Source organism: Dryobates pubescens, chromosome 26 (genome assembly GCF_014839835.1).
Source record: "Dryobates pubescens isolate bDryPub1 chromosome 26, bDryPub1.pri, whole genome shotgun sequence".
In the NCBI taxonomy this organism is placed as follows: Eukaryota; Metazoa; Chordata; class Aves; order Piciformes; family Picidae; genus Dryobates; species Dryobates pubescens.
The window spans coordinates 7,118,023-7,184,000 of record NC_071637.1 but is presented as its reverse complement, the minus strand read 5'-3'; the positions used below and the strand labels follow the sequence as shown (position 1 = coordinate 7,184,000).

At 46.4% G+C, this 65,978-nt stretch overlaps 1 protein-coding gene and 3 non-coding genes across 4 annotated transcripts; all 4 read right to left on the bottom strand.

Moving 5' to 3' along the window:
- Nucleotides 1-29,674: 29,674 nt before the first annotated feature.
- LOC104302702 (somatomedin-B and thrombospondin type-1 domain-containing protein-like) lies at nucleotides 29,675-41,080 on the bottom strand. Its single transcript, XM_054173718.1, has 5 exons — nucleotides 40,753-41,080; nucleotides 37,811-38,005; nucleotides 36,818-36,896; nucleotides 35,194-35,370; nucleotides 29,675-30,595 (listed from the first exon to the last, which is right to left on the bottom strand). The coding sequence occupies exons 1-5, from the start codon at nucleotides 40,973-40,975 to the stop codon at nucleotides 30,478-30,480; spliced, it is 792 nt and encodes a 263-aa protein (XP_054029693.1). The 5' UTR covers nucleotides 40,976-41,080; the 3' UTR covers nucleotides 29,675-30,477.
- A 17,430-nt stretch (nucleotides 41,081-58,510) lies between these two features.
- LOC128898590 (small nucleolar SNORD12/SNORD106) lies at nucleotides 58,511-58,601 on the bottom strand. Its single transcript, XR_008462907.1, has one exon. It is a non-coding gene; the product is annotated as a small nucleolar SNORD12/SNORD106 (small nucleolar RNA).
- A 322-nt stretch (nucleotides 58,602-58,923) lies between these two features.
- Nucleotides 58,924-59,014, bottom strand: LOC128898592 (small nucleolar SNORD12/SNORD106). The gene has a single exon (XR_008462909.1). It is a non-coding gene; the product is annotated as a small nucleolar SNORD12/SNORD106 (small nucleolar RNA).
- Nucleotides 59,015-60,052: 1,038 nt separating this feature from the next.
- On the bottom strand, nucleotides 60,053-60,140 carry LOC128898591 (small nucleolar SNORD12/SNORD106). The gene has a single exon (XR_008462908.1). It is a non-coding gene; the product is annotated as a small nucleolar SNORD12/SNORD106 (small nucleolar RNA).
- Nucleotides 60,141-65,978: the final 5,838 nt, after the last annotated feature.

Below are 65,978 nucleotides of genomic sequence, written 5' to 3'. Positions count from 1 at the left end.
CCAAGTGAAATATTTTTAGAGCTGATGCTATCACGTGGAAAAAAAAGTCATATTTTACATATCGCGAAAGTGAACGTATTTAAATATAGCCATAGAGTGTAGTATTTAACACAGTCTCATCCAAATTGATGTATTTGATTTATAAATGGCACTGACAAAAATGTATAGCTCAACAATTCTACCTTTTTTTTTTTGTTTTAACTGATAATCAACTGGTGCAACTCTCCTTGTAACCAAAGGCCCTCTGTCTGCCTTGTGTGATCACTCATGACACATGCTTTATACCATCTATTTAGTCCTACCTTCCAAGTAGCATTTTATTGAGTCACTTTTGAAAGCCAAATTCAAAAGTATCATTAAAAAAAAAAAACAACACAAAAATCTACCTTTTAAGTCTGAATAGCCAAAGTCCTATAGATTTCTTATAGAAAGCAAATAATTTAAAACTAAGCATATAATATGCTTGAAGAGCATTTCTTTCTTATTTGTGTATGAAGATGTAGCTCTCATTTCGTGCCCAGTTAAAAAGGAAGTATGTTTAATTTATTTGACTGGAATAAAGTCTCAATATGAAGTATGTACCTATATATGTGTGTGTGTGCATAATACACATATATATAAATGTAAGCACTGGGAAATCTACTCTAACCTAACACTATGGTAGACTAAATCTGTACTCATTACAAAAGGAAAGGCAGTGCTTTGAAAACATAATGCTCACCAAATCCTATAGACACTAGAAGGACAATTTCATTTTCTAGTTTGTTTGATACATGTTTCCCAAAGCTCGTAACAGCTGGGGAAAATATGCAATATCTCTTGCATCAACTTCCAGCGTGCAGCTTCATCACCGTTACTTGGCATTCAGAGCTGCGCATTTACTGTGCATCATGCATCAAGCAAGCTGCCAGCTTCACCAGCTGCTGCAGAAGACATCATCCCTGAAAGGACATGTGATGTCTGTGCTTGCTTGTACCTTATGTCATCAACATCGTTTTTAATACATATAGAGAAAGAGATAAATAAATATATGTAGAGGACATAGATATATGCGGAAGGAATGGGTGCAGTTTTCTTAAGCAGGAGGCAAAAGATCACCCTTGAACAGAGGAAAACAGCAGTCACATTGCAGTAGATTTCTCAGTGCCTTTTCTTAGAAACTTCACCTAAGCACACTTACAGAAAAACAAACAAAACCAAACAAAATGGAACAAAACAGTCTCCTGTGAAATCCGTATTTTTTTTGAAAGATTTGAGAGTCAATAAAGGTAGAAGAAGGAGGGGAGGGGGTGGGGGGAAATAAAAGAGGGAAAGAAAACCCATGGAACGCACATTCACTTCCTGAACATGCTGTGTGTCAATGCCAGGGAATATCTGTCTGTACAATTCATGCAGAAACACATCCGAGGTGGTTGGTTTCTTTGGCAACTATGGCTGTGATAAACTGTAGCCTTTTCTTCCCTTGCAGCTAATAAGATACACATTTCTGAGGAAAAACATATTCTCTTCTGTAAAATTGTAATGTATTGTTAATATTTGTACCTATTGTATATTCATGTCTTGACTGAATTATGACTGGTACAGTTTATAGCAAATAATGAGGGTATTTAAAACTCATCACCAAGTTTCTAAAGCCAAGTTCTCTCTCTGTTGGTAAGCTCCACATAACGCGATCTCCACTATTTGTTGACACCTCATTTTAAAGCAAATAGCAGAATCAAGTAGCGAAGTGATGGAGACCGGGCGGCACCAATGCCCTCCTGTGCGGCTGCGCGGGGAGCAAGATGGGAGGTGGGCTACCCCAGCGACTCCAAATTAACTCCAGCTTCTTCAGATTTGGTCAGTCACTTCTGCTTACAGGGATGAGACTGAACAAGTGTTATCTTAGGTTGCTTTAGGATCACCTACTTGGGGAGAATATGGCTTTAAAGAGTTCTTGAATAACGTACAGATGTTCTGATTACCTCTGTACCTCCTGTTTGCCATTGTGTTGGCTTTATAAGTATCTGATGTATGGAAAAGTCATGTGACTTTCATGCATTCCAGAGTAGTCTATTTTTCTGTTCAGATTAAAAAATAAAAATAAGAATAAAAAAAAAAGTTATATATATATATATATATATAAAAATATAAATATATATCTGTATTTTTAGCAAATTTATAATAGGGCAATCAAGTCAGATTTCTTCTTTTTGTATTACAGAATAATATATTAGATGCTTTCTGGCGTTCATTTACACAGCCAATCCCCTGACCTTTCTGTTGTCTGTATTTTGTTCTGAAACAAAAAGAAACGTCCCTGCAACATCCCTCCTGAAAGTGTGTCTGCAAAAGGTCACTCAGTTTGTCTGTTGTTGTCATGTTGTCATATTTGCCTCTGTGTGGGACTTTGAAATAATCGAGGACTGGCTATGGGAACTAAGAGGCCAGACTCTGTCCTCAGAGCCTGGTCAATGCCTCTGGCTTCGGTGTTAGCCACAGCCTGGACTTCAGTGTTTTTTTCCAGACTTACATCAATTAAGCTGACAGCATAAACAAGAGATGGGATTGGAGTCTGACTGTCCTAATCGTTATGATGGAGTTGGGTCAAGCACCAAAATTCAGGCCCTTATTTTAGGGCAGTGACCTGACAGTGCTCAGGCAAAACTCCCAACTATGGGGGAGTTTTTCCTGGGTTAAAACAGAGAGGTCAAGACTTTTGTTTCCCACCAGGTTTTGGAATCTCTCTTCAGTTTCAGACAAAATCAGGAAATGATACAAAATTACAGGGAATGAAAAAACTGAATGTACATGGTCAGAAAAGGACCACATTTGGATTTGGTTATGGTAAAGCACATCCATGTACCCGCTTGCTTAATGATCTTCCTTGTTCTTTTATAGCTGTATCATCACATAAATTGAATAAAAAGTCCATGAGATAAATGTGCATCCTGAAGCTATCTCATGGCCTGTTGAAGTTAAGCACGACAAAGAGCTTCGGACCAGCTCTGTAGCTCTGCACAAACATTTCCTTCTGAATCTGCCCAGCTGCCTGGTCAGTGGCCATGTTTCTTTCCAAAGATGGAGTTTTGGTCCCATTTCCTTTTGTTTGCTTGTGTGATTTTCTTATATGCCCACCACACTAACCCAACAAACCTGGAACAGAATTAATTTGGGAAAACATGTGTTTTAGAAAGTCCAGCTACCACCCAAATGAACAACCAACCAACACAGTTCTCTGTGTGATCATGTATCAGCAAGAATTTACACATGAAGGTATTAAAGCTGGCTGGGATTTTTTTTTTGGGGGGGGGAGCAGTTCATGCACTAGCCTGCCATAGCTGTCCTCAAAAGACACCTTCTGTGTTAGTACATTTGAGCATAGTCAACAAAACCATAGACAGCTTCTAGGCAGAGTAGTCTTAAATTTGCACCTGCAGGTAAATTCACCTCCTACACCACAAGCGAAATGACCCAAACACCAACTAGCCCTTCAAAAAAAGAGAGGTTTGTTTTCCAGCATGGGTTTCCCACCCCGTGCTGACCAGATTTAGGCTCTTGCACTGAAACTTTGTCTAAGCTGGACAAAGGAAACCTTAGGAAAACCAGAAGTCAGCATTCAGGGTGTGTATTCCCTTTGTTGCTGGTGTTACCTAAGCCACAAATAAGTGTCCTTTGACACCAATGGTAGAGTGCCACAAGTGTTTGTATCTGTAAATACTACTTGGAATTTTGCTTTGCTTGATTCTGGCTTCATCGCACAAGAAGTTTTCAGTCTAGAGGCTTAGAAGAGAAAGCTTCATTTTTCTTTTTAACTAGAAATAATATTATTGATACTCTGTAGGACTGAACAAGGATTAACCTTTGACATTTTAAAGGGGTCTCTTCAAGACTATAGTGACACCAACTCCAAAATACAATGATCAGGCTGGGCTTAGTACAAAGACCCACCCAAACTAGAGCTGGGGTGCCAAATTTGCATGAAAAGCCCAAGTCTTTGCTGCTGCAATTAAAAGCCCATTGAGGTCAATGGAGCTGGTCCCATTTAGCCCAATAAAGTATTTGGACCTATATCTCTAAATGCTGAAGGAAAACTAAAGGCTCTGCATGACCTCAGGGATGGAGGTGTCTGTCCACAGCACCTAAAGGAAAACAGTGGGGTGAGGGGATGGGAACCAGACAGGCCACTGAAAGCCTGTGAAAGAGAGAATCCTTCCAGGCCAGAGGATGATAACCACGTCATTCCAATCTTGACCAAGCACCCCTCTGTAGCAGCCCCTTCTTGGGCTTGATGCTGCAAACAGTGTCCCAGATTCAGATGACTGTCCCTATGGCAGGACTACAAGCTCAGCCACACAGTTCAACACTCTCAGCCCTCAGTACAGGTACTTAGTGATGCTGGAAGGACACTGCCAGCAGATGGGCCATTGATGGTGTCACAGCCTCTGGTCCTATCCGTAATCCACATCTAAGACCCTTTTAGGCTTCATCAGTTCCTCTTTCTGTATTTCATTCAGGAGCTCTGCCCTTTATGCCTCTCCTTCCTGCTATGTTTCACATCCTCCAAGTACCATTAGTGACACGTTGGCTCATGCAACCACTGAAATTCATTTTGGTCTTATCAGTTTTGTTGGCTTGTGGCAAAGACAGAGAACATTATTTTTTTCCCCCCATTCTTTCTGTCTTTTTGGTGGTGGGTGAGAAAATTGCATTTGCATTGAAACATTCCCCACAGATGTGTTTGGGTTGGGGGTGGGGGGAGGAAGGCAGAGAGAAGCATCTCCATAGTACTTTGAAGCCATGATTCTGCAATCAGAAAGGCCAGTCACAGCTACCAACTAAGCTCACACTCCAACTAGAACAGCATTAATAGAATACACCCCAACTTCCTGCAGCAGGATCCTGCTTTTTCATCAAGCCAGGGAAGCAGTTCCTGAATGGGGACAAAATGCTTACTGAGGCACTGTCACAAGTGCTGTGCAATGACGACTCCATGCCCGTGGAAGGATGCTGGGGTGGTCTGTCTCTGTGCTGCACATCACGGCTGCTCAGTGTTTCATAGGGCCGGGGAACAGCCTTAGGTCTTCCTTCTGCAAAAGCACAGAACAGCTGCTGGACTGGCAGAGCTCTGCCAGCTGCTGGCCCTGCAGAGCAGCCCATGAGCCCCAGGCAAGGGCTTCCCAGTGACATCACCAAAGAGCAGCAGTGAGCATCCATAGTCACTGAAGTATAAGTAAGCTATGGGGTTCCCTTTAAAAGAAAAATATGATATTTAACAACAACAACAAAAAAAAGTGGGAAAATGTATATTTCCTGTGGCTATGCTAGGGCATGCAGATCAAATTTCTTTTCTATCTGGAAACTGAAACCAACTGTGACACAGCTGGAGAAAGGGCAGAATGTGGCTGGTCTCTCCATTGCCTTGCACTTCAGTTATTTTTTTTTAATCTGTGGGGTGGGGAAGGAGTGGGGAAGCAATGGGGAAGCAATGGGGAAGCAGTGGGGAATCCAGGCCAGCATGCCTATAACGAAGGGCAGTGCTTCACATCTCTGCCCAAGAGCCCAGCAGACCCTGCACGTCTTGCACAATCTTCATTGGGTTGTATTGGAGCAACCCGAGGAGCAATGCCTCAGCAGATGTTTTCTCCCCTTCTAAGCAATGTTTCAATGCCCTGGCACTTTGGGGTGATTACAGCAACATTAGCCATATACTAGTGTACTTAGAGTCTTACATTTTCTTTTTGTAACTTTGATTTAGTCATTCTTTGTTGAAGTTTATTGACCTCTCCAGTTGTTTCCGTAAACAGACTATTAAAAACAAACAAAATAATATCAGTGTCTTTATATGCATGTAGTAGTATGAAACTGTGATCAATGTGTGACATTCAGAAACTGTACTGTCTTGTAAAATATGTCCAAATGTCTAAGGGTTTTAAAGCAATGGTCCCTTACTACAGACTACAGAAATAAATAAAAAGGTATGGATAAACCCCGCAGCCTTTATTTGCTCTGTTTCATGGTCATAGATGCTGGCCAAAAATATAACCACCATCAGCTGGCACTGAGTTTCAGCTTGCAGTTGACAGCAGGTTTAGACATATGTTATTTGCTCACGGATGAGAACGTGATTCAGGAAAGAAGTGCCAAGCTTGACACCTCCTGCTTTAGGTCTGACAGATCCAGTGCATAAACCTGTGGGCTTCAGTCCTCACCCTGCATGGACAAAATCTCCTCCCGTAGCCACAGCTGGGCTTGGGGACTGGGGCATCTCCCAGCTTCGCTGTGCCTGGAGAAGGATGTGGGGCACATGGGGACATCCCTGTCACACGCGGTGCCAGGAAATCTGCATCTTGATGGTGTGGTTGTGCAGATGCAGAACCAGACGCAGATGGAAGAAGAGCCAAGGTTTGGAAATGAAGAGCTTTGGCTGTGAAAACTAGACAAAGAGGCTGCTTGAGCTGCTGCTTGTGGCTGAAACTTGGGCTTTCTGCTAGAGCCACTGTGGTTTTCTTCTCCATTAGATGAAGCAGTGTGTTGGGTAAATTATGGGAGTCAGCAGAGCAAAGTCAAGCTCAGGACTTTGAGTTGATTAAATCAATTTTTTTCCTTTTTTTTTTTTTTTAATACTGGAATGCAGTTTCTCTAAGAGCCTTCAGAGCTCCAATCTGAGCCTCCTGATTTATGGGGATGTTAATTTATGGCCATTTAAAAATGTAAAAAGAACAAATGAGCACACGTTGATGTCCAGACTGCTGGCTTGTTTGTGCAGCCCTGCACCCCCTCACGTGCTCCTGCACGTGCAAATCCAGTGAGAAAGGCTAAGTGCACAGTTCTGCAGCCTGTTCTACACAGCCACCATGCTTGCAAATGGAACCCACAAAGTCAAATGCACAAGGGGGCAAACCTCACAGAAGCCCATGCATAGCATTTTAGTGGCATGTTTCTGCATTTCCTTCTGTGCCATTTCAGTTTAGCACTGTCCTTCTAAGAAAAATCTAAATCATCAATTGAGTGTTTCATAACAAGCAGTGACAATGACATCTAATAAGATTAAGGCACTGAAGTTGAAGGGAAGTTTACAAATGAGGAACTAGAAAGTGGAGACATTCCTATAACATATGTCTTCCTCTTCCACTTTCTGCTAATGATGTTCCTTGTTATTTGCCTGCCAGCCTGAGCATGCACACTCCTGAGTTATAATCTACTATCTGTAATTAGACTGTCCAAGGAGGTTTTCTCTATGAATTGATTTACTTTTTCAAGTCAATTAAAATAATGCCTGTCTCCTGAGGCCCTGTGGTTCATTATCATCTGCCAAACCTAGAGACAGGAAATATTTTTGCCCTAGTTAACATAAACTATAGAAACTTTCTTCTTATAGACCCTCCACTCCACATCCTCTCAGCCCTGCGCCCGTGTTTCATGCCGAGCCAATGCAATAACTAGCAGGTTAAAGTTTACCACAAGGCTGAAGGGCCATGGGGAAGGCAAGATCTGTCCCAGCCCAAGTCACCGGTGGCCATAGAGCCACTGACTTCTCAGCCTCAGCATTACTTCAGGCACTAGCTGCCAAACATTACCAGGGCCAACAGTGGTAGATTTATCTACCTACCAACAGCATAAAGCATTCTCCAGGCTTTGTACAGATTAATGAAGTGCAGAAGCTTTTTTCACTTTTCTGGTCCCCTTCATCTCCTCCAGCCCACATACTGAAACAATCTCTCCTCTCTCAGCAATAACCTCAGTATCTCTTCTTCCTACCTGCCTGGATTCTCCCATGATTGTTCTCATTTAGGCTGAACAAGGCACCTTTGTGCTTCTTTCTTTGTTACACAGCGTCCTCTAAACCACCTACAAACCCCCTCTATCTGTTTTCCAAACACCCAGAGCAAGCCAAGCCAGGCGACAGCCAATAATCCCAAATGTTAGTCAAATAAAACCATCTGGCGAGGGGGTGTGCACCCTGAGTCAGGGCACAAGAGCCCCAGCCACCCCCCTGAGCACTGGTGGGGCTCGTCCAGCTCTTCCTCACCACTCCATGGGGAGGAAGGACCAAAGAAGCTCACCGTGGCTACGGGGACACACTTCAGAGAAGCACAGGCAACCTTTGCTGGTGCCTGGATGCTCCTTGCTGGGTCTGCACCAGCTGCCTCCATGGGCTGATGTCACAGCCCTGAGCACTGCTGTGCACCAAACATGTACTAGGGAGCGACCTGGCAAGTGCATGCCATGCTTTGCTTGGCCATGGGCATGTGATTTCTTACTTTTAGTTCTCTCTTTAATAAGGCCAGTGGAGTTACTCCAGTGTTTAACTTGGCCTGCAGTGCTGGAAGTTGGGCTGTTGGATGGTGCAGCATGGCCCTCACTCCTGCCTTCCCCAGAGACATTTCTGCTCCTATGTAACATTACATTGTGGCACCAAAACCAAGGAGGATGTTTAGGCATTTCAGCACAGATGAACACAGGGAAAGGTTCAGCTTTTCAATAGATTTTGACCATCCAGGAGAGTTACTAACAATTTAAATAATTCACCTTTTTTGGGGGAGGGGGGGAGAGGTAGGAACATCTCTGCTTATAAAATATGAATTGGATCCTTCCATACTGTCTCTTTCTACTTACATACCTTCTTTCCTACGTTCTGCAAGGAAATGGAACTACTAAGAGATGTGACATCATTGTTATTCAGCAAGCAAGAGCATTTAGAGGTAACTTTGCCCCAGAGTATCATCTGCAACCATCCAGGCAGAAGCTGAGACTAATGTGTCACAGCAATGAAAGTTTGTGGTTTCTGGTTGGAAACACAAGCACTGAGCATTAACCTGAGCTTTGGAAAAATGAGAGCAAATTTGCACGACCTCGCATCATGCAATGTAATCAATGTATAATTAAACAATGAACCCACAGCTCGAATCTAAAGGCAGGTTTATGTTTTGCTGTACCCAGTGCCATCTTTAAAATGTTGGCAGACAAGTGCTTTACATTAATTGGAAGTAAAATGAATTAGTCTGTGTGCTGAAGGGGGGGAGGGGGGGGAGGAAGAATGCATAATGTAAAATGCTGTTTTCATGCCTTGATGATAATTAGACTTAAAATTAACTGCACAGAGATGCAGCTTCTAGCACTCTCCTGATCAGTGGAGAGGCAAATATTAGGGGATAGTGAGATGAAGAATGAGCCAGGCATTAAAAAAGTGTAAATTCTCATTATTTAACAAAAATGAATTGCCAGAGATGTTTGTGGCCTAGCTTTACTTTTCTTTACAGGTGGATTTAATCAGCCAGTGAGACAATAAATTGGAGACATTATTTTCTCAATCGTGAAAGTTTGGCAAAGCCAAAAAAGCCTTAAAAATTGAGTGCCCAAAGTGCAGGAATCTGAGACAGAGCTTACCAAACACTGACAATGCTAGATGAGTGTGTGCCTCCTTTCCAAGCTCCTGGTAACACTTAGTGCACTTCTGTGCAGAAAGCGATACCTTTACTTCTGTGATCCTGCCATAGTGTGGATGACACTAGAATAGAATAGAATAGAATAGAATAGAATAGAATAGAATAGAATAGAATAGAATAGAATAGAATAGAATAGGAATAGGAATAGGAATAGGAATAGGAATAGGAATAGAATAAACCAGGTTGGAAGAGACCTTCAAGATCATCATGTTCAACCCATCATCCAACACCACCTAATCAACTAAACCATGCAACCAAGCACCCTATCAAGTCTCCTCCTAAACACCTCCAATGATGGTGACTCCACCACCTACCCGGGCAGCCCATTCCAATGGGCAATAACTCTCTCTGTGAAGAATTTCTTCCTAACATCCAGTCTGAACCTCCCCTGGTGCAGCTTGAGACTGTGTCCTCTTGTTCTGGTGCTGCTTGCCTGGGAGACCAGTCCCCGCCTGTCTACAGCCTCCCTTCAGGTAGTTGCAGAGAGCAACAAGGTCTCCCCTGAGCCTCCTCTTCTCCAGGCTAAGCAACCCCAGCTCCCTCAGCCTCTCCTCACAGGGCTTGTGTTCCAAACCCCTCACCCACTTTGCTGCCCTTCTCTGGACATGTTCCAGCAGGTCAGCATCTTTCCTAAACTGAGGGGCCCAGGTGTCCAGCTGAGCCATAGAGGAAGGTAACCTCCCAGTCACAACGGATAGGATGAGAGGAAATGGCTTCAAGTTGTCCCAGAAGAAACTTCTTCACTGGAAGGGAACAGACTTCTCAGGGAGGTGGTTGAATCTCCACCCCAGGAGGCATTTAAAAATCATAGAGATGTGGTGCTGAAGAATACGGTTTAGCACCAGACTTGGTAGAGCTAGGACTTGAGGACCTTGAAAGTCTTTTCCAACCAAAACAATTCTATGATTCTGTGTAACTGAAGCCATGACAAGGGGGAGAGCAGATCACAGGGGTTACCACTCCACCCAGGAACCTGCCCCCTCCCAGCACCATGCCTCAGGCAACATTATGCTGGATAACAAATCCCAGAAATCTCTCTCACACAAGGTTTAGTTAAAGCATGGGAAGCTGACCTCTCCTCTAAGCTTCCTGGCTAATGTCCAATCTTGTACAATACTAATGAGGGGCTGGAAAAGACACACAACTCCTGCTGTGGCCAGGTCACTCATTTGCATCGTTATGCAAATATGCAATCTGCTAGTTGTTAGGACCCAAGCACCACCCTGAGCCATCTACTTGGCTCCATTCTACCTTCAAGATACAATGGCCTCTCCAATCTCAGACCAGCTGGGCTGCAGCCTACCCACTAATGAAAGCCTGCATGTCCCAAGAGCTCCAAGGACCTCAAAAGCCCTAAATGACAACTGGCAAAAACCCCACAGTGCAAGATAACCAAGCAAGCAGAAGGTATATAAACCCAGTGGTACAAAGCAAAAGTGATTCATTTTATTCTCAGTTCAGTGGTTGTCCTCTGAAGCTTTTCTTGCAGATCTTCTGCAAACAGTCAGCACTGACCAGCTGGGCTGTGTAAGGGGAAGAATCAGTCTGATAGTTCCAGAACCACATCCAAACTCTCAAATGCAAGCTAGGTGACCACAGTCTACCTGTGGTTTGTTCTGTTTGGGGTGGGTTTTATGCTTAGTCATTAAAAGCCATGAGGCTGTTGGAAGACTGCTAGTAAGTACTATTTAATAGCATACACAAAATGTGACCACTTTATGAAGGTCTAATTGACCAGAAAAGTCTGTGGTTTTCTCTATTTATTTGTTTTTCACATCAGCAATATTGGTTTCCACTAACATTTTCTAGCAAGCAAATATTTTTGAGGCATTTCAGAATGGAATAGGATGGCTGCACAGGAAAAGCAGACCACCAGCTGCTCCGCTGGGAATCCAGCAGAAAGGAACAGTTGATTTCCTATTAACACAAATGAGCTTGTTAGCTGGGCTGACTTCAGACTGAGTTCAGCAGTTCAGAGCCTCTATTCCAGGAAATATAGCATTTATGTAACAAAAATGAAGAGAAAGTGAAGGAAGGATTCTGCAAGCACTTGTTTCCCAACTAAATGCTTTTGGTATTCTGGTGTCAGGGTGCATGAATGGAAGCTGAGATGGGAGACTCTGCTACTCAGACCATAGCCAGAGCTGTAAGAAGATTTTCTAGGCATACTGGGGTACTTAAAGAGGATTCTCAGGACACCATACTGCATTGCAGTTTTCTGCCTACATCATGAAGAGTTTGTGCAAAACTATATCCTCGTAGAGTTCCAGAATAAACTCACCAAACAGCATTTCTTGGGCCTCTTGTTGTTGTTTAAAGCAAAAAAGCTTCAAGGATGGGCAGTCATTTCCACTGCTGTTGCTGTTAAGAGCTTCTAGGATGACTTGATGGCTTCAGCATAATGGTGAGGCTTGAGAATGCCTGAGCTCTGGTCCTATATTTAACTCTGACCCTTTGTTCCTGAGCACCCTTCAGTGGGGAGAAAGCATATATTTCACAAAGGTCATTTATTAGCATTGGTTAGTGATGCGAGAACTATAGGGAGTATTCAGTAAGACAGATAAGAGTGCAGTACCAGGCAGGAATAGAGTTTCATGGGGGAAAAACCAAACAATGCTCAAAGTAAGAAGGAATAAACAAAAATGCATTCATTCTGCCATAACTCATGCTATTCCAGAACTGTTGTTACAGTTTTATTCCCCAGCCCTTTTGTTAGGGAATAAAATCAGAACTCTCTTGCTCTTTCTTGCTCAATCACCCTGCCTCATCCTGCTCCCAGAACATGTACCCCGCTCCTTCGACAGAGACCTTGCCCTCCTATAAATAGCACACTCCAGTACACACTGTGCAGTTCACCTGCAAAGCAACACCGCTGCCGCCCGCAGAGCTGTGTGGGGAGGCTCTGACAGCGAACCAAGCCTGAGCAAGCCGGAAAGCAGCAGCACAGCGGCGGTGCCTGTGGTGCCTTCGGTGCCTTCGTCTGTTCTTCACGGGGCTGGGGCAGGCTGGGGCAGGAGCGCAGAGATGCAACGCAAGAACTGCAGAGGAAGATACAGCTCAGGTGTTTCATGAAATGCAAGGGTTGTGCTTTGCATGTTAAATAACAGCCAGATGCACAAATGGGTAGGGATGGGGTGGGTGTTTTCCCCTTTCTGGATACACAGGGCTGCCCATGCAGAACTCTTTCCTTTCCACTATCACTGTCCCAGCTGGTTTTGAGACCAGCATCCCCTAAGCACTTGCTGAGAGCATGAACTGTGCTTTCTTTAGCCTTTTTGTGGTCTCTGGACTCTGACAGACTGTACATTTGTTTTGCCACCTTGCAAGAAGGAGCATTACCCCATGTGCTAGCAACACCCCAAGGTCTTCCCACATCAGGCATTCTTGGCACCTCATGCTTGGCTCTCCTTACCCCAGCCCATAGCAGAGGCCATGAAACACACTATAACAACCTGCTGGCATGCCCACTGCTCCCAGCTGGTGCCCTGTAAACGGTGCAAAGATACAGACACTGTTTCACAGATGAGGAATTTGACAGCACCTGAAGCTGAGGGGTGCTGGCTGCCCAACTTCAGCTCATGCTAATGTTCACTGCTTATGAAAATTAACCTCTAAATGGCCAGGATTGTGAGTGACCTCAAAGACACTGGGTGCTTATGCCAGGAGAGACTGGGGGTATTCTGAGGAGTATGATTACAGACCTCTGACTCCCAGGCTGCTGCCTTAAATATTAAGCATTCTTCCAGGATGGAGGAACCTAAAAAACCCCACTTGCACAGGAATAACGAACCTGCATTCTGCACACATAAAGCCCATTTCCCATATTGCATCTTCCTTACTTGCTCTCCCTTCAGAGAAGAATGTCTCAAAAGCTTTGCAGAAGCTTTTTTCAATATCATTCTCTGCCTGAAACAAGAATTTTCTCCACCATGGGTGAAAAAGCTGGATGCTTCTCTTTTCCTGGCTGTTACTCAAGGTATAAGATCCATATCCCTACCACAAACCATGCTGGGACTTCTAATTGGGTTTTCCTCCCACTGTAACTCCCTCTACCATCTGTTTCTCTTTTTCTCTCGGATGACACATCCCTCAGTCACTGAGCAGTGCCACTGGGATGCCAACCCAAGCCTGGAGACTCAGCCAGAGCCTCCCCATGCCCTGATGGCCACTAGCCTCAGCTGCAGGTGGGACTTCAGATCACCACCTTCCTATCCGGGGACAAGGAGGAGATGAGTGGATTGCTGTGCTTCTGTCCACAGCCCTGGCTGGGGTTTTTCTTCAGCTTGGCCATAGGATTTCTTTGAAAAGGAGACAGACCCCCCCAATGTCTCTGAAGTGCAGAGCAAAACTTGCACTGCTCTCAGCAGGGCTGAGGTCCCATCCTGCATTTTTAAATAGCAGCAGAGCCGTTTAACCTATGGCAGAACTGTTTATTACTGCTCAGCTTGAAACCAGCACTGTGCTTGCAGCAGCCAGAAGCTCTCCATGTCCCCAGTGCTATCCAAGGGCTCTGGAGCCTCTCTGTGGAGATAATTAGTTGACCCAGGTTTCAATGGGATTCAGCCAGTGTTTTCCTCTGCTGCATCTAAGGAGATTACTAAACTGTTGGAAACATGGCTCCTTCCAGCCTCTTTCCAGACCCCCAGTCATGTTAGAGTTGAGCTACTGCAAATGAAAATAGATCAGAATTTCAAATCAGGACATAAGTGGTGCTTGCTCATTGGGAAACTTGAAGTTAATGTTGCCTGCAGCTATTACTAGTGTTTTCAGAATAATTCATTAGCTGCAAACATCTTTCATGTCTCAGGAGGGGAAACAAACAAACAAAAAAATAGCTATTTTACTTTTCTTCTTAATTCCTTTGTTCAGTCTCCTTCAGCCCCTCCCCTTTCCAAGCTGCTAAGTTGATACATGAAGTCTTAAAGACAGAGACCACGGAGGCACATTTCAGACAAGCCCTAGGCCAGGTATCATAAGATGGTAACCTTTCACTAGTTCCCCTAGTAATGCTTTGCTCATACATAGGCTATTCTGAGCAGGGTGTATGAATTGTCAGTCCCCACCTAACATGGGAGCAGGTGACAGTTTTCAGAGGTGGCCTCTGCCTGTCAGAGCCATGCTCACCATACCTCAGCAGCTGATTACAAAAGGGATGGTTGGATCAACCAATCTATTCTGCTAGAGCCAAAGCAGAGTCACCCTGACACATAGCCTAGCACTAAGGCACCAGAACTGAGGGAGAGGGACTTCTGGTACCTGCAGGACTTCTGGTAACTCCATCTTTTACTGGGTGAAGGAGACCCAAGAAGATTATTTTCTCTCTTTGCTTCAGCTCCTCTGCCTTTGACCTCAGAAAAAAAGCAGCACACATAAATGGATGATAGAGGGAGTGCTTTGTAGGTTATTATTTCTTTCCCAAAGAAAATACACCAATGGCTGAAGCCTAGCTAATCACCTATTGCTTACTCCACCACAAATGTTTTGTTTAACTTCATAATGCCTGAGGACTGTGAAACTAAATTTCTGGCAGTTCCAGTGCTGTGAAGAATTAAAGATCATTCTGAAAGTCCTGAGAAGCACCAAACTGCTCTGTGCTGGACTAACTTTGCACCTGCCCAGCAAGCCTGAATGATCCTCCCTCTTTCTGCATGGAAGGGACACAGCTGTGTGAAGTCATCCCTGGTCAAACAAGAAAGGGAAACAGCCACACTGAGTCCAACACAGGATGCCTGTTTTGACCCAGCTGTCTCTCTCCCTTAAGCATCTTAGCATTGCTGACAAATTCAAGGAACATCCTTTTTCCCAGGACATGGAGCTGCTTTAACATCTAAGCAGAGCAAGACAAAGATGTGGTTTGCTTATTGTCCTGGGGAACACTTGGCTGAACTTCTCATCTCCAGCAAACATAATACACTCGATGCCATCTGCAGACTGCATTGTGTGCTGCTTTGTGTACCCATCACACCTCCGTCTCAGGGCAGGGCAGCACTGGGGGGAACTGCTCTGGCAAAGACAAACACCCTCTGCTCTTCTTTAGGGGGTGCCCAACAACATGCTCAAGCACTCCTGCATTCAGGCTGCCTGTCCCACCCAGTCCCATCTGAGCTCTCTGCTGTGCTTCACATTCCTGTTTCTCCCTCCAGACACACCATCTCTATCAGGTGGCATCTGGAAGGGAACTCATTTTTCTCCTTAGTGATTTGACACCAAAATTAGATTGGGTTCAATTGCTGGGACATTACCACCTGTGCTAATAGCCAGAATTGCTTTCAAAGATAGACCACAGTGTTCTGAATTTGGAGAAAGACTGCTGTCCCTTTTAATTACATTTTCTGTCCATAATGAGACAATTATAAGCCTTTCAATAGCTCCCAGTCATCAGCCTTCCACTGTACGAGTGCAGGAGAAAAAGGCAGCCCCACCTCCCTCTTCTTTCCCCTCCCACCCACTAATTTCTTTGAGCAATTCACAAGTGTGTCATGTATATTCATCTCAGTTCTGGCAGAGATCCTAGCAGCACTTAGATTGCCCAAACCATGCTCATGTAGCCATTACACTACTCCAGCTGTTGCACTTGAGGATGAAACTCCCCTTTCAGGGACCTTTGGAAGGCAGCACGTGAGGCAAAACAGCCACACCCCACCTACCCACTCCTCTTTTTCACTTAAAGGGTATGTACTTACCAATCAGGAGTGCTGAAACCAGAGATTTCATTTTTATGTGCACAGAGAGAGAGAAGTAAACCAGCGCAGGAACACAGGAGCTGGCACGCCAGAGCAATGCTGGGCCATCAGCTCCAGTGGTCTTCAACCAAAGGTCAATAGTGTCAGTGCCAGGAATGTTATTAGATAATAAACTGTTAGCTGAGGTCTGTGCCATATGGTATCTGCGCTCTGGAGGGATGATTGCTTCTACTAGAAATCCTTTCAGCTCTTGAAACCTGAAACTTCTTTTCCTCTGGAGCAGCATCCGATGTTATGATTGTGAGATTGCGCAGCACGGCAAACAGATCCTGCCTTTACCATACCAGTGTACTGGAGAACAAAGCTCTGCTCAAGAATGAAAGGTTATTTCAGGCAACATAAAAATTTTACCATTAATCCAGGGCTCCTGTACCCTACAAGCCAGAGTGCTGGAGAGCAGCCATTGTAAGCAGGAATAATTTAAAGGCCTCCCCACACACAGACTGCCATGGTATCTCTTTGGAGAGTGACAGGCCATCTTAAATGAAGAACAAAGGCATTTCCTCTTCCCATGGGTCTTCCTCAAGGATCCTAGATAATCAGGCCCATCTGAACTCTTGGTGGGTGCATGTGTTTTCCATATATATTCACAAAGCCTTTGCAGAAAGTCAGAGAAACTCAAAGGAGGAGGAGAGTTTCAAGTGCAGATCTGTAACAAGAAGCATTATTTCTGCAAAGAGACATCAGAACCTTAAGCAGCAAGAGCTGATCAGGATGCTTCCCATGTAAGCCCAAAGGCTGAGCCCCTCTCCTCAGCCCCAAGGTTTCCACAGACCAAACAAGACCCTGAGACATCTTAAGATAACCCTGACACATCCCCAGCTGTCCCAGGACCTTATCACATCTTCCTAATGGAGGGGCCAGCAGCCCAAGTGTACAAAGGAACAATAAGCACTTGTTGGCTGGATGCTACCAGCTGGTTGGGAGCTGGAATAGATCGAAATATCAAGGACTGCAGCTGCCTGATTACAGCAGATTGAATGGCTCTGTGTTGGTTGCCTGGAGGAGTAAGAAATGCTCTTAGGAAAGCAGCTACATGGAGCAGTGGGACATTCCAAGAAATGCAAGACTTGTTTACATGTGGCATACATCAATACATTTGTGTACCATGGTATGTGAAGCCACATGGGCTGATGCTAGAGGAGCAGAGAGTTGGGAAAGCAGGAGAAAGTGAGACCTAGACTCATCATTAAGCTTGGCAGTGGGAGCAAAAAGCAAGTCAGACTATCTAGAATGCTTGCACAGCCCCATGGCACTCTGCCCTTGGTACCTTCTTGCCCTGCACACCACAGGGGAGAAGCACAGTTCATGCACCTGCAGTCATTACCTGCACTTGGGGTTTCTCTACTGAGGTACCCTTGGGATCAGCATACCTGGCTTTGTGATGCCAAGAGACTTAAGAGACTCCTGGAAACATTGAATTGAGCTGAAGGGCTCAACTGATTATCCAACCAAAATCACCTCCCTTACATTTCTTTTTCATGTCTTTCTTTAGTTCTTTGGTTTGGTTTGAGTTTTTTGGGGGGACACCTTTTGGTTTGATTTTTATTTGTGGTTTTTGTTTCTTTGGGGGTTTTGGTGTGTTTGTTTGGAGTTTGGTTTAGTTGCTGGGGTGGGGGAAGGGGCTTTGTTTGGTTTGGTTCTTTGGTACAGCTTCTAGAAAACAAGTCTGAAAAGATTAGCTAAGGCTCCGAGCTCCCCAGCTACAGCTCTGACATGATGACAGAAGCTCCATATTAAATGGTTTCCCTCAAAAGCCCCAAGTGGGGGGCTCAGACAGTTGTGCAAACCTCTTAACAGCACCCTGTCCTTGGGGAAACCTCACTGTGAGCCAGCTAGTTCTAGACTTACCATTCTACCCAGCTAAACATGAATCACTGTTGTCTGATGAAAGATGATCTTCCCAGTACTTTTCTGTCTCAACCATGCTGTTTTGACATCCTAGTTCAAGAGCTGTCACCTTAATTATGAGAACGAGTGGTGATGCAGAAAACCAGCAGTAGTAGCAGCAAAACCAAAAAAAATCACCAAACTCATAAACCCAGAGTTTTAATGAGACTAGGTGAGAGGGCTGGAGGAGGGGGCACACTGTACAGACAGGCAGAAGAAATGAGCACGCCGCTTGCATCCAGAGGATCTTTCTAAGAGACTTGGAGCCCTTTACAAAAGTGTGCAGGTTTACAGCCTGCCTTTGGCGGCTGAGAAGATGAAACAGAGAAAAGCTGTGGCTTCAGGGGTGTGCAGAAGGCCAGCAGGTGACCCAGGAATCAGGGTCCAGGTCTCTCTGCTGTGCTGCAGCTGGCAGCACTTTTAGACATCGAAGCGCTGAGGCCAATATCAAATTACCGACATTTCCAACTAAGGCAGCAGGTAGCAAGATTTGCTTAGCCAAGATTTGCTACTCAGGCTTTGCTGGGGCAGAGTTATTCTTTTCCAAAGAGATGGCTTCTTACTAGAAATAAATTTTCAATCTCCATTTATCCTTCACATTTCCTTCAAGCTGTTTTCCTTTTATTTAAGCAAGCTCTCACAGATGCCAAGGCTACGCAGTTTCTGTAACACTTCTCAAGCTGACCCATGACTTTGAGGTCTCTTCCAACCTTGGTGATACTGTGATGACTGCACATTTAGGCTGGGGGGGAGACAAAGACTTGGTTTGGAACCTTGCATTTAGCAGGAAATAAAAAACATTCACTCTCACAAACATTTCTCAATTATAAAAACTTCCTCAATGACTTCTCTCTCTCTCAAAAAAAACCCCTGAGAAATAAGAGAAATCAAAGTGCTTCCTTTCCCCCAGCAAAGCTCTGGGCTCTAACAGCTCACTCCTCATTAGCCACCATGACCCATCACTTGTTTTATGCTTGCACAATTCCTGCAACCTCAGGCAGAGAGCACCCAACCACATCAGCAACCCTGCGACTCTAAAGCTCAATCTGGGGTCAGAGTGGCTGGAGAGCGGCCAGGCAGAGAGGAACCTGGGGGTACTGGTCGATGGTAGGCTGAACATGAGCCTGCAGTGTGCCCAGGCAGCCAAGAGAGCCAATGGCATCCTGGTCTGCATCAGGAACAGTGTGGCCAGCAGGAGCAGGGAGGTCATTCTCCCCCTGTATGCTGCACTGGTTAGGCCACACCTTGAGTCCTGTGTCCAGTTCTGGGCCCCTCATTTAGGAAGGATGTTGACTTGCTGGAAGGTGTCCAAAGAAGGGAAACAAAGTTGGTGAGGGGTTTGGAGCAGAAGCCCTATGAAGAGAGGCTGAGGGAGCTGGGGTTGCTTAGCCTGGAGAAGAGGAGGCTCAGGGGAGACCTTGTTGCTCTCTACACCTACCTGAAGGGAGGTTGTAGACAGGCAAAGGTTGGTCTCTTCTCCCAGGCAAGCAGCACCAGAACAAGAGGACACAGTCTCAAGCTGTGCCAGGGGAGGTTTAGGCTGGAGGTTATGAAGAAGTTCTACACAGAGAGAGTGATTGGCCATTGGAATGGGCTGCCTGGGGAGGTGGTGGAGTCACCATCATTGGAGGTGTTTAGGAGGAGACTTGATAGGGTGCTTGGTTGCATGGTTTAGTTGATTAGATGGTGTTGGATGATGGGTTGGACATGATGATCTTGAAGGTCTCTTCCAACCTGGTCTATTCTATTCTATTCTATTCTATTCTATTCTATTCTATTCTATTCATCCCCTAAATGAAGGGAGCTGGGGGGGTAAAACAACAGGGGTCCTCCCAGCAGTGAGTTTGTGATGCCAGGGCTCAGTGACAGGGGTTTGAAACCCTCTGCAACTTTGGGATAACTTCCAAGGCTATTTATAATCCAGAGCTCATATTCTCCCAATCCTATTTACTAAAGCAATAAGAAATTGCGCTTCCCATGGCACCCTGGGCATATTATTATGCTATGTAATTTCCTTCTGCAAAAAGCCAATTAACTGTACATGTCTGTACCCATTCTGCCAACTATATCATTTTATAATTTCAGAACAGCAGCACAAACTGCCTGGGAGTTATCAGAGAGAACTGTTCTGCAATAATTAATAGATGCAAAGATTAAAAAAAAGGGAGCAAAAGAGGCCCACAAATTAACATGGTCAATTACAAGGCAGCTATCTGCAGGCCCAGGATCTTGGGTAAAATGAATTTCCTTATTAAGCTCTACCATCTCCCCCTCTATGCCAGAGGTCAAAGAGGAGAAGCAACATGAGCTGATTTGAGAGCTGGGTGTGGTTTTCCTCTGTTGGTGCTCCATTACAGAGGTCTGAGAGCAAGCAGGTGTGATGGTAGTTTTGGGTCTTAAATCATCCCTGACCCCTCTTTGATCAATAGGTGATGGAGCCATGCTGACAAAAACCTTTCGCTCTTATCCTAGGCACCCCAAGCCTTTTGTGGGTCTGACCATTTTATACCCTTCCAGACCTCTCGTGAGGCCAGGGTGGACCCTACTGACACCACAGGGTAGCCTTCTGTGGCCCCCTTGGATACCACTGGCTTGCATTAGACTCCTGCCTGCCCAATTTTGGCTTCTCAGATCATGTCAACTGCAGTCAAATATTCAGCTTTACTTCACCTGCCTTAGAGCCTTGGGAAAATCCACTCCCACTCCACCTTGTGCAAAGCCTCTGGTCTAAGCAACCAAGGTTCTTCTGGTAATGGCAGTTTGGTGTAAGATGGGAACATAAAGTAGAACATAGAGGTGGTGGAGTCGCTGTCATTGGAGGTGTTTAGGAGGACACTTGATGGGGTGCTTGGTTGCATGGTTTAGTTGATTAGATGGTGTTGGATGTGATGATCTTGAAGGTCTCTTCCAACCTGGTTTATTCTATTCTATTCTATAGAATCAATAAGGTTGTAACAGACCTCAAATATCATCAAGTCCACCCTGTCACATAGACTATTAAAGAAGAAATCCTACCCCACTCTAGAAACCCCTGCAACTAATAAGGAGTTTGAACATCTGCTTGTCTCACTGATTTCACATAAGATTTGTTTCTCCCAGTGTCAAGTAAAAGGCCAGTTCTCCCAATCATCTCAAGCTCCTCTCTGAGATCCCAAACACACTGAAGTGGTAGGCTTTATAATCAAGCCCTGCACACAGCAAGTGAGAAAACAGCCCTAGAGACAGACAAAGGAGGGACTTCTGCACATGCACTCTTTCAGTTTAGCCCAAGGCTGTGCATTTCTGGAGGGGATTTAAAGGATTTGTCTGGTTTGAAAGCCATGTCAGCCTGCCACGCACTCTTCCATGAAAGTGAGGTTGCTTTCCAGACCAAAGAGACTAAAAACTGCTTTTGCATGGCCATGAGGGAAACTTTGTACTTATGCTGCGTTTACCCACTCCTTCCCAATAGCACACAGGACTGAATAATCCATTGCAGCCATACAGGATGTATAAAAACCAGGATGCTCATAGTCCTGGAAAATGCATTTGCTTAATTGCATGGCTTCCCCATTTCCCAATAAATGACTTCAGTACAGTCATTAAGCCATTTTTACTGAAATGTTCTATCATAAAGCAAACATATTGCCATTGCATTTGTACAATTACAGCTGTTTAATAAACCATTCTCAATATGTAAATGCAGCAACCATTTCAGTGAAAGCCATTTCTGGGTGCTGGAAATGCCAGGCAGAAGCGCATTTGGAGTTATATAACATTACAGAACACTTCTCCTGCTACCTATTAGCAGAGGGTTCCTCTTCCTGCTCCTGTCCATCCCTGATTGCCTGTTCCAGCCAGGCACCTTCCTCCTCTCCACCCAGCAGGCAGAGCACACTGCCCATCACTCCCGTTGACACTTATGACTTACTGAACGAGTTTATGCCTATGACTACTTATGACTCACTGCTGCTCAGTGAAGCTCATGGCTCATAGGATACTTGTGTAGTGAGGAATCCTTCAATGTACTTATGATTTCAGGTTATCCCAGATACCAGGCCATCAGAAGTGCTCACTTCTCCTTCGAGGATGCACACTGCAGTGGCACTGCTTTCCTTAAACTCCCAGTCAGGGCAGCTGAATGCACCCTGACACAGAACCTCAGAATCACAGAACTGTTTTGATTGGAAAAGACCTTTGAGATCACCGAGTCCAACCATTATAGAATCATAGAATCAATAAGGTTGGAAAAGACCTAAAAGATCAGCAAGTCCAACCTGTCACCCAAGACCTCATGCCTACTAGACCATGGCACCAAGTGCCACATCCAGTCCCCTCCTGAACACCTCCAGGGACGGGGACTCCACCACCACCCTGGGCAGCACATTCTAACTACTAAATCTGCTGCTAACCCATGTCCCTTAGCACCACACATCTGTGTCTTTCAAACAGCTCCTATGTCTTTATTAGTGACACCTATTACTGATTCCAGCTATGGTACACACTTATCTCTCTCTGTGACACCCACAGTCACATCATTCCCATTGCACTTTGGTTTTTTAATTGTTATCTTCATCTCCAGGAAACCTCAGTTAAGCACCATTAGTACTGCAATTCTAAATGTTCAAAACCAAAATAATAAATATTTCTTAATGGAGCTGATTGAATTCTCAAACCCAACACTCCCATCTGCCATCAGTCTGGCTGTATTTTGACACAGACATTAAGCCACACAGCTGCTATGCTGGAGACAGCTCCACCTGTGTCCTGCGCTGAGCCTGTGCTAGGTGGTTAGGTGTTCATGATTTCACACAGGCAGGGCCATCATTCACAACGAGCAGTGTCAACCCTAGGGATCACTTGCATTTGAAGGAAAAGCCTGTCCACATTAAACCAAAAGCACAGCTGTTCATGAACTGCTGGTACTGTCACAGGAGCCACAAGAGATGCAAACGCAACTGCAGAGCCAGGCAGGGACAGACCCAGGAGATGCCCTGAGCCACCAGCCTGCTGCCCAGGCTCATATACAGCCTTTGCTCCCCCACAGTCAGCATCTCAAACAGCTTGGTTTACCTGCTGGATCCTCCTTCTGCTGAGTTCACTACTGACTTTCAGGCCAGCTGCTCTATACATGTGAGAAGCACACAGCACATTCTAGCCACTACTTCATCCATTAGGAGTAATATAAATTTTGAAGTAGCCTGGCAAATAGAGTCCACTTATTCAAGACTTGTGTCTCATCCCTGGAAGGCCTGGTTGGATGGGGCTTTGAGCAGCCTGGTCTAGTGGAAGGTGCCCTTGTCTGGGGGCAGAGAGGGGAACCATATGATCTTTAAAGGTTACCATATTTTCAAAGGAAATGCTCATGTAAGGGAGCAGCATCAGTGGGGAAAGCAGATGCAGTGACATAGGCAGGGGAACTGCTGAGGCTGCCTGGGCTATCACACATACTCCTCTCTTCTGATCTTTGCTGTTTGATGGCAAAATCTTGAACAGTTTTGGGAAGCTGAGATGTTTATGCTCACCAGGTCCTGCAGGTTGCACTCCACTCTTCTGTGGCAGAAGGCTGAAATTTTGCAGATTCTTTTCCATTACTTTCCTTTTTTTCCCTGCCTTTTTCTTCTCAACCACATCTCATGGGGTGGTAGCTTGCCAGGGAGGTTTTATCTGGCCTGTCAATAACACCCTGCCCCTGTCAGGGCATAGGGCCAGTTTCTCTCAGCAGCCAGGCAGCTATGAAGACAACAAGAGGAAAAGACTGTGTCTTACAACAGAAGTGTTAATATTTCATAGACACATACTGGCAGCAGGCTTATGGCTATAAAGGGTCATTTTGTGCAGAGAAGACTGCAGCTCATTTTGGCATCCTCTCATATGATGATAATTTTGTTTTTAGGGGAATCTACTCTTGCATAAAGCCCTGATATTCCCCTCACAGCCAGAGTGCTCTCCCTCTCACACAACACAGCTAGCTGCTTCCCCATTTGGAGGCACCAAGAGGCAGCCCTGCACTGAGTCCATCTGCCTCACACAGCAGTGTGCTGCCCTGGGTGGTGGCTGTGCTCCAGGGGCTTGAGTGCTTATGTCTTTTGGGTTTGGCTGTCAGTCCTCAGAATGGGCTGCAGCTAAGCTTTCCCAGCCTCACCAGCATAACAGTGGTGCTTTTCTTGGAAGTATTTAAGCTTTTTCCCTGCTGCAGAAAGAGGAATGACTTACCACTTTGTTCCTAAACTGGGCACATGACATCAACATTGAGAGTGCAGCTTGCAGAGCAGCTCAGCACATGAACCCATGTACCTGTCAGGATTCACCCTAAACAGGCACACTGAGGAGGGGGAAAGCCAGGCAGAACACAAGCTGTGGGATTTCATAACTACATGTGATCTGCTCTTCCCGTCCGTGTTGGAGGCTGCTGTGCCCAAAGGATGCAGTCAATGCCCCCAGCAGGTTACTGAGGGGAGAGGTGGGTGAGATATCTCCCACTGTGCCTAAGTATTGTTTGTGAAACTGCTCACTCAATTATCCCCTTAAACTAAAATCCATCCTGAAGCCACTCTTCTTGTTAAAGCATTTCGGATATCTGCTTCAATATTGGACCCAGCTGCTAAACAGAGTTAAAGCAGAGAGAGGAAACTGCAGCATCCTTTTGTCACATAGGACAAACTTCATTTCTCCAACTAGTGTCCTTCTAATACAATCAACAACTCTTTTCCTCAAGGTACTCTCCTAAATTCCACCATTTGTCCCAGCAGTGAGGATGCTGAATTGGGTCATGGGTGCTGCTTCAGGAAACCCACCATAGACTCTCTGTACACTCTCACTGGGAGGGGGAAGATGTCCAACTGCACTTTGTGCATTCAGACAGGAGCTCCGAGTGCTCACAGATCAGCCTTAGCTTGTGGATAAACAGAAAGGCACAGGATTAGGCAAGGCAGAGCAACACTAGCTGTCACCACTGAGCTGAGCAACTCCCCTTTGTCAGACAGCTTTTGTTCCACCTGTTAGCAGCTGAAACAGGGTGCAGGAATGCATCAAGAACTGGTTAGTTGGTTTGAGGACAGTTATGAATGTGGAGGAAGATGAAAGCCCATAGATGCTGGCATTGCCCTGCACCACCCTTCCACTAATTCAAAAGCACACAATGAGCAGTATGGAAAGGGCACAACAGAGTTCAATAAAATCAGCCCTGAGCACAGCAAGCAGCAGCAACAGAAGCTGAGCCATGTTGACCTCCACACATCTCTCAGCACAGGATCAGCTCTTTGTCCCTGAGGACTAGGGAATGATGACAAAAAGAAACCTTGCACCTTCCTTCCAGCATGGACCAGGGTGTGGAATTCCTGGGTGAGCATGGGGTGACACACTGTGCCTGAACTCACAAAAAAGACCCAGGATAATATTGTGATATTTATCTGCAGACATGGACAAACAGCACCATGAGTCCACCTTCCTCCACTTCCAGTATCTATTTAAGATGTTTACAAGATGCAGCCAAGCACATCTTGTGCTGAACACAAGTCTAGGTCCCACTAGTATCACAGCGAGCTGTGTGTGTGTATGATGGGACAAGAGCAACTGGAAACCCTGCTTACTCCTGTGGATGAAAAAAAAAGGGTGGTGATCTGCAGAACAGTCTTTTAAAGTAAAGGTTATTTCACCCAGCATGGGAATAGGAGAGCCAGTGCTTAAGGAAGAATAATAAAAAGAAGCAGCATCTATCTAATATTTGGGTTTGTAGTTTCATTCTGCAGAAGACACATTTACAGAACAGAATAATCTCCGTTGCTTCAGACTCTCCTCTCCTTTCTCACCTCTACTCCTCCACTTGCAGTATCATGACTATCACCAAGCAACTAATGTTATAACTGGAAAGGACTTAAAAAGCATCAATGTTCCTTGTTATTTTTTTTCTTTTCTGGTGAGGAAGGAGAGGAAAAAAAAAAAGGAAGAAAAAGGAAGGAGGGGGGGAAAAAAAAGAAGAAGAAAAATGAAGGAGGGGGGGAAATAAAAGAAGAAGAAAAAGGAAGGAGGGGGGAAATAAAAGAAGAAGAAAAAGGAAGGAGGGGGGAAAAAGAGAAGAAGAAAAAGGAAGAAGGGGGGAAAAAAGAAGAAGAAAAAGGAAATTAGGTTTGACAAGCTAAAGATAACAGAATAGTTTCATTTATGGAGTATTGCTAACTCCTCTCATTCAAGCAGAATGTGCTCAGCTCCTCTGGCCACTGAGCAAAAGAAAAAGATGGTTTGTCCTCAGAGCAACAAGGCTATTCAAGAAAACTTTTGGTTTGGTTCTTCTTCAGTTTCTTTTTTGCTCTTTTTCTTTATCTTTGGCTCCTGATATTTCTGGGCATATATTTATCTCTTGTTTTCAAATGCACAAGGGCTTTCTCCTTGAGAAAGGAAGCAGATCCTCATACATTCGTGTGACTGCATTTCACATGTCACGCCACTCAAGGAGCTGCTGGGCCTAATGAAGATCCAAAAGTAAAAGATGGTCTTTTATCACCTTCTGTTGCAAATGGAGAAGCAAACTGTTGAATCCCAGGTGGACACTACAGGGTTAGAGTGAAGAAAAGCAGGATTTTCCTAGGTCCTCCCTCTCTCTCCATCCCATGACGATGAAGGATTACAACAGAGAAAATTACATGGCTTCTTCAGCAGTTTATCAAATGGCTAGGACTTTTTGCTTGGCTTTTCATCATTAAAAATTGAGATCCTCAGCTGGAGAGCAGAGGGAAGTATAAGAACATCAGTCGAGCTTAATTTTCCTTTTACATAAATCCAGCTCACTGGTGCTTTGGCTTTATTTGCTCTTCCTTTCATCTGGAGCCAGGCTGGTGCCTAGAAGGTGGGGCTGCATGTGCACAACTGGCAGCTCCTCATTATCAGTGCCCAACAGGATGACTTATGGAAGATGAGGACTAAGCTCCTGGCTTCATGTACTTGCCGTGGGAGATGTCCTCCTGTGGATACCCAATGGTGAAAGGCTTTTAGTGTTGTCATGGGAACAGCTTCGGTGAACAGCCTCTCCTCAATGTGAGGCTGCCTTGCTTGTTAACTATACAAAGCCCTTTTTCAGGAGAATTTTGCCTTGGATATCCAACAGTCTTACCTTTCCCAAAACTCAGGCAGTAGAAATCATGGAGATGATGATGATAGATGGGGATAAAACCCCTTGGAGGAAACAGGGAAGATCTGGAATCTGTCTACACCATGAGATAATCTGCATTTTCAGGGAAAGTGATCTGGCACTTTCATTACCTTCTTCTACCTAAAAGGCTCATCTTGCTCTCTCTTACACACACACTTGCATCTCCCCCTCCTTCCCCCAGGAATTTACAAGCAGGATTTCTTTGTACAGTCACCCAAGGTGTGGAGGTGAAGCCAGGCTTTTTAGGATGTGCTGATGCACTGAGACATTTCCGATGTCTTGCTTCATCAAGTGACAGACTGTGCAGGAATACAGCTGCTAGAAGGGTCCCTCAGGGGGACATTCCTTCATATTCCTGCATCCTGAAGCTATGGCGACAGAAGCAAAAGCCTGGAAGCTCTACCACGCCAGCACCAGCAGCTCTTTGTTAGGAGCTCACGCTACCAGCTCTCAGGGATGAGACTGCTGCAAAGAAAACCCTGACCAACAAGACTCTGGCCACAGGAACAGACTCTTTCGTGCTTACCAATTTAGTATTGCAGTCTCACAAACAGGACCCAAACAGGAACACTACTGATAAATAAATCCTTTTGGTAGCTTCAAAGTTAGGGGGGGTTTGCTCCAATATTTTCTTTGAAACAGAAACTTGAAAACAATGAGGGGGCTGAATGAAATATTGTTTGACTCAGATTGTTTCGAGCCTGAAATACAATTCCAAAATCAAGAATCAAAACACTTCACTTAGAAGATATGAAAACATTTCACAACTTCTAAATCCCCCTCTCTCTCTCTTCTTCTGAGGACTGCTCATCGTATATGGCATGAATTCAGTTTCAGTTAACCTAAAAAGGATTGTAGCAAACTTACTGTGAGTCTTCAATAACCAAGCCCAGATTCTGTAGTGATCTGTCCCAGAATACTATTTCTGAGCAGCCTATTCTCAAACATCTCAACTCTCCACAGCTACCTTCACTCACCTAAGAGACTGATTCTGAGAACTTCCTACACATCAAATTTCTATTGAAACCAGCCAGAGTTTCCTACTGGTTTTGCTAGAAAAGGACAAAGCACTATGAAAAGAACCTCTCTTTATATTTATTCTCAACACACTGAAGCAGGAGAATGGTCATCTAATCTGAAAGGTTCACGACCAAATGGATTAATGTCAGGACTAAGTATCTGACAGCAAGTACTATGACAATTTAATAAAAATATAGTACAGCTAACACTGAAGTAAGTACTCAGCAAACTAAAAGGATCACAATTAAGGTACTTTAATGTGCCACACCATGTTATTGATGACAGTAAAGGCTTTTACCACCTGACACTATCACTTACCACCTTGCAGAACACAATCTTTTCTTACCTGACTGACTCTGATGTTGTAGGAGAGAGGCACTGGGGTGAATGTAACTTGTGAAAGACTAAGTTTTTCAAGCATTATTAAGCAAAACTTGAATCTTTCATAGCTTCCATACTCAGTTCAGAAAGTATCTGACAAAAGCAGGGGTTATCAAAAGTTTGGGTAGAAAGAGCTAGCTCCATTCTGCTCCTGAAATGACTGGCCATCTCTTTATGGTTCCATGGTGTAGTGTGGGACTTCTGCAGGACCAAGAAAACCTCCCAGTGACTAAATGCTACTATGATTACGTCTCTCCATGAAGAAAATGAAACTAGATTCCAGCTAGGTAGAAATTCCTCACTGCATAAAACCAAAATGGTATCTTTTGCAGTTTTATCCCCAAGCCCTCTCTCAGAGGATTGCATCCCTCTGCTCACAAAGCAGCACATACCCCTGAGCAGGCCACAAGTTATGGATTATGTCAGTGAAGCACAAGCCTTTTTTATTTTTTGTTTAATCTTGCTACTCTGGGATGACATCACCCCACCATGACTCATTAATCCACAGAGACAGCTTGTAACATACAATGAAAAGCAGAACCCTGCTCTCAAATCCCTACTGTACTAGCCAGGAGGCACCAGGCACTCTCAGAGCTCTCATCAGCACACAACACACACCTCTAAGCATCTCACGCATGGATCTGCAGGGCCCTTTCATGTTCTCATGAAAAACCCTCAACATGGGCACTAGATGGGTTTCATGATCCAAATCTAGACTGGAGTTGGACTTGAGCATTAAAAGTCACCTCTGGAGCCACCCCCAGCCACTCATCCTGTTTTGGACAGATTAAACTACCTGAATGCTCACCTCAGCAGCACCCTGCCACAAAGTGTCAGTCCCTTCTGCAGTTCTGTTTAAGCAAACTCGAAAGTGTGTGAATGCTAACAGAATTATCACAGACACTTCTGCACAGAGGTAGGTCATGGTCCTGGGTGTCCACCTCTATATCCTGAGTAGGTCTGGAAATGAACAGCAGCAACTTTTCATCCACTCTTACCTGATGGAGCAGAGGAATCAGCAGCAAGACTGGCTGGAACAAATCAGGCAAGTTCAGGCACTAAAGAGATACGACTACACAGATCACTCAAATAGATACTCCAGTCTCCTTTATTTTCATTTATAGAGAAGTATGACTATAAATCACCAGACTATCAAGAAAATATTTCAAATATTTTACAGCCAAAAATATAAGGCTATAGCTACCCCTCCTGGCACAGCTGGGATGACTTCCTGTTTAGAGCCCCAGGACTGCACAGCATTTTGGGGCAACTTAGAGATGCTCCTTGAAGCCTGACTTCAAGGCACAACTTATCCTTGGTACCTCCTATTTTCACAGATTTGTTTCTATGCTTTGCCAGCATCTCAGCAGCACAAGAGCAACCCTTTGTAAGGCTGAAGATCAATGTGAAATGATGAGACCAGGGAGGTTGAAAACAAAAGGAAAAGATACATAGGCACAAACAGGAAGCACCCACAAAAGTGTCACTGCCATGAAATAAAGGCACTTGAGTTCATCTGTTCTACATTGTTGATTCTTCACTGGGACTTTAGAAGGATAATTATTAAACTTGGGTTTGTGTGGCCTTTTTGGTCCAGTTTGCTTAGGAAAGGGAGAAGCTGCAAGAAGTCATGGAGGTCTGACAGGCCCCTCTCAGTAATGAGTGCACAAAAAGAGCATTTCGCAGCCAGCCTGATTTCTTTGGGAATCAAGGAGCACACACGCACAGAGAGGATTCAGGACGCCCCAGTACAGACAGCAACCTCGTGGAGAGTGACACAGCCTCTGTCATAAAGAAGTCATCGTTTTGGTTGTGCTTCCTACTGCTGCCACAGGCTGGTGCCAGACAAGCCATCACAGCACTTGCTCGCTGGGACTGTCAGGAGGAGTTAGATGAACAAGAAGCTGTGAACAGAAGGACAGGAGCAAGTGTCCAGCTGGCGAATTCTTTTCCAGGTTCCCTTGCATCGAGGGTTCCCTACTGCCTGCCACTGCAGCAGCTGATTCCTGAAAGACAGTCATAAGAGGGAGAGAGTTAATGTGCTGCACCTCCACTGCAAGAGCAGTCACTTGTACAATGATGTCTTAAATCACCCACAAATCCCATTTAGTTTGCTAATGTAGATTTTCACTCCATGGACCCAATTCTGCCTTTCTACTGCTGTAAAGAAGCAGCAACCACAGTGACCCCCACAGGACTGTAATCTTGCGTGAAGCAGAGCCACAGTCAGGAACACTGGACTAGAAGAACATAGAGCAGCACACACTATAGAAGTTAAGTCCAAAAGGATTCACAGAAACATTCCCTCAAGGTGGGCAGCAGGGCATGTGACAACTCAAAAAGCACACCAACATTCCCATAACTCCTGGACTGAAACACCTGAGAGGTTGCAAAGTGGGGAAAGCCTCATTTTCTCCCCTCTCCTTTGTAACACCATGCTCCCTCTCAGCAGGCAGAGCTCTATTGCCACCCACAGACACCGAGATGCTGAGTAAGTACCCAGCACACAATTCACAGCAGGTGTTTGTGAGAGCAGGTCAGGGACACGAGCATCTCTGGATAACCACATTGGTAGAACACTTGCCTGGATGGCAGCTGGCTGGAGGTACCAGGCCCACATGTGTTGGAGCAAGGTTACTCACAGTCCACTTAAGCAGAGGACAAGAAAACAACCAATCAACCTTTTCTCCCAGTCATTACATTGACCAACCAAGCAGGTTCAGAGGCCACTTTTCACAATCAGTGGCTGCAGAGGCAGTGCTGCCTCAATGGCCATAGAAACTGGTACTTGGCCATAGCCCCTTCCCAGATTTTAGCATTTAGTGGCTTAAGAGAATTCTTCCCATCAATGTGTCCCAGCCCTGACCTCTGGGGAAGCACAAATACCACAATTGGATCAATTCTTGCCCTCTGCAGAGAGCTGCCCACAAAGCAGCCAAAGAGACCCTGAGTTTCTGCTTCTTTTACAGTTCTGTGCAGCCTGGAATCATTGCTCTAGCTCCACAAAGATAACCCTGCTTTTGGTCTAATGAGATGTCATGCTCCAGAGTGTGGTTTTATGCATCACACATGGTTGGAAAAGGCTCACTGTTTTTCTTTTGGCTTGGGGTCATTTCAAAATACCAGAATCTGCACAGGGAGGATTAAGATCCCAGATAAAGCAGGCTGCACACAGAGCAGTCCCATATCCTTCAGAACTCTGGGCTGCAGGTTTACCTTTAAAAGGCTTAACCCCTTAAACACATAAGCTAAACTTGCTTGTTCTCATCTTGCTGGTGGGGAAAGCAAATACTGACTTCGACATAAATCAAGCCCATCTATCCTCTCTCCCCACACACCCCAAGAGCAGGGGCACAAACTGCTGCAGTCTGGACGTTTCATGTGTTAAAACCACCACATTTTGCTCCAGATGATGAAGAGCAGCTGATCCTTCTAGACACAGGCTGAGTAGCAATTTCACAGATGTCAAGTCTGTGCTTTATTTGTAGATCTTCCAGAAGACAACCCAAAATTAACAGATCAATTTCCTGGCTCAATGCTCTGGCTTGTTTATCTCATAACCTTCTACAGGAAAGAAAACAATGCAAGCTAGATTATCCTAGCTATCCTTACCTGATGGCCAAAGATCTGGCCATGTATCAAGGGCTTTGGGTTACCTTCTGAGCTTGCATAAACAGGGGTTAAAATGAACTAGCATCTTCTGTAGAGTGGGAGACAGGTGGAAGGCACAGATAACAAGCATTTCTCTCTAACTTGAAGCATTTATAAGCCAGACTCCACTTAGACACAAGAAGATAATTAGGAAATACTCATCAAAATATACCAGCATTGCTGAGTTTATTTTAAACTCTGTCAGATGTTTTCCTTCCTGAGAGTCACTCTTGGAACAATATCTCGGGGAACTAAACGCTGGCACAAGCTGCCGAACTGACAGAGCGAGAAGCAAAGTGCAGGCACAGCGTGGGTGGGACAGCAGCAGCTGTGCATGTGTCCCCAAACAGCCTCAGCCAGTGGCCTCAGAGACCTGGGCCAGCACACCACGGCACAGGGCAGCTAGCAGAGCTACTGCTCTGGGGTTACCACAGCCTGTCCACAGCTCCTGGCAGTTACACCAGCAAAAATTCAAAATGAGGGTGAGCTGAGTGCAGAGCCAGAGCCCCGTGAGCAGATCTGGGCAAACTCAACACATGCTGCATCCTAGGCTCTGGCACCCAGCTTTGGCATCCCACCATCCTCTTTCTTAGGGCAGCAGTTGCTTTCCCACCTTCTTCCACCTTCCTTTACAAGCATCAGAATTTATGCCCTCCACATTTGGCCCAGCCTAAGGAGCTCACCATGCAACCCCTCGGAGCACTGCTCCCTTGCCAGCCTGCACGCTCAGGTACGGCCACTTACTCTAACAGAAGGCAAAAGCCTTTTCACAGACACTGCCCTCATCCCACTGAGTGGCTATCCCCACCAGCAGTCCAATTTCTTCTCAGAGATGACAGAGGTCAGTTTTTTCCTGCATGCAACCTGGTAAAAGCAGTTTATTATTTCTGGTAACAAACTGGGGGACAGCTCTGTTCATATAAAGAGTACCTATAGTAAATACTTGCACTTGACCCAGCCCTGGACAACAATCTCCCTGACCCACCACTGTAAGGTCAAACAGTGATAAAGAGCATTAACTGGAGGTTGCCTATCTAGGGAATACATAGGAGGTACCTAAAAGATCCATGTGAAATGTAAGGGAGGCTTCACACACACAGAATAAGGATGCTGCAGACCAAAGACATTATTAATGTTCCACCTGTCAGTCATGCATTCCTCTCTGACACAACTGCCCAGCAGTGCTGGTTCAAGGAGGCTTAAAGTGCTTCTGCATTGCCTTTTGTAGATGGGAACTTTGTCCACTGCTCAGGCCAGCCCTGCCTGCTCTCCAAGCCTATGTTACTACCCTGGCAATGAACACAATTGAACACAGACAGCATCTCAGGTTGGCACACGCACAGATAGCTCATACCTACCACAGGTATGACTTCATTTAGAATAGAATAAACCAGGTTGGAAGAGACTTGAGATTGTAGGCAGTGATACTTAGGGGTGAAAGCTCACAGTTCAGAAGTTTGCTTTCTTGAAGGCTGCCCATAATGAAATGGACCCACCAGCTCATCTTACAGACCCCCAGCAAGACTCTGAGAACAATTTCTTAGGCTCTTCTCAATTGGGATGGACTTAAACCATCTGCTGAGACATGGGCTGAGTTTTGACTTGAAGGAACCAGTCACCTTTCATCCCAACTCCTTTCCAGCCTTCTGTCTGCCAACACCCAACCATCATTCCTAAAGGACACAGGCCCATTTTCTTTGTGCTTCCATTCCATACAGTGCTGCTCACCAGATCAGCAGATGGAAATGCCCCCCTCTTTTTACAGCCCAGAGAGGAAACGAATTCCTGCATGTATTTTGCCTAATCTGATGTTCCTGTCTGGCTCCAGGATTTAAGTAAAATAACATTGGTGCAAGCTTTTTATAATCATTTACATGTTTAATGCAGGTAAGTGCTACTCCTAGCCACACCAGCTAAGATTTTTTTCTTCTCTATCTAAAAGCTCTTGGAACCTTTGTACAAAACAAGCTGAGACAGGGAAGGAAAAGACTCTAACATGACTTTCTCTTACTAAAAGCCTGAACAAAACCTGTCTAAAAAGGCCATTATTGGTAGTGCAATACTTTGTGTGCTTGAAGCTTGACAACACTCATTTAGAGTTTCTAATTCAAACAGATGTGCTTATTTCAACATTTATGTAAGTTTAAAAAAACCCTGCCCAGCACTGATGAGCAATGATTTTCTCAGGCAGGGCTGCTAACCAGCTTCAGAGGATGACTTTAATAAACTAACAATGGGTTTAAGAATATCAGGATAAAAAGCAGTGCAGAGGCTGTGCCTCCAGTGACAACAGCAAAGGCTTGGGAGCCAGGACTCCTCTGTGGCTGGCTCTGCCACAGATGTATTTTGCAGCTTCAAGCCATTCCCTTCATCTTTGCTGGAGTCTACCCAATTTGTACAACCTGGGTGGTCCCCATCAATCACCCCAAAGCTTCTTCAGCTTTCCAGGGAAAGGATGCTGAAAGTACAAAGATTTAACAGTACTTCCCCACCCAACTTCAGGTGCCAGCACATACCCCAAGTCTCTACGCCAGCTGTCGCTTGCCAGAAATACTTATAAAGGGTCACTTGTAGAAACAAAATTCTCAGTGCTTCAAAATTAGAAACAGATTTGGTTTTATTTGGCATCTGACAGGACTGTTAACCTAAGAAGCATGGCTGAGGTATCTTTAAAACAAAAAAACCTCCCCAACCGTGCCACTTAAAAACCAGTGAGATTTAGCAGACTAAGTGCAAGTACTCCCACACTTCAGTCCTGGCTCTGCCACTGGTTTGATATGTGAGCTTCACCAGATCACTTCAGCTCTGCAAGAAACTCATGGTATGCAACAAAGAGCAGTTAACATAGTCAGAGCGCTCCAGAGAGCTGTGTGCAGCACATTACGAAACAGGGAGAGGCAGATCAAGGGAGAAGAATGAAAACTTCAACACGAAAACAACATCTGAAACTTACATTTTGCTTCCACTGCCATCCCCATGACAATGCAGGCTTTTGGAGTCTAAAGCTGGGTGCTGACACTCCACGCAGACAGTATGGCCCTCCCTGAGATACTGCATCCAGCGAGTGTATGAGTGACGGCTCTGCAAGCAGCCCTGTGTGATGGCCACGAGCTGGAACTCGACACAGTACCTGCAACCAAAATAACCCAGGAGGTTAGCTCAATAACCAAAATAGAGCCCTCCAAGTGACTGGAAGAGCCAGACTGAAGTGGGTGACTGCTGATCACCAATTAAGAAAAACAAAAAATGCAAACAATAAAGCAGCCCACACCCAAAAAGCCTCCACTGAGAAAAAGAACATGTGGGGCACCTGCATTTCTGAGAAGGCTAAACGAGGAATAAAACCACTGGGCTGATGATTTCAACTGACACACCAAAAAATACCAGTATCTGCTTTTACAAATAGAGACACAGGCTGCTAAAGCATTTGAGTAAAGCCAGGAAAACCCAGACAGAAAGGTCTTCTGATTCTAAGTCTGGTATCCATTTGTTGAACCACATTTATCATCTACTCTCAGTTACTTATAATGGGTTTTGTAGAGCAACTTGCAGCAGGAGCTAAGATTTGGTCAGTACAGGTTTTCCCTGTGAAGATCTCCACCCTAAGAAACAGAGTGGGGTTGTTGTAGCTCAGCAAGAGGGCTACCAGACTGACACAGCACTTCTGACACAGCTCAGACTTCTCTGCGCTTCCAATTTTAACCCAACCTGAGAGGAAAGCCCCCAGGCCTTGTCTGGGGGCAAAACCCCAGGAAGTTCACCAACAATCTATAAACACAGCAGAGTTGGGTTCTAGTCTAGACTGGTTCTGTAGCAGTCATCCGGGGGATTTCCAAACGCCTTCGCATAGCGCTCTGATCGCGAGCAGTTTGCTTTCTTGTCTTATCTGAGGGAAAGAACAGATGAAATAGACCTGTGCTCACACTTTTGAAGTTTACAGGGAGAAGGCTCAGCTAATGAGGAATCCAAGGCAGGCTGAGGCTGAACAGATGCCCTTTCCTTCAGACACTTATGAGATGGATGGATGCACTCTCACACCGTGGAAATACTTACATGTGTAACAACATGTGGAAAATAAATCAACAAGTGCCTGGCTGCTTCATGCTGCAAGAGCAGCTCTGGGAAACTCCAGAGTGTTGACAGGAATGGCAGGTCTCAATAAGAAACAGGCAAAGCACCAGGGAGTGTAGTAAGAACCCCTGGGGAATAACAAAGCTGCATACAAGTGGTTACAGGGTAGAAGATAACCTTTTCCATCAGCACTGTGTCACTGCTAGTGATGACCCTGACTGAGAAAGAAGACTAGGAAGGATGATGCCATCACTTCTGTGTTCATGGCAGAAGGAAGAGCTGCACTTCAGTCATGTCCTGGCCTTACATCAAGGCAGACCCCCAGCCTTCAGATGCACTGCAGACACTGCTGGCCCTGAGTGGGGAGCAGCACCCTGCTCTAGTGAAGTGTTGCCCTGCTGATAGGAAATGCCAATTCTGATTAGGAAAAAGCTGGGCCCAAAACTGCAACCAGACACACTGAAGGTGGGGTATGACTGAGCCCCTGTGCTGAGCTTCCAACTTACCCTGCTCTTTCACTGCCATCAGCTGCAGCTCTTCTTTTCCTCGCTTTTCCAAACCCTCCTGTTGTTATTAATGCTGGGACTGTGTGTATCAAAGAGAAAGAGTACACTGTGAGTGGCAATACTGCACTAAGGCTGTTTACATCTGCAAAACAGTAAAGATGGGCCTTGAGTGCTATATGGTTTTACCTTTAGCAGGAGCCAAAGACAATTCTAACTGTATTTGCAATTACCTGTGACCATCAACCATTTCACTGAAAATTCAATCTGTATTGCTGCCATATTTTTGTCTGAGCAGAATGAGTCTATTTATAAGGTACACCCAAAAGACAGAGGAGGGAGGCAATATTCACTGAATACCAACTCTCAACAGGTTCAAAGAAGTCAGTTGTACCCAACATCCAGACTGGACAGATTTTGACCCAAAACCACCAGCAAAAGTGGTAAGCAGTTCTAAAAAAATCAGTAAAGGTATCATGAAAAAAATTATCTGAACAAACAGAATTCAGGCTTTGGCTCCAGCTGAAGGTCTTCTCTGCCTGCACTCTGCTCCAGAGCAGAGGTGTCATATCTTGCCTTTGATGGGTATTGCTACTTCAAGACTTTTTGCAGATGATACAATAAATAAATAAATAAAATCTGTTCAGCAGCCACTTACAGAATTTTTAAACAGGCCTAAATCTACCAGGTCTATCAAAGCTGCCAGAGATTTGCACTTGTGTAAGTGAGACCACAACACTTCTGCAGTATTTCACATCTGAAGCACAGCAGATTGCAGTGAATGGCCAGCACTACTTTCGCATACTGCCCTGGGAAGGGTCTCTCTAATCCCTGTGTGAAGAGCTCAGCTCTCAACTGCAGATGACAGGCCCAGAGCAAACATGCTGGTGAACAACTCTCTTCAAATACAGTGAAGACAGATCAGCTCTGCTGACACAAACAAGAATTCTCCCCCTCCACCCATTACCTAGACATTTACGTTCTCAGTGGACTTACTCATGGACTGTTTGCACTCTGTTCCTTGCTGAGTCCAGTACTCCACGCAGCCAGCCCTCTCCTCCAGAGCAGGGCATGCCTCTCCTCCATTCCTGGGCTCCTGGATGATGTGCCTCCTCCGCACACGATACGTTGTCTTGCAAGGCTCCGCGCAGCCACTCCAGACACTCCACTGAGACACGACACAGGGGACAACTGGAGGCAGAGTAGCACATGGGGCCATGGGAGGTTGCAGAAATGATGCCTGTAACATGACTTCTCCACAAAAGACACTTTTCAATATAACTCAGTACAACCCTCCCTATTTAACACCTGCCCCACAGTTGTGCTGGGCAGTCCTCAACAGCTGTGCTGCCAGGAATTTACCTGCCCCAAAACTCCAGCCATCCAGCCTAGCCTTCAGTGGGGCCAGTCACCTTATGACAGTGACCAGCACACACTGCCTTACATCTGCTAATAAAAGGCTGCACTTGCAGGCAACCTTCCACCAAAGTCCTTGTCAGTACTCATGAGGCAAGACAAGGGCAAAAACATGCTCAGGCATGAGGAATTCCTCAGTTCTGAGTCCAGCTCCACTACTAATCTGTCACTCAATTCAGAGATGCTGATGAGCTCCAAATCCATCTGGATCCACTATGATCAGCACCTTACCATAAAGTAGTGGGTTGAAATTTCCCCCCCAATTTACACAGGCATTCAAAAGCCTGAGTTCCACTGATTTCATTGGGACATATGCTGCTGCATGCAGCTGTGAAAGCCAGCCTTCCTGAGTAGCTCAAGCTTGGTACTTCAATTTATTCTGCCACAGGACACAGATAACATCTAATTACTGCATTAACCTTTTCTGAAACTGCCCTTGTCTTCAGAAACTTTAGGAAGATCTTTCAAACACTGTTGCTTTTCTTCCTTGTCAAAGGCACCACAAACAGCTTTTAAAACCTGTTCAAAGACTGGGAAGCAAATCAATTACCTGAGCAACTGAGGCATTTCATTTATGCAGCAATCCACCTCAAAAAAAAATACTGTGCATTGGCTTGTAGGCTGCCCAGCATTACAATCCTTTTGTGCATCTGTGATTTATTCAGAGTATTCTGCTTATTCAGAGTATTCTGCTCTCTTTCAGATTTGTTTGGTGTCAGATACTAACACCCTTGTCCTTAATATTTTGCTTTACAAGTCAGTTCGATAAGGCAGCTCTTTAGTGGTGGGAGAAAGAAAACTACTGAAAAAAAGGCCAGGCTACAAAGGCAATACAAGTCAAAGTAGAACTGGGTCTCTTTCATCCAGCACAAGAACGAAGCACAAGAAACAATGCACAAACCCAGATCTCGCCTGATCTCCGCCAACGGAACGCTGCTATTCTCCAGTGAGCCACAAGATGGCACCAGGCTGGCAGAAGGGCTGCAGCTGGGACAGTCGTACCGCTGCCACGGTGCCCTGCACAGAAAGGGACCGTGCCCTCGGCTATCCCCTCACAATGCCTAACAAGGGCCTGCAAACGCATTCTTGTTACTCTTCTATAATATGAAGAATAGACACAGAGGATCCTATATCAGTTATCCCCGCTAACTGCTCAGAGCAGCAGGATTCAGGTGCAGAAGCACTGAAGAGAACCCAATAGCCCAACCACATCAGACCTCGAGCTCCTGGACCATCCAGCACCAACACACCCCCTCCCCTGACAGCCCCAGCAGATGGGCAGCCAAGCTGCACCCTCACTGCCGACCTGGTGCCCCTGCCACAGGGTGAGGTGAGGCAGATTTCTGCAAGCCAATGGGCAGCACTTTTATGCTTGCTGCTCTCTGTTGCACTTGGGAGCTTCTGGTCTGCAGACCTGCCAGCCTGTCTTCATCCACAGACATAGCTTGCTAAAACCAATTTAGAATTAACTTATTTTCCACACGTTTTCCAGCTCTGTCTTGAAAAGGAAGGGGGGGGGGGGGGAAGAAAAAGAAAAAAAGGAAATAAAAAGGGGGTGGGAGAGGCAATTAAATCACAGAAATGCACACTCACCTGCCTGGAGCAAAACTCTGCAGGTTTAAAGACCAAGGCATTATGTGAGCAGGTAAGGCTCCTTGAGGATACTGTTGGCAGGGAGGGAATAAGGCATCTCAGCACTCACAATAACATGCTTCCTTCATTCACACCCCTGCTTTAGCAGCAGACGCTCATGGAGGGAGTGCTACTGGCTCCCAGGAAAGCAGCACGGCCCAGGGACCTCACACTCACCTGCATGGGCAGAGGCCAAGTCCCTTGCCAGGTCAAACTATAGGGCTACAGCCACACACAACAGGCCTCGATGCCTTTTGCAGGGAAGCACCAACAAGAGCAGCAGATCTGATCTCATCCATAAGAATTTGGTCCACAGGAGGGAGAGGGACTGGGGGATTCTGAGTCAGTCAGGAAATGTCTCATTTCACATTTCTGTCCTTTACAAACATAATTTCCTGATGTGCCCTGACAGCTGTCTGCTCCAGAAGACCACAGAGAGCTGCAACCCAGGTGGGGAACAAGATCAGAGAATCATTGAATCAATAGAATCATGGAATTTTTAGGGGTGTAAGGGATCTTTAAAGGTCACGTACACCAACCTCCGGGCAGTGAGCAAGGATACCTGCAACCCAATCAGTTTGCCTAGCGACCCTTCCAATCTGTCCTTGAAGGTCTCCAGAGATGAGACACCTACCACCTCTCTGGGCAACCTGAGCCAGTGTTTCACCACTCTGGGCTTAAACGATTTCTTCCTTAATATCTAGTTTGCGTCTCCCCCTCTTTGCGTCTGCAGCACCGCTCCTCCAGCCGCCCGTCCGCTCCTGCCTTCCGCAGCGCAAAGCAGAGCCCAGCGGCGCTTTTAAGCGCAGCCAGAGCCCGGGGCGGGCAGGTATCGGGCAGGTGGCGGACAGCCGTGCCCGGGAGCGGCCGCAGCCCCGCCGGCCACTCACCTGGGCAAGCATCGGCGTAGTCGTGGCAGCAGTCGAGGGTGCGGGTGCACGCCTGATCGCAGTAGCACGGCCCGTGGGCTCCGTCGGGCCGCCGGCCGGTGCTGAGGCAGGCCGGGTCGCGGCCCGGGCAGCACAACCCGCGGGCGGCACAGCCGCTGCCGGCGGCGCGGCGGGGCAGGGCGGGCAGTGCCAGCAGCGCCAGCAGGGCGGCCCAGCCCGCCATGGCCGCCCGGCGCCGCCACCCGCCTTCGCTCCCCGCCAGCCCGGCACGGCTCTCGGCTTAAAGGCGCCGGGAGCCGGGGCTCAGGGGGAAGGAGCCGGGCCGCCTCCCCCCCGCACCCTGGCCCCGCCGCTGAACGGCAGCAGGGCGGGTCGGGCGGAGCCCCGGTGCCGCCAGCCCGGCCGGCGGGGGTGTGGGTGCAGCTTAGGCTGGGAGCGCTCGGGGTCACCGGCAGCTCCTGCCAGGGCAGAGCCCGCACCTCACGGCTAGACGCGGGCCTGGGCACTCCCGCTGGTGCTGTGCAGTGAGGCAGGGGCACCCAGTGCCCCAGCAGCAGGCTGGCAGCAGCGGTTCTTCTGTGCAGAGACATCAGCCTCTGTTTTCTCGACACCACCGTAACGCTGCTTTGCCTTAACTTGCGTGGCTGCTCCCGATGCCCGTGCGCTCCATTTCTGCAGGCTTTTGATGCTAAAGGGTGTCATTTCCGCACTGACTGCTAGCACTTACAGGCAGCATTATCATAAGCTTATCATCAAAACCAAATCATAAAAAGAGACCCTTTTTTCAACCACATTTGACTCCAGTGTACCTCAGGAGCCATTAAAAAACTGAAAGCATTTCATTCCCAGTACAGCAGCTTGTAAGAGACACAATCTAGCTGGCCATACTGCCTCTACAGAATCACTCTGCAGTTTCTGCTTGCTGTCAAATGCAAGAAGCTTAAAGTGATTATAGCCACTCCTGTGAATTATTTAGCTATTCAGTAGGAAGGGCTTTACTGTAACTTTTTATCAAACAGACTTGCTCTAAAATATTGATCACAACAGATGTTAGACCTTGCTGAGTGCTGAACAGGGATTTGTAAAACCCACCCACTGATTCTTTGCAGCCAAGGTATGGGCAGAGTGTTCCCACCTCAGGGAGGCTGCAGCAAAGATGCTTCCAGAAAAATGGAAAATGGTATTAGGCAGGCTGACACCTCCATCATGTGCAATGTTGCAGGCATGGGAGCAGAGGAGACCTGGCACTCCACCAGCTTGGGCATAACATGATAAAATGCTCCAAAAAGATAAGAAATAAAAGGAACTTAAGCTTCTTTGTATGTCAAGAGATGCCTGTGGCAAAGGACAGATGTCTCATTTTCTTAGCAGTGGTCAGATACTGTCACCTTGGAAATTGCATGTGTAACAAATCCTGTGGTGGGCAAGAGGCAAAAAGGCCAGGAGAGGAGAGAGAACAGCAGAAGAAATAAGAGGGCACGGAGTCTAGGAAGCAAGAATTTAATGATACCTTGTGCTAATTCCTGCCTCTGCCAATGAGTCATTCATTATGTGACTGCAGATAAGTCATTTAATCAATGAATGTCTCATTCTTGATCTAGAACAGGAAGGACATTCAAAAGGAGATTGCATTACACAGCCAATTAGCCAACACAATCCAGAAGCCTGTGTGGCTCTTGCACAATTAACTGAGGGGCAGTAACAGGGAACACTTCCCAGGTGCTTGTTTCCAGCACTCCAAGTCCCCATGCCAACAGTTTTGATGTAGGAAGAATACCTTCACATTATTCAAGGCACAGACAGCTGACTGAAAGAAAATTAGCTTAAGAAAGCAATGCCTCCACATAAAGACCTCGGTTCTGACTGACCCTGTCCTGTTAGGATCTAGGTCCAGACATCAATCCATCCCACCTAAAGTACTTGGGAGCAAACTTTTTTGCCTATCTCACCTTCCCAGTCTGAAAGCAGAAGTTCTCCCTGGTTCTGGTTTGACATAGCCCTAAGGGAGTTTTTTTAGTGTTTGTGGTTTTTTTTCCTTGACAGGCTTTAAGAAAGGTAATTGCCAAATCTAAAAGTGAGACTGTTGGTCCTATCAAGAATGTTGGAGCCAAGCAAGTGTGCTTTACAGGAAGGAAATGTGGTAGTCCAGGAGAGGTTCAGGAGGAGAACAGCCTGCAAGGCTGCCCTTGACAGCAGAGATTGTGTTTTCCAACCTACAGGGAATACCAAGAGGCAGCTCACTAGGACAGGTAGAAATGCAGCTTGATCTGCTTGTTCAAACCCAGCTGCTTTCCTGGCTGGCCACACAGGGTTCCTGCCCTGGAGTTCATTGTCCTTCACTTAATTAAGCTACACTGTGCTGGAGCTGGCAATGACCCAGTTCCCAGAGGCCCTCCTGCTCCCTTCCTTAGCTCTGAGGGGCAGGAGGATGTTGCAGATGGAAAGTCCCTTCCAAGAAACAAAGGGAATCTTACTCTCACTTTCACTCAGTGTCCCTGCCTCCACCACAGGCTGATCCACCCATCTGTGGAATGCTCCCTAATACCACCCCCTTCTTAAACTTTATTTTGCCAAAACTTTTCCCCTTACCTGGAAAAGGGGGGGGGGGGGGGGAAAGGCAAGACGATTATGTAGCCTAGATAGGATTTACCCAATTCCCAAGTGTTCTCCCCTTTGCCTCTCTGTCCCCATCCCTTAATAATTTATACATTCATTGCAATTGCATGAGGATTGCAGTATTTTCCTTGTACTGTGTTTCTACAGCCCCTTGCATTTCATGTCCCTTGTGCAGGACTTGGATTCTTGTGCATTCCAGCACTAAGGAAACTAACAGAGCTATCAGTATGCAGGACAGGAAAAGAAAAATTAATCTGGTTTAGAGTGATTTTGTTTTCCATTGTCACAGCCAAGTCTGTAAAAGCATAGAAGGACAGCAGCCAACCAAGTGATCTGATTTCTTGGAGCTGATTTCTACAGATATGAGAAGGCCACAGGAGAGCTGGCTGCTGCTTCATTCAAACCCTTCTCCAAGGCTATCACAAGGGATGCTCTGCTTATTCATTATATTTCAGTGAGAAGCACCAGCAGCTCATGAAGCAAGTCAACAGCAATGGCAACAATCCTTTACCCCAAAGAAGGCAAAGGTCAGTATTTCCACCTGCACTTTTGCTTCTCTCAATAGGTACTAACTTGAAAAAGAATTTCTGCAGCAGAGGCTGTTCTGTGCTCTGCTGCCTTTCATGTCTCATGCCCAGAGCATGCAAGGACACACTTATCCAGGCTATGCTGGTGTGAAATTTAGCACACATGGACCTAAACAGACTATGTCCTATCCAGCATAGTGGAGCACAGAAGGAATTTCAGTTGCACATAGCAACTTTCTTCTCAACTTTTAGCTATCTGCAGGGAGGCAGAGAAACCCTCAGAAACTTCAATGTCTTCAAATAAAAGCTGGGGCAAAGGATCAAACTTCCTCCAAGTAACTCATCAACAGAAGCAGCAAAGCACCAAAACCAGGAAACCCATCATGAGGCTGAGACTTTTCAGGACAGTTGGTAAGCACAAACTTTGCTTTAACCACAGACAGCTCTTGTAGCAATCTAAACTGAGTGACAGCTCTCATCAACCTTCTACACTTTGGAAGCTGAGCTCCTAATTTGTGGTAATGCAAAAACTTCCTTTTCTTTTTATCTTATCATCCTGTTTCTGGGGATACCCCCCTACATGAAATGATGCCTCAGCATCCTCTGAAACAGGCTGTTTCCTTTCCAACAGTGTTTATAGTCAGGCACAAGCCCTACATTTCATTTCATTTCACTCCTCTCAGGCTGCTGCTCTGCCTCAGCAGCAGTGTTTGCTCATATGCCCTGCCTGCCTGAACTGGGGACAAAGTGCAGCAGAGGAGAGGACCACCAACATGAGTCCAAAGAGAGACTGAATGGGCCCACGTTTTTCTTAACTGACTCTCCTTTTCAAACTCTCCATTATGCTTGTGCCTGACTGATCAGGCAGAATAGGGGCAAGCTGGCTTCATGCCAAGGCCAGAGCAACTGCTGAGGTTTTATGTTTGCAGCACTTATCTGAGTCAATAGTCTGCTGAATGTTTTCCCATCCTAGAGCCTTCCCTCTTTGTGGCAGACAGGGCAAAAAGCCTCCAGCACAGGAAAAGCAGGGAACATGTGCAAGAAACACCTGGCTGTCTCTGAGGATTTACTCTGCCTGGCTATTCCACTGAAGCCATTCACCTGAGGTTTTACTCTTTGCTTCATTCAATTGTTTATTCTCTTCCCCAAGCCCTAGCAGGAGGAACTCTTTGAAGCCTCTCAGCCCTTCATTACATCCTGGGCCCTGAGGATGCTGCTGTCCTAGTCCTCTCAACAAACAAGCTCAGCACACGCAGCTCTTTCCTAAGACAGGTCAAAGGTGGCCTTTGTACAAGCAAGTGCAAAGAGTTCTCTCACTCCTTCTCAGAGCTGATCTAACCATACCAGAGCACAAACTGAGAGATGAGCTCAGACTGCTGCTGATAGAAAGCTGAATGTTTATTCATCCACTAGAAATGCTGCACTGAATCAAAACAAAGCCCTGTCTGCCCCAGCACCTGCCTTCAGTAGTGGTTGATAGCATGATGCCCAGGAGGGAATATGACAGGTTGAATCTATTTCCCCAGAATGCTTTCACAGCTCTGGCAATTTCACATTCAAGGTTTCCTAGTGAGTGGTATCTGTGCCTCAGTCCATGCCATACATCTCATTTTGAGCCCATGTAAACTTTTAGCACCCCCAGTCTCCTGTCAGAGTACCATGCTGCACAGGGCATGAAGCCATTTCAAACCTACCATCGTTTAGTTTAATTCCAATACCTAGCTCTTGTATTGGAAGAGACAGGGAATGATCAATTCTTATACACCTTCTCAAGGCCATTTGTGATTTTATAGATCTCCACTGGCTTGTCCTTTAATCCTCTCTCCCCAAGAAGAGGGGCTGGCTGGCTGGCAGTTTGAGCCAGGGAGAGGTGCCACCGTTCCAGCCTCTGCAACAGCAGCTCCTCTCTTGTGACCTCTCTGCTACAGTTGTGTTTCTAACATCCAGTTCCTCACCTGCCTCTCTTAAGTCCTTCTTTAGGCTGGCTAACCTTTGACAGCAAAAGCAGTCGCTGCTGTGGATGTGGTCACGCTTCCACACGCACTCCACTCACAACATGATGCCAAGACAAACCCAAATGCTCGTGGGCGGATAACGAGCTCTTAGTGTTGAGCAAAAGAATCTCAGGTAGAAATATCCTAATCCAAGAATGAAGTTTTGTTGTTGTTGTTTTCTTTCCCTTTCTTTTGACAAACTCAATAATAGTAAGAACTAGATTTGCTGGCTGATTTACTCTCACATCTCCTGCTTTCTTTAAAAGCTTCTCTGCCTGCTTACCCCCAGGCACCCCGTGCAGAAAGCTCTAATTAAAACAAAAATATGCTGAGGGATCAGGAAAGGGAGGAGGACTTTAGCCTTTAAACATCAATGCCTTTCTGTACACCTTCTAGTTTTTAGCACACAGAGACCTGGAAGAAGAGTTGATATCAAGCAAGATTCAGAGACTTTCCTGAGGAAAATCTGAAGAAAAATCAGATTACAAACCCAAGTATTTGAGATTCCAAAGCAGAGAGCATCAAACCAAATAGTCCTAAACTCCACCTGCAAACAAAGCCCACCCGGGAACAGCCCTGTACATGAATAGTCCTCATTAGGACTGAAAGGAGTTTTGGCCAGCACACCTGAACTGGTCTGAGGGACCATAAAGCATCTTATCCAGTAAAAAAAAAAATCCCTTCTTGTTAGATCTGGGCTTTTCTGCATGTGGTCATCAGGCCAGGAACTGCTGCACACCTCTTAAGGTGTGCCTTTGCCACCCTTGTAAAACTCACCCTCAGCTGGCTGCAAGGAGGAGAACCACATCATCTTCCCAGAGTGCACAGAGGACAGAGCAGAGGACAGCAGTCTTCTCCAGAGCCCTACTTTGGACCAGCTAGGTCCAAAGTATCTGCTGTTTTTCAGCTCACCACCTTTGTCCCTAAGGGCACTCTCATGGTACAGGTGAGAGAATCGCACCAGAGCAGAGCAGTTAATGGCTGAGCAAACACCTTCTTGGATTTAAACCCCAAAAGCATGTGCCCTTGATAAAGGCTTCATCTCACCATGGCAAAACTGTGCCTCAGCCAGCCCCAACACATGGGAAATATTATCTGCTGATTAGTCTACCTTCTCCTCTCTCATATAAAGGACCATGGGGGGGAAGTCATGCTAGCAGGAAAATAGAAAATCCCACTCCTCTTATTCAGATGTGGCCACAAGCACAGAGAACATGGGTACTAACCTTCTCCTGCCAAAAACCACTACATAACCCCATGGCATAGTGCCTCTCCATAGAGAATGGAGCTATGACTCACCCCAGGGCATAAGGGAAACAACGTCGTTGTCATTAAAAAGCTATTATGTTTAATGAAAGCTGGGGAAGGTTCAAAGTGGCCAGAAGTCTTATTTAGCAAATAGGAAAGACAAATACTTTAATAAAAAGCTTCTAGTGGTTTTCTCCCTGAGACTTTTGCTTTCCCAAAGAAGAGGAAAGAAACCAGCCAACTTCCCTGAACCTGGTACTCTCCATTTTCTTTTTCTTTTCCTAAGAGAAGATAAAGGGACAATTTGTGAGAGTGTGATCCATGAGAGGTGACCCTATGAAGAAGGGTCACAGTCTCAAGCTGTGCCAGGGGAAGTTTAGGCTCAATGTGAGGAGAAAGTTCTTCACCAAGAGAGTTGTTTGTTATTGGAATGTGCTGCCCAGGGAGGTGGTGGAGTCACCATCCCTGGAGGTGTTCAAGAGGGGATTGGACGTGGCACTTGGTGCCATGGTCTAGTCATGAGGTCTGTGGTGACAGGTTGGACTTGATGATCTTTGAGGTCTCTTCCAACCTTAGTGATATTGTGATACTCTAAGAAGGTAAACCAGATTCCTTCCCCTAAGCAGAACAGAAATATGATACAAAATAGAGCTAAAAACCAAAGCAGTGACCCAAACACACAGAAGCCAGCTCTCAGCACAGAGGGTCTTTTTTGTGGCTGGCATTTCTGGGTGCAACTAGGAAGCAGCAGCATGCAGTAACAGCAGGGGTGAAAATAAAAAGAACCTGTACCACTGCCTCACCTGTTTAACAGCTTTTATTCACTTGACACAATTTGCATGGCAGAAATGGTCACACTTGTTTTCTTAACTGGGAGCAGCAGCTGTCACAAGCAAGGGCAGGCACTGCCAGTCAAGCTTCCATGTTCTTTGGTAAAACCAAGGAGCTCTGCACTTTGCAATTTAGTAAATGCAGAGTTTTAAAAAAAAAAAAAGGCTTTATTTTACTCAGAATGAGGTGCACTTTTTTCTTCTTCTTTTGCTTCACCTCCCCTCTGGAAATTAACCTTTTTCACTATTTCAACACTATTGCAGCTCTGCCCGGCTTTGAATTATAGAACTCTGGGAGAAACTTAATTGACCTCCTTAAAGCATGTTCCTCTTTTCAATATCCAGGCTCCCACTCAGATCAATGAAAAATTATGCCATAAATTACAACATGGAGAGAAATCTTGTAAACAGCAAGAGAGAGAAAATAACTAACTGAGGAAAACATTTTGTTTTCCCCTGGCTATTAAGGTGTGGTTTATATAAACAAGCTGTAAAACTCCACCAGAGTCTTTCCAATGGAACTTCATTTTGATTGCTAAGAAACTTACCATATTTTTTTCTTACAGTGCCTGTAGGAAGTAGCATATTAAATACCCACTAGTGATTTGTGGGAAAATATGGGGTAGAAAAAGGTTGATCTAAACCAATTCAGCAGATGGAGATATTTCTTCTAGGCAGCATGTTCAGAAGACTGCAGTGTGGGAGTCCTTTATTTCTGACCAGTAAGGATAATTGCATGAAAACAGGAGTTTCCTGTTTCCTGTGGCTGCTGCTGCTATGCTGCAGGAAGCATCTCTAGGGCACAGTTCTGGGTCCATAATAGCTGAGTGCTGAAGGCTGACAATGGGTTTGTCTTCTGGACCAAAGGGAGAGGAGTAGTCTGCTCTTTGCTTGTGTTTGAACAAGGGCTCTCCCTCAGCTTCTCTCTTAGATCCTCTGTAGGAAGCAGCTGGTATAGAACATGATTCAGTAGGGATTTAGCTGGCCTGGTAAAAGGTGTTAGACTGGCATGTTCCCAGGCAAGTCACTGGCTTTGCAAGTTCTTCCATACATGAGTTTTACAGCAAAGTGGCAGCAGTCTGGGAAGGGAGGGAAGCTGATGTCAGCTTCTGTGAGGACCTGGACATTCCCCTTGTGCAGTGTGAAGCTCACAGGAATGACTTGTGCTGCTGGCTAGAGACTTAGTGCCAGATGTTCATTCAGATCCTGCAGCCTTCCCCTGGATGCTGTTGGCAAGCTTTCAGGTCTGCAGAGCAGGAGAATTAAATACAAACTGTACACGTGTGCTGAAGTAGGGAACTGCTAGACAAGAGGAAGATGAAGGCTTGTCTAATACCTAATTTCCTAATGCTAGAAAGGTGGTCAAGAGCCCTAAGATGTATTTCTTCCTGTACCTCTGAATTGCGTATCCCAGATCAATGGACTGTAGACCTCTGGCCTCAGTAGGGGCAAAAAAACTGTGTCAGTGCACCTGTGCTGTGCGATGCCTGCACACACAGAGGGGCTGGATGGTGGTGAGTCTGGTCTCCAGTGAGGGAGAAGCATTTTCCATCTGCTCTGTCCATTAGCCTGGCAGTTCAGGACTGGTATCTGCATGATGCACCATCCAACAGGCCTTGGCAGATGTCTCATGCAGGTCCTGGTCTGCTGGCATTTGTACACCCCACTGGCAATGCAAATGAAGTAAATAGCCCCTTCAGATCAAGCCAATGTGAAGAGCTGAGATATATATTAATCTGCAGTGTCACAGACAGCAGGTTCAGATTCAGACCCCAGGCCTAATGGTGGAAGTAGCTGTTCCTCATGTGCTGTGCTGGGAAGTAGCACAGCAGGTCCATGCAATAGGGATGGGGTTAAGAATCAACCCCCCCTGCAGCCCCATTAGGTTCCTGCAGAGCAGGGCCACCTGGCAGCTGTTGCTGATTCCTCTGTTGCTAATTCTGCCTGTGGAAGCCTGTAGCTGATGGGTCATACATGCTAAATACCAAGCCAGGGGCTGCTGCCTGAAAGCAGCTTAGTGCAGGTGCAGAGGCTGGAGTGAGCCAGCCCAACAGTGAGAGTGCAGCTTGAAGTAGCTGAAGGCAAAAGTGAGGCATGGATAACAGGCTGAGGAAATGTTTAGGGAGCAATTTCCTGCAGCATTTGAAGTATTGCTGTGTTATTTTTACTGGCTGAGAGCAACAGCTTAATTAATACTCTAATGGATGGGAAATTCTTTACAGCAACTACAAGTTTAGAGGGTATTTCTGATACTTAAATGCATAAATAGCAGTTCCAGTGGTTACGGGAGGGAATTTGGTATCTGAGCTGACAGTGGCCATTGGCATGTATGTTTAGTAAGAAACAGCAATGAATGAAAATTAGCTACTAATCAGCATTCTAGAGACTTTTCTCATCCAATTAATATAAGCAGCATAATCTCTTGAAACAACATACTGAGGGATCAGAACTGCTGCTAATATAATTACTTCCATAACCTGATGAGCATACCTACCAGCAAGCACACTTCAGAGACTGGAGAGTGCTGGCTGTCCACTGGGAGCTGTAAGGACAGATGTAGGTGGAATACAGGGTTTGCAGGTTTTATTACCTCTCTAAGAAATGTGGCTAAAAATGGTGTGAAGATAACAGATCCATGGCAGGCAACCCAAGAATGCTCTCCAGTCTGAATGCAGGGGCTCGCTGGATGAACTGAAATGCATGTAAAGAACTAAGTGTGGAGATCTTCCTGACCAGGCAGCTGTAGGGGGTGCTCTGTGCATGTGCTGCCCAGCGCTGAGCAAAGGGCAGATGGAGTTTCTGCATCAACTGTCCCTTTGTTTGAGTTGTTCTCTGTGACTACAGTCAGGATGCTTTCACCGTGTCACCATAGCAGTCTGCTGTAATAAACCTCTGGATCAGCGGTCATTAGCTTATCTGTGAGAACAAGATATGTGACAAAGTGAAGACAAACACTTGAAGTAACACCTAACCAGGATTTAATTTAGAGGAGTAGGGGTGGAGGAGGTCTTCTGTACTGATAGGGTTTTGCTTCAAAGCTTTCATCTGCTGGAGTTTCTGAAATGCCTGCAAACAGCTAAGTGTCTGTCTCAATGATGTTTTGGTCTTAACTAGCTTGGGTCTAGAGAGCATCCCTTTGCGCTCCTTCCACACCTTTGCTCCAACTACCAACATACCATGCTCAAAACTGTGTTCATGGCTGCCTTTACCATAGAGTTTCAGGGAAATTAGGATATATGGTTGTCACAGCTGGTAAACACAAGCCAAGGGTCATGTTCTTTAGTACTGTAAGATCTCTTTTTCTGTTCTAGGGGATATCCTACCTGCTGCTGCTTCTCCAGACACCCTTGGTAATGGAGAGCTGGCTGAGCTTGACTCAGGTATGTTTCCTGTGTGTAACCATAAGCTGTTCAATAACTTGAGCTGCAGTGGACTTTCTATTGCAACTGCATTCCTTCTGCTGAATAGAGAGATTTTGCTGTCTATAGCAAGCATAAAGGCAAGATCACTGATAAAAAAAAATCTCTTAATATAGCCCTTTGATAAAAGATGTCAGCAGAAGGTTTACCACTCAATTTGAAGCCATTTGCAGCTCTCCTTGGAGCTGTCTTTGGGATCTGTTGCCCCATTGCTTGCCTGACTTCTGCAGGCACTGCTCAACTCCTGAGTGTGTCTGCAGGGTGTTTTGAATGAGATGAAGGCCAGGAAGTCCACTGTGGACAAAGGCTGGCTTACAGCTTTTTCTCTGCACAGAGAGCTCCCAGCTAGCTCTCACAGGCCAGCACTGGATAATCACAGCATGTCCAGGGCTCGTGCTCTGCTGCTGTGAGGTGGCTCAGCAGGACAGCTGGGATGAAGGCAGCATTGTCAGTTCTATCAGTGCCAGCAGGCACAGACAGTGCTGTGTAACTTTCTTAAACTGAAATCTGGAGTCACTCAGAAGCTGTTGAAGCAAATGTTTACTTTTCTCACAACAGCTCTGTTCCTTGGTGCCATGAGCATTTGAGAGGAAAATAGCACAGGTTATTTCTCTGAGGTTGCTTTTAATAGACCTATTTTCATACAGGGTGAGAGGTTTAACATTTGTATTCCCCAAGACTCAGGCATTTTTTGACTGCACAGTGATTATTATATTCTTTTTAGGCCCATCTGTTAGATGGCTGCATTAGCTGATGGGATAGCACAGTCCATTTACTCACTGCTGCTTCTACTCTTTGCATTATTTCCTCTGCCTGCATCCCTCCTCAGTGACAGATTAAGCTATCTGATGCATCAGCTGTGTTGACAGGCTAGATGTTATCAGGGACAGCAGTGAAATAAAAACTGGTTTTGTGGTTGCCCTAGGAAGATCCACATTTCAGGACACTCAGGCTGCCCCACAGGCAGTAAGGGGAAGACCTTTTTTTTGAAGCAGAAGGTTTCTTTCTTCTACAGCATCCAGTGTTTTGAAGAAATGCTCTGCAGCTACAGAATTCTGTTCTTCTTCCACCCTTCTTGCCAGATCCCTTTCCCATCCAGGTGCTGGGCACATGGGTATATAGGGCTGAGGCCTTTGGCACTGCAGTGGTGGTCTCCTGGCAGCTTTCATCTTGCACTTTATGTCCCTCTGCTTCCTGCTGTGACTCGTCTTGCTCAGAACACCTGGCTGATGCTCAGGTTCAGCTCACTGTGTAGGAGGACTGGTGCTCTGTTGTAAAAATATTCTTTGTGCTAGACCCTATTCATGGTGTAAATCAAATCAGTTATATTCCCTAAATTTAATTTGGATTTGTGGAAACAGGCCCAGGACCATTTCTGTTTGTGTTACCTGAGAATTTGGCTGATTTGATAGTGTTGTATCTACAAACATGTCTGCTGGATAGTCTGCACTTCACTGTGCCTGTCACTTCTTCTGTTCAGTTTTGAATGCTGTGGCTGGGTCACCTTGAAGTCTTCCCTCTAGAGCTGAGAAACAGCTTGCTTTGCCTTGGCTTTTCTCAAAGCAAATATTAAATCCAGGGGCTGTCCTCATTTCTCTACTTTGCACAGACTCCCTTGGCTTCATGTACCCTTCCTCAATGAGGACATCCAGGGTCAAATAACCTTTTGGAGATGCGGTCTCAGCACTGACTCCACAAGGAAGTAAGGCATGTTTTCTGTCTCCAACAGGGTGACAGATGTCCCTCCAGCAGGCTGAGGACACTCAGGTGGTCCATGAGGGTGGTAGATCAGCAGATGCAGCCCCACGTGGTGCTGTTTGCCCAGATGGCTTCCCTGAAGGCTGTTCTGAAAGCCCCTCTCTGAATGGGATGTTGGCGTGTCAGCACCCAGGGGCTGCCCCAGAGTAGCACACAGGCTTTCTGCTCCACACATGCTCACACTTCCCGCTGTGGGTGGCCACAGGGTTGCTCTTCAATTGCAAGGGTGAGGCTTGTGCTTTTGATCCTCTCACAGGTACTGGAACGCTTGCACATTGGTGCCGGTTAGAGCCTGGCCTGCCAGCAGCAGCTAACTTCTGGATACCATTTCTCAAGGAGAAGAAATACTGATCTCTTCCTCTGCCTTTGTTTAGCACCTTGCAGTATGTGCACTTTCACTGTGCTGCACAGCTGCAGCAGTGGTAGGCATTGCACTGATTCCCCCAAATCCAGCTGGGTAATTTAATGGCCTGTTGATGAAGGAAGATGGTTGCTGCCCCATGGATATGGCTGCAAATCACCTGCAGGCTCAGGGGAGCGTTGCTGTGGTTGTCACACATTACACATTCTTGTTTGCAAGACTTTTGTCTACCAAGAGGAGACAAAAAACTTCTTTCTCCCCTGAGATGGAGCACTCAGGGGGGGAAGGTCTTTCTGGAGAGTGAATCTATTTTTCAGTGGTTGTGGATCAGGCCCTTGCCACCAGCAGTTCAAGAGACTTGACTTTTGTGTATTCCCTGTCGCTGCTTTTGAGGAGGAATATTTATAGGTCCAGTTTTCCTGGAAATTTACAGAAGGACTGAAAGTGTCTGAGAAGTTTTGTTAGTCAGCAATTTATGTCACTGTGGAAACACTTTAGGAGGGTTTGGGAAAACTGCCTGGAGAAAAAGGTGGTTGCCAAAGGTGCCAACAGCAACATGCACCTCTTGTTGGTTCCCAGCTTACCTAAACATCAAGCACATGATTCAGAGCAGCTACTGCTGTGTCATGAGGGTGACACATTTTGTGCTCCTGGTCCTGATTTCCATCACCATACCCAGCTCCTTCTACCATGGCATGGCATATGAACAAAGCCCAGCAGCTGTAAGCTAGCTGCGTGGATGGAGCCAAGCACTGGCAAAGCCTTTGTGGATCATTTTTCATCCTCTTCCCTTTCCAAAGCACTGTCACCATGGGCTCAAGACAGAATGGCAATTTTAAAAATCTGAATTTCATGCACAGAAGTCTCCTCCAGATGTAGACTTGTGGTGCTTGTGAGCTGCTTTTGAGGGTCTCTTTCCTCTGGCAACACTGAATTTTTCATTCTTGCTAGAGCTACAAAAGGATTATTCAGAGACAGTATTGAGGTGATTTGGGCTTGGACCAATTTCTTGGACCCATTAGGAAAGTTATTCAAAGTCCTTTCAGAATGTCATAATTTAAAGTCTAGTGACCTCTTCTGTCATCCAGCTGTCTTCTGGCTGTTTTCTTTAGGGCTCTGAGTCAGTGGGTGTTGATAGTGATGCTGTGCTGCAGATGGCACCGAAGTGTACTGCACTTCTATTCATTTTTAAAGCCACTTGGCAGGGTCACATAGGTCCACAGAATACAGTTTGGGGAAAGAAATAAAAATAGCTCCTAACACATTTCTCCTAGATGTGTTAGGATAAAATCCTGGTCTGGCTACTGAGCAGTAGCTGTGAGGTCTGTAGGCAGCTCTAGCCATTCAGCAAGAACACATTCCTTTGCCATCCACAGCACAATTCATCTAACCTGACACAAACTGCCAGTCATCTCCACATTGTGGAATATAGGCAGGGACTCAGGGCCCACATCCTGCAGGCAATAGACTAAAGGGCAGATCCTACCAGAAGCCCTGAAGAGTTGGACTTGGGAGTCTGCCTGTGTAAAGCTGTTGTGAGGACCCAGGGCAAAACCAGAAGAAAATAGAAGGTGCAGTTAACCCATTCTCCCCAAATCTCAGCATCCTCTGCTTTTAGCACTGCTGAAACTTCCACAGTGGCTGAGATTTTCATGAACAGAACAAAGGGGCAAAACAAAAAAAGCTAATGCCCTTAAACTGAAACCTGGCAGAGGTCTCTACCACTTGAGATCTTCTGAACCTCATGTGTTTTCTTTACACAACAGTGTCACACAACCAGTGCTTCCGTTCTCTGTGCAGACAGCACCCTCCAGTGCTGCCCACCCTCGAGGCATGCAGCAGCACACGTTTCCCTGCAAGAGGTGCAAGGGCATGCAGCCTCCATGTACAGCCACACCGGGAACTGAAGCATCTTGCATCTGTGAAATCAGTCACTATCTGGCTAAAACAGAATCAGCATTGCCTAAGCTGTGGGGAAAAAAACCCTTTGAAGTCATCACAACAGATTCTCTTCAGCTGAAGATGAAAAACCTTCATGGAACAACTGACAAGGTATTCATTCCCTGCAAGATGCTAAATCAACACTTATTTCAACAGGTGTTGATACTCAGGACCAACACCTGAGAGGACCCCTGCTGCAATGTTCAGATCTCCACAGCTCTCTCTCCAGAGCCACCAACCTGCCAAAGCACTGCAGAAGTAACCCTTGCAGAAAGATGTTACTTCCCCCTTTATTTCCATCGGTGAACACAGGGGAATCAGTCTGCCCAGTCTCCCCTGCCTGAGGGGCACATATAGCAGAGCAAACTAGGTAAGTGCTCTTATCACACCATTTATCACTGCCAGCTACAGTCCTAACATCGAGACTCCAAGAGGATCAAGTAGTGATGCTGGTGAGGGGCTTCTCCAGGTGTGGGGTGCACATGGCCAGGCTGCTTGCTCACAGAGCTGGGAGGCACGGGATGTTCATCCTTGGGGGAAGCAAATAACGTGCTTTTGGGGAAAGCCCAGAACTCAGCAGGATTGCTTCAGGGACAAGCAGGAGGAATAAGCAATGCCACCACCTCTGCAGCAAGCTTGGTCCTCTGGGTTGCACCCACAGGAGTGCCCCATGTGGATACCCCTGCTCCAGGCTTTGCCAGTCAGACATGCCTGGGGAAGGGATTGCCTGCCTTCAGAGACCCCCCCAGACAAGCAGGGAGGTCACAGAACCCATTTGAGGATCCTGCACAGCCAGGATGGTGCTGCAGAGCACAACCCTACTTGGGGCTGGCTCATGCAGCCCTTTTATTAAAGCCAACAGGCTGAGGTGGGGCAACATGGACAGAGGGGACCCCATTTTGCCCCAATAGGGGCCTGCACATTCCTGGTGTCCCCTCACTATTCTTCTCCCAAGCCTGGGCACCCTGCACTCCTTGGCCTGGCAGTGTTGCATCCCCTCAGCAATGCCAGCACCCATGGCTCCCCAGAGCCAGCCAAGGACTTGCACCCCCAGACACCCCTCTGCCAACAGCCCCACACAGCCTGTGCTGCCTGCTCCACGGGGCACCCCAAGCAAGGAGCAGTGCCCGAGACTGCTGCCAACAGCAGAAGTGCCAGAGCAGACCCTGTCTGGCTGTGTCTTTCCTCTCTCCTGGCCTCTGCGCCCTGCTCACTCTCAGGGTTTGTCTCAGGGTCAGCCTTGCTCCCAGGACCCTACAATGCTGCAGCACTGCCAAGGTACCAGCAGGGTGTCATCTCCCAAAGTGGAACCCCCTTTCCTGCTCTGCTCAGCTCCCCCTGACCACTGGAATGGCTGTGCCAGCACCCCAGGCTGCCTCCAATCCAGGAAGAAGGGGAAACCATAACTGGGCAAATCCCACCAGTGCCCAGCACAAATGTAAGGATGAAACAGAGGCTGTGCTTAGAATTAAGTATTTATGGGAAAAGAGATACAAATTTATCTACAGAAAGCCAGAAACAAACCTTCTTAGAATCACAGAATGTTAGGGCCTGGGTGGTAGTTTTAGGCTGCGCCTTAAAAGTTTTCCACATTGTCTTGAACAGAGCATGATAGAATGTCTAGCCTTGGGATGATGGGGCCCCTAGGCACATCCCCAGCAGGAGCTGGCTGGAGGCTGGGCAGCTCCTTTCCCACCAGCATCTACTGTGGCAGCTGCTGTTTCTGCAAACAACAAAAGCTTCCAAGCTTAATACAGAAGGCATCTCCATCCACCACGTTCTGTGTATTTCCTCAGCCTCACAGGGGCTCACAAGCTCTTCTGCATCTGCCAAAGAAAGGGTAGGGGTAAGTGGTCCTGCCCCCTGCAGCCCCACTCCCATATCTACATCAGCACCCACAAGCTCCTGAATTCCCCCACTCAGCTTCTCAACTCCTGGCTGCTTTTTAGTATGATTGAGCTCCTATAGCTCAAGCCTTGAAAGGTGCAGAAGAGGCACCAGCTCTAGCTCCAAGGAGCCAGATGCTCCCAACAGGTTTAACTGTGGGCACAAGCTCAGAATAGTTGGAGCTCTCCTGGGGACACAGAGGGGTGAGGGAAGAGTGCTGTCAGCTGCAACCCTGGGAAGCCAACCCAGGAGCAAACTACCCTGATCCCATCACCAAGGTACCTGGGAAAGAGGAGCAAAGGATGCTTCTGATGGCAGCACTTTCCTGCTGCTCTCACAGAGGAGGAAAACCAAACTGGCCCTGGGGCAGGGCTATCAGACTGGCAAGCAGCAGCATGTGAGCAGGGATTGTCCCTACCTTGGACAGTGGGTCAGCACTTGGCTCTTCCTCTGCAGCGCTTCTGGCCCTGGGAATCTCTCCCAGCCCTCTCTTGTCCTCAGCACTGCACTGGGCATCTTTCTCAGCTCCCACACCCTCTAGCTCAGCCTGGCAAGGAGGGAGGGGCTGCACAGGCCCTTTGCCCAGGCAGGAAAGGTTTGGCCATTCTGTTGAGGAGGTCCAGGTCTCAGCTGCTTGCTCAGACTTGAGAGGCAACGGGAGTTGTTTGTCCTCTGCTGGAATAAACACCACACATCAGCAAAGTCCCATAGCTCAGCAGGATTGTTCCAGGTGCAAGCAGGAGGGAGAAGCAATGCCACCACTACAGCAGGCTTGAGCATGTGGCTTTGCACCCATCTGTTCCAGGCTTTGCCACAGCAACACAAAGCTCCTATCCTAAGGGTGTGCCCTGCCTTCAAAGACCCCCCCCCCCACAAACAGGCAGCTAACAAACCCAGTTGAGGGCAAATTCTGCACAGCCAGGGCAGTGGTGCAAAGCAGGGCCATGGCACAGGGCTGGCTTACACAGCCTTTCCATTAAAACCAACAGGCATTTAAAGCTGATTGTCCTTGCACCTCTTCTGCTTCCCAGTCCTCCTGTTTGACCTACCTATGGGTAACATCAGCCCCAACCCCTAAAAGGAGCTTCCCTTACCTCCAATTACCCAGAATCCTTAATTAAAACCAGGGAGAACAGTTAGCACCAGCCCTGGCAGTGTGACACAGCAGCACCTCCCTGCTGGTGTATCAGACATGATCTGGCTTGAACAGTGAGAAGTCAACACTGTCGCTCTGATGGGGAAAAAATTCAGTCATCACTTACACCAGCAAGTCCCCAAGAGTTATGTTGTCTGCTCAACTCACACTGCTGCAGCTTGCAGATTCCTTGCTCCCTCTCATTTCTTTTTTTTTTTCTTTTTTAATTGAAACCAGTGATCAACAGTTGCTTTAAGAACTTACCATACTTTACTTGCAAGAAGTTCAGGGAGAGTGGAACAAACCAGGTAACTGCAATGCATCACTACCAGTTACAGCTGTCACATCACGTCTTCCAGAGGCTCAATACTTCCTCTGCCTTGGCAGAACCCTACAAATAAAGCCAGTATTTAGCACCAGTCCTGGCAGGGTGTGGGACCTAGCAGCACCTCCCTGCTGGCATATCAGACATGATTTGGCTTGAACAGTGAGAAATCAGCACTGTCGCTCTGATGGGGAAAAAAGTAAGTCATCACTTACACCAGCAAGTGCCCAGGAATTCTGTGTTTGCACAGCCACTCTGCCACACTTCCACATCTCCAGCAGACCTTTGGGCAGTGAAGGAATTCATACAAATCCTTCCCCAGAAAGGGCTGGCTACTTGGCATGCTCAACAAGCACACAGAACAGAGTTAATACTGAATCAATCAAGAAAAAACACTGATATGCAAGGCTTCCAGAGCAGAGTACGAGGGCCAAGACAGACGTAACAAAGAGGAGGCAGGCAGAGGTAACATGTCTGTAGGCCCAGCCTTTAGGGTTACATGAGGCTCCTGCCTTCCCCAAGGCAAAGGAATGAGGTCTCACATGTAGCAGTAAATGGCATGCAGTTACCAGACCCCAGGAATAACAACCGTTGGGCCGGGAACACCTCGTGGCTCATGCCGTGAATAATACTGCAGGCCTACAAGTAAAGGACAAAGGAGGAAAGGCCCAGAACCAGCACCTCCACCAAGGGCCCAGACCAGGTCTGCCCCATGCCAGGGCACCCACGTGTCTCCAGCATGGTCTGGTCTCCAGCCTTCTGGCCACGGGGCATCCATCAATCACGGGCTTGGAGCAGTCAACACACTGCCCCTGCCAGGCCGCAGATCGCTCACCTTGCTGGGCCTGCATACAAGAGCAGCGCGATGAGGCACAACAGGCCCGGCTGCAAGGCTTCTGCACAAGGAAACCCTCTCTAGTATCTAGGCTAGCGGTAAAACCTACAGACCTATCAAGTCTACACGGACGCAAATCTGACAAAGCACGGCAGAAGCAATTCAGGAACTGTGTGGTTGGGATTTTTTGGTTTTAGTTTTTTTAAAGCGCTGTATTTTTCAAAACGGTGAGGAACAGTTAAGTTTAAGGACTTACCATTCCAAGCTGCCAGAGGCTCAGGCACGGTGGAGCGATCCGGGTAACTGCCTTCATGGCACTCCTAACCCGGTAGCAGGAGTCCCCGAGGCCCCGCATCTGGGAGTTAAATGAAGAGAACAGTTAGCACCGGGCCCCACAAGCGCATGAGGCTGCGCGGCGCTTCCCGCTGGTGCATCAGACACGATCTGGCTTGAAAGCAAGAAATCAACACTGTCGCTCTGACGGGGAAAAAACTGTCATCACCTCCACCAGCGAGGCCCCGCTGCCCCCCTCCGTGCTCCCGCCTCCCGAGCGGGCCCTGCGGGCCCAGCGGAAGGCCTTCCCGGGAAGGGCGGCCCTTCACGGGGAAACGTCAGTCACACAAACCCAGAGAAGAGTGGCTGCGACCAGGGCCCCGAGGCCGAGCAGCACAAAAGCGGCCATGCGGCCACGCTACCAGCCCAGACGGCCTAGGCCGCTCCCTCGGCAGGCATGGAGCAAGGGAACGCTAGCGGCCAGCAATAGCTCAGGCCGGGAAGGCCACAGGGAATGAGCAGTAGGCTGGGAAGCCCGGGCCCACAAGCCTCCCAGGCCCCGACCCCACACCAAGCTAACGACCCTCACTCACCTCCGCCACGCCGGGAAAGAGGATGAGCAGGCCCGCGCGAGGCGCTTTATAGGGGCGGCAGGGCCCGCCCTGGCCCCGCCCGCGCTGGGGCGGGCACCGGCGCCATCTTGGGCGGTGCCGTGGGAGCGGGCAACCGTCCTGCCCTGCCGTTTTCTTCCTTTCGGTCGTTGTGCTGTCAGCGGGGGGGTCCCGCTCGTGCGGCGGGTTCAGCCGAGCCGGCCACTTACAGCTCCGGTGGGCTCGGATCTCTCGTGGGTAGTGTGAGGCGCACCCGGCCGGGGCCGCCATTTCGCGGTGGCCCCGGCGTGCTCGTTGGCGCCGCTGCTCCCTGGCCCCGCTCACCTCATGGTGGTGCGCGCCTGTAGTGCCAGCGGCCCGCCCCGGGCGCCGCTGTGCGCGGGCTCCCTGGCAGGAGGTGGTGGATGCAGCCGGTTCTCCATGGGTCCGGTGTGGCTCGCGGCGAGAAGGCCGAACAGCTGAGACTCGGCTAGAGAAGCCACAGGAGGTATTTTAGACACTGAAATAATAGAATTGCAGAATTACTTCAGTTGGAAGGGATCTTAAAGATCATCAAGTTCCAACCCCTCTGCCATAGGCAGGGACACTTCCTACTAGACCACGTTGCTCAAAGGCTCATCCAGCCTGGTCTTACAACACTTCCAGGGATGGGTCCTTAGAACCAGTCCTCCAACTTTCCTCTGGACTCCTTTCAGGTACTGGAAAGCTAATACAAGGTCTCCCCAGTGCCTTTTCCCTGGGTTTAATTCACCTCCTTGTCTAGTAGCTTCTACAACCGTAAAGCACATCTCCAGGCCTTACAGTGTGCTTGGTGTAACGCTGCTGCCTTTAAAATGCGTTTTCCAAACTCAGTGTGTTTGTGGGCACCTAATTGCTGAAAGCAGCTTACCAAACAGGACTTGAGGAATAAACCTCAGTCCCATTAATCCAAGTTCCAGAACACCAAAAGATGAAAAGACAATCAAAGGAAGGACATTTTAAGAGGATTACAGGGAAAACCTAATCTTGTTACACTGCAAACCCATGTCACATGCACAATGCAAAAAGAGCTGTAAATGTGATTTGTGTTGCCTAGCTTGGCAAGGAAGCTAAAATGGGATGATAAACAGCTGCAGCAGAGTTTAGTACCAAGTGTACTTGATTTCACCGGGGTTTATTCTGCTTGGCAGAACCACGTTGAAAATGTCTTTAGCTAGCTGTGTTTTTCAGCTCGGGGCTCAGTGTAGCAAGATTCATCGAACTCAGGAAGTGGCAAAAGTCAGAACAAACCCATAGTCCCAGTTTTCCACCACGTTTACTTGCAGAGGGACCTCTTCAGGCATTGCTGCCCAGAGCAGCCAGCCTGTGAAAGCTTTGCTTCCCGGTCGATGAGCCAGACTTTTGGCAGCAGGACAGCTATGCACTGCTCTTGCACAGGGTTGTGGTTCACTGCAGCCGCAGGCAACAGCCTGGTGGGCTGGGCCTCTCCAGTCTTGTGTCCCTGTGTTTGCTCTTGTATGAGTCATGCAGGAGCAGTTCAAGAGTGGCCAAAGTGAAGGTAAAAGGTTGTTAGTCACATGCACTTTTTCCACGACTTGGAAAGAATGCTTTTGTATTGTATGCCAGCCTTCACAGGGACCTTTACTGCTGCTTTCAAATGCCAACACAGTGCTAGCACACAATCAGTCTTTTCTCTAGGAAGTGATGAAAGAATGATTCTAAATTGCTAAGCAAGACCTTGTTAATCTCATGGGATGATTAAATTTTTCACATGCCAGCACCCAACTGCTACATTATGCTCAGGCTTTCATTTTCAAATCCGGAATGAATATAAAGAAACCCAAACTTTATTTGGGATGCAATCTCTGACTTGGCAACATAACTTTGAAGCAGATTCCTCCAAGATTGAGGAGACTTCTAATACAGACTGTAATTTCCCAGCATAGACTTTTGTAATAGGATTTTAAAAAAAAAGTATGCATCAAGAAAGCCATGAAAAGATCTCTGAACTGTCAGGTCAGCAACTTCCCTTCAAATAAAACAGCACACTGACAGGGTATTGACAGAAAAAGAGTATCTTTGTGAGCATCTGCCAAATCATCCACCCTGATCTTTTGCAGCATGAAAAATTCCAAACACAAAATTCACAGAATGGATTAAAGGGCAGCAAGAAAGAAACTGCCATAGTTCAGCTGTAGAGCCAGAGTTTTTCTAGCCTCCAGCTAAAGCTAGAAATGAGATTGAATGGCCCAGCTGAGCTTCAGCAAGAGACCCAATGGGGTGATGTATTCAGATTTACCAGTGTAAGAGGCCTATTTGCACATAAATGATACTTTGTTTCCCTAAAGACTGTCAAGTTTCCTTCCAAATATGATAGAAATGGATCCCAGCTCCAGTGTGACTGTAAGCAGGATGTTTGCAGCAGCAGGTATCACAGTATCACCAAGGTTGGAAGAGACCTCAAAAACCATCGAGTCCAACCTGTCACCACAGAACTCATGACTAGACCATGGCACCAAGTGCCACGTCCAATCCCCTTTTGAGCACCTCCAGGGATGGTGACTCCCTCACCTCCCTGGGCAGCACATTCCAATGACAAACGACTCTCTCAGTGAAGAACTTTCTCCTCACCTCGAGTCTAAACTTCCCCTGGTGCAGCTTGAGACTGTGTTCTCTTGTTCTGGTGCTGGTTGCTAGAGAGAAGAGATCGACCACTTCCTGGCCACAACCACCTTTCAGGTAGTTGTAGAGGGCAATGAGGTCACCCCTGAGCCTTCTCTTCTCCAGGCTAAACAATCCCAGCTCCCTCAGCCTCTCCTCATAGGGCTTGTGCTCAAGGCCTCTCACCAGCCTTGTTGCCCTTCTCTGGACACGTTCAAGTGTCTCAATGTCGTAGAGGTGGGTAGCTATGCACCACAAGGGACACAAACAGTCTTACAGAGAGGTGCCAACATTAATCTTGTGATGAACTCTTCCCTAGGGATGTTGCAGTTTTTTAAAGGTATGACCACTGCAGCGAGTCTTGGGTTGACCTGGAGCACTCCACCTTGCAGGTCCTTCCTGATTTTATGCATCTGTTCAGGTTTAGCCTTAAAATTATCAAAATATTTTAACAGGATTTCCATGCTCAGATTATCCATTTAAAATGTGGAAACAATAAATGCCTGTTAGATGAGCCTTGTTAACAGCTTTCAACTGAGAACACAGCAGTCTATTAGCTACAGTTAGGAAGGCACCACAAGCCTTGGTTCTGGCTCCTTGGGATGAAGAGCTGTCCAGGTAGGCAGCAGAGAATGGAGAAAGCAAGCATCTCCTAGAAGCTGGCCTGCTTTCAGAGCAGTACCTGGAGTGGTATTTCAACAGGACCATGTTTTGCAGTGAGGATGACAACACTCCAGGGTAGTCTGGTGAAGAGGAGGACACCCCACACAGCCCTGTTAAATACGTTTAGCCTCTGTGAGTCTGAAGTAGCACACTTTCTTCAAAACTTTATCCACTTTAGTAATTAAAATATCCTGGTGGCTCAGCATTTCAATACATAAGCTCCTCTGCAGCTACTTACCTTTAAAGGGAATTTACAAACTTGTTATGCAAGTGCAGTGGCATTTTGCAGGCCAGTTAAGTTGAATCTTATTTACAACAAACTACTGGCTGATTAATTTTTCCAGTGATACCTTCCTTTCCCAACTGGTTTTTTTTCCTAGACAAGTGATCTGGGTTAAAAACCAAACTACTGTGTGAAAACAATCAATGAAAGTCATACTTTGCAATCAGACCACAACACATATCCCCGCTGTGATGTACTTGGTTGTGGCTTTAGACTGGGAGATTGCACCAGTGATAAAATGGGGAATAGGGATTACTGTCTGTGGATGCTCAGTTGTCCCCAGATTTTGCATTTGGACTTCGACAGGAAATGTATCAGAGGTTGTGTCTGTTAAAGCAGGGTTGGGACTGCCTTTTTTTGGAACACTAATCTCCCTTTTGAATAGAGAAAGAAAAGAAGGAGGCATTTAAACATAACAGACTATCTTTTAGCTGGAAGTAGTAAAGATGAAAGAATGGTAGCCGAGGATGAAAGTATTGAAAGCATGCTCTGAGAAGAGTATTTGCTGCATCATTAGCACAGGACATTTAAAATCTGAAACACCCTCTCTCAGCAGGTTGCTAAAAATACTGTGGAAGTGAGAGAATGAGTCAAGTTTAAAAGCACTAGAAATGGAAAAAACATAATCAGATGCACTTTTGTTGCATCAGGATACTAATGTATACAAGGATATGCATTAGGATACTAATAGTATACAAAAATTTTGTTTTGTCAGGGAATAAAATACACTTTTGGATAAGTATTATTCACCATCTGTATGCTTTTATTCAGTTCTAATCCAGAGATTAAATGAATACCCTAGAGACTTTATTTTTTTTCCCCCCACCAGCCTCCCTCCATGGGATGTTCAAGTTCTTGCTCAAAAGGTCTTGGGTATTCATAAGAGTAGGTATCCAATCAGCAGATAAAGGGACACAATACAGCATGTCACAGCCACAGAGATGAAGTTGAGTATTTTCAGGTTTGTAACCACCTCTGGAGCAGCATTTCTTTATGCTTAAACAGAGGAGTCACATAAATAAAAATCACTTAAATACAGAAGCCCTTAAAGGAAGGTATTACATTGATTCTCACTTATCCTGTTGGTTTCTCTCTGCAGACTTTCAAAATAAAAGCAGCAGTTATGTGGTTGCTTCACAAAAGATCCATGAAGTGGTACACACATTCTATCCTTTCCTGCAGTTAGGCACTTTTGGAACCTCCATCATTTATGCATTAGAATAGAATACAATAGAATTAACCAGGTTGGAAGAGACCTTTGAGATCACTGTGTCCAACCTATCACCCAGAATAAACCTATTTTTAACTCTATCAGTGGGATAGAACACAATTTTTGGTTTGATCCTTAGGTAACAACATGATTGGAGTGGAACTGCAAGTAAAGCTACATTTTAACTCTGATGTACCTTAGTAAACTTTGGCCAGAGAATTAAGGAGAATAGCTGCTGACTCCAGACTCCCCACATGAGGCCTTTCAGATGGGATTTATCCTAAGGAAATATTCTCTGTCCACATCCTAAACAACAACAAAAAGTTATGGGAATGTATGTTACTATTATGGAGCAAACAGGTATCATGGTGAATCGAGGCTGCTTCTCATTCTGTAGGCACATTCTAGCAGGCATTCAGCATTTTGCATTGTGTAGGTACATCCTACAGGTCAGCATTCCCCCAAATCAACATAGCATAACTCCTCCTTTTCTTTAAGATCTCCCTTCTGAAACCAAGAATCACAATCATGAAAAGTCATGTGTCTTCCTTTGGGGAGCCAGGACTTCCTACTAAAAAAATATTCTGCTTTAAGAAAAAAAAAAAATTCCTCACCAATTTTCATGATTCCTCTTTCACTTGTATGTGATGCTGGTTTTTGTCTTGAGGAC

Coding starts and splice junctions, on each gene's coding strand:
- LOC104302702 (XM_054173718.1), bottom strand. CDS start 40,975: ATGGCGGGCTGGGCCGCCCTGCTGGCGCTGCTGGCACTGCCCGCCCTG. Junction 35,371..36,817: donor GATGGCAGTGAAAGAGCAGG/GTAAGTTGGAAG, acceptor TTTTGGTTGCAG/GTACTGTGTCGAGTTCCAGC. Junction 30,596..35,193: donor GATGGCAGTGGAAGCAAAAT/GTAAGTTTCAGA, acceptor ACTGTCTTTCAG/GAATCAGCTGCTGCAGTGGC.